The sequence below is a fragment of the Tasmannia lanceolata genome, unplaced genomic scaffold, assembly GCF_043159265.1.
Source record: "Tasmannia lanceolata isolate RefF3 unplaced genomic scaffold, GAP_Taslan_0.1 ptg000007l, whole genome shotgun sequence".
Classification (NCBI taxonomy): domain Eukaryota; kingdom Viridiplantae; phylum Streptophyta; class Magnoliopsida; order Canellales; family Winteraceae; genus Tasmannia; species Tasmannia lanceolata.
This window is the reverse complement of record NW_027518684.1, coordinates 14,181,112-14,245,327: the sequence shown is the minus strand read 5'-3', so window position 1 is coordinate 14,245,327 and position 64,216 is coordinate 14,181,112. Positions and strand designations below refer to the sequence as shown.

At 39.5% G+C, this 64,216-nt stretch overlaps 4 protein-coding genes and 2 pseudogenes across 16 annotated transcripts; all 6 read left to right on the top strand.

Moving 5' to 3' along the window:
• Window positions 1–819: 819 nt before the first annotated feature.
• On the top strand, window positions 820–4,257 carry LOC143881029 (putative disease resistance protein RGA3). 3 transcript variants are annotated; one of them, XM_077384021.1, is made up of 2 exons: window positions 820–3,559; window positions 3,679–4,257. In XM_077384021.1, exon 1 carries the CDS (start codon window positions 835–837, stop codon window positions 3,499–3,501), a length of 2,667 nt encoding a protein of 888 aa, XP_077240136.1. In that variant the 5' UTR covers window positions 820–834; the 3' UTR covers window positions 3,502–3,559; window positions 3,679–4,257. The 3 variants fall into 3 exon arrangements, with proteins under 3 accessions (XP_077240136.1, XP_077240134.1, XP_077240135.1); XM_077384019.1 differs by having other exon boundaries at window positions 820–3,992; window positions 4,077–4,257; XM_077384020.1 differs by having other exon boundaries at window positions 820–3,992; window positions 4,074–4,257.
• A 15,165-nt stretch (window positions 4,258–19,422) lies between these two features.
• Window positions 19,423–26,852, top strand: LOC143882017 (putative disease resistance protein RGA3 pseudogene; annotated as a pseudogene). 5 transcript variants are annotated; one of them, XR_013252072.1, is made up of 6 exons: window positions 19,423–22,744; window positions 22,866–22,991; window positions 23,117–23,171; window positions 23,250–23,462; window positions 26,071–26,228; window positions 26,321–26,852. The product of XR_013252072.1 is annotated as a putative disease resistance protein RGA3 pseudogene, transcript variant X4 (transcript). The 5 variants fall into 5 exon arrangements; XR_013252073.1 differs by having other exon boundaries at window positions 23,369–23,462; window positions 26,071–26,852; XR_013252071.1 differs by having other exon boundaries at window positions 23,297–23,462; window positions 26,071–26,852.
• LOC143880607 (uncharacterized) lies at window positions 26,332–26,802 on the top strand. The gene has a single exon (XM_077383594.1). It carries the CDS (start codon window positions 26,332–26,334, stop codon window positions 26,800–26,802), a length of 471 nt encoding a protein of 156 aa, XP_077239709.1.
• Window positions 26,853–32,437: 5,585 nt separating the features above from the next.
• On the top strand, window positions 32,438–43,800 carry LOC143882016 (Leucine-rich repeat protein kinase family protein). Of its 2 annotated transcripts, XM_077385393.1 has the most exons (4): window positions 32,438–33,878; window positions 39,681–40,307; window positions 40,476–41,342; window positions 42,843–43,800. In XM_077385393.1, exons 1-4 carry the CDS (start codon window positions 32,978–32,980, stop codon window positions 43,430–43,432), a joined length of 2,985 nt encoding a protein of 994 aa, XP_077241508.1. In that variant the 5' UTR covers window positions 32,438–32,977; the 3' UTR covers window positions 43,433–43,800. The 2 variants fall into 2 exon arrangements, with proteins under 2 accessions (XP_077241508.1, XP_077241507.1); XM_077385392.1 differs by having other exon boundaries at window positions 39,681–41,342.
• Window positions 43,801–47,964: 4,164 nt separating this feature from the next.
• Window positions 47,965–49,489, top strand: LOC143882020 (NDR1/HIN1-like protein 13 pseudogene; annotated as a pseudogene). 2 transcript variants are annotated; one of them, XR_013252074.1, is made up of 2 exons: window positions 47,965–48,032; window positions 48,494–49,489. The product of XR_013252074.1 is annotated as an NDR1/HIN1-like protein 13 pseudogene, transcript variant X1 (transcript). The 2 variants fall into 2 exon arrangements; XR_013252075.1 differs by having other exon boundaries at window positions 47,981–48,055.
• Window positions 49,490–56,730: 7,241 nt separating this feature from the next.
• Window positions 56,731–59,293, top strand: LOC143881028 (NDR1/HIN1-like protein 13). Of its 3 annotated transcripts, none has more exons than XM_077384017.1 (2): window positions 56,731–56,833; window positions 57,963–58,784. In XM_077384017.1, exon 2 carries the CDS (start codon window positions 57,979–57,981, stop codon window positions 58,717–58,719), a length of 741 nt encoding a protein of 246 aa, XP_077240132.1. In that variant the 5' UTR covers window positions 56,731–56,833; window positions 57,963–57,978; the 3' UTR covers window positions 58,720–58,784. The 3 variants fall into 3 exon arrangements, with proteins under 3 accessions (XP_077240132.1, XP_077240131.1, XP_077240133.1); XM_077384016.1 differs by having other exon boundaries at window positions 56,737–56,833; window positions 57,969–58,784; XM_077384018.1 differs by lacking the exon at window positions 56,731–56,833 and adding an exon at window positions 58,821–59,293 and having other exon boundaries at window positions 57,789–58,707.
• Window positions 59,294–64,216: the final 4,923 nt, after the last annotated feature.

The following is a 64,216-nucleotide window of genomic DNA, read 5'->3' as shown; positions in this document are numbered from 1 at the left end:
AAAAAGACACAAGTGAGGGTTTAAAAAATGAGTTCACATGCACAAAAATACAAAAGTGAGGGAACTTCGAGGCAAGTAACAGGTTGTAGTTTATATTTCCCGAATGGAGCCCCGTTTTTGAAGGGTCTCCTAATAGAAATTTAATTGGACTTGTAATATAAAACCTCTGTGATTGCGTCCATTCCAACCATAATGTTAGATAAATTAGTGAAGGCCACTAGGTTAAGGTTCTTGACTAGTTCTATCGAAGGGCCCACTAGTCCTTGGTCCACTTGGGACTGATCTAAATTGTAAATAGTCTAAGGGGAGCTTTGTTGCACTAATCTCAACCTGGCTGGAAAAGAAAGGTCCTTAGTTGGCTTCACCCAACAAAGAGTACCCAGCATAGAACACTGAACACCACCCTTTTCTACGCATTGCAAAAAACTCTGCTTAGCAACACAAGAAATGGGAGACTTTGGAAGGATGAAGGAAACAGTTTTATCCACTCTTATTCAGTCAGTCGTTGAGAACTTGATCTCCTCCATCTTGGATGAGTTCCGATCACTGAGTCATGTTCATAGTGAGCTTGAAAAGCTTAAGAGTACATTGACAACTATTCAAGACGTGCTCCAAGATGCGGAGGAAAAGCAAATCAAGTCTAATTCCGTTAGAAATTGGCTTTGGAAGCTCAAAGATGTTGCCTACGATGCTGATGATGTACTGGACGAGTTCACAACCGAAGCTCTACGAATGAAGGCGGAAGGCGGCAGTCATACTAGAAAGAGAAAGTGGTGGGAGATTCAGGTACCCTTTTCTTATCTTGGTTTAACCCCCGATTCATTTGAACAGAAAATGGGAAAAAAGTTAAAGGAGATTTGGGAAAGATTAGATGGGATTGCAAAGGAACGTTATGCCCTCCACCTCAGAGAGGGAGATGGAGAGAGGCGGCTTGAAATCAAAGAGAGACCACAGACAAGCTCTCTAATTGATGAATCACATGTTTTTGGTAGGGAGGATGATAAAAACAAGTTAACAGAATATCTGGTACCAAATGAATCTTCTGAAATGGGTGTCTCGGTCATTGCTATAGTTGGCATGGGAGGCCTTGGGAAGACAACCCTTGCTCAACTTGTCTATAATGATAAAAAGGTAGTGAATCATTTTGAACCCAAGATGTGGGTATGTGTTTCCCAAGATTTTGACGCTCTGAAACTAACAAAAGCGATTATTGAATCTGCAACTGGAAAACAACAAGACCTCTTAGACATGGATCCAATGCAATGCAAACTTGAAGAGGTGGTGGATGGTAAGAGATTTTTACTTGTACTAGACGATGTGTGGAGTGAGAAACGCAGTGATTGGGATCTCCTTAGCGTTCCATTTAGAAGTGGGGCTGGAGGAAGTAGAATCGTAGTAACTACACGGAGTGAAATAGCTGCAAGGAACATGGGTCCTACTTACATCCACCCTTTGGAGGGCTTACCCCATGATGATTGTTTATCTTTGTTCAAAGAAAGAGCATTTGTGGGTGGGGATTCAGATGCGCATCCAAAGTTACTTGAGATTGGTGCAGAAATTGTTAAGAAGTGTAAAGGATTGCCATTGGCAGCAAAGACACTTGGAGGCCTCCTATACGCTATTATAGATGAAAACGAATGGGATAATATCTTGAAAAACGAAACTTGGGATTTGCCTGAGGAAAAAAATGAGATTTTGCCAGCTCTAAGATTAAGTTATCATCACCTTCCTGCAAATTTGAAGCAATGCTTTGTTTACTGCTCGGTGTTCCCTAAAGATTACTTGTTTGACAAAGACAATTTGGTCCAATTATGGATGGCACAAGGATTCATTCAGCCTAGAGGATTGAAACGAGTAGAAGACGTGGGTAATGAGTATTTTGATATTTTGATGTGGAGGTCATTCTTTCAACGGTATCAGTCTACTGGGCAAAATAAGCACACAATGCATGACCTCATGCATGACCTAGCGATGTCCATCGCAGGTAATGAGTGTTTTCCAATTGGGGGAAATAATTCGAGGAAAATTTGTGAAAAAGTTCGCCATTCATCAGGTCAAATGCCGTATAATACAGTTTTCTCAGTTTTTCAGGGATGCGATAAATTTCAAACCTTACGCACATTTTTGTTTTTAGATAAACTTGCATTTAATACGAGAATTGAGCTGCCCGTTCGGGATGTGTTCCTAAATTTGAGATGCTTACGTGCGTTGGATTTGAGTGGTCTAGGAATAAAAGAGTTGCCAGATTCAATTTGTAATTTGAAACATCTACGGTACCTTGACCTCTCTGCTAATCCCATCACAAGCTTGCCCGAATCAACGTGTAGCCTTTACAACTTGCAGACGCTAAAACTTGGATGGTGCAGAGAGCTGCTTGAGCTTCCAAAAGATACGGGCAACCTAATTAACCTCCGGCATCTCGATCTTGAGTATACACGACGATTAGAATTTCTGCCACCTGGAATTGGGAAATTAACTTCTCTCCAAAACTTGTGCCGAGATTTTGTGTGGATCAGACAGATTGGAGAGCTAAAGGACATGATGAACCTCAGAGGAGAAATTCATATTTCATTCCTTGAGAGGGTGAGAAGCGGGGAGGAGGTCAAAGAGGCAAATATGAAGAATAAACCCTACGTTCACCAATTGACCTTCCATTGGTCAAGGTCAAGGTCAAGGTCATTTGGTGAAGGTGATGAAGAAGTAATGGAAGCCCTTGAACCGCATACAAACCTAAAAATTCTGGAAATAGGTGGCTACAGTGGTGTATGTTTCCCAAATTGGATTGGGAATCCACTGTTCTCGAATCTAACAAGAATTATCATCCAGGGTTGTGATGGATTGAAACGCCTACCGTCTCTTGGGCAGCTCCCCTCACTCAAACATCTCCGCATAGAAGAAGTGACTAAATTGACACATGTGGATCGTGAGTTTGTTGGGCATGGCAGGGTTAAGGGCTTTCCATCACTAGAGTTCCTCGAGTTTGTAGGATTATATTCATTGGAGAAATGGTGTGGAGTAGAGGAAGGCGAATTTCCCCGCCTCCGTGAACTTAAAATAAGTGAATGTTGGAACCTGAGGCAATTGCCCCATCTCCTACCTGCAGTGGTAGAGTTAAGCATTCGTGGTTCTGCAGAGTTGATAGCTCTTCCCAGGCTTCCATCTCTTAAAAAACTACAATTGGAGGATTGTCACGAGGATATGTTGATATCTTATGTGCCTTACCTCACTTCTCTATCCTCGTTAACGCTCGAAGGATTCCCAAATCTAACATCAATACCTGAGTTCCGGCAACCCCTGACCTCACTCCGGGTTTTGGCTATTCAATACTGTCCACAGATTACTTCCTTGCCGGATGATGGTCTGCCTGTCACACTCGAGTCTTTGAACATCAAAGGATGTAGCATGACGCTAGAGCAACGATGCAAAGAGGAAGTAGGTGAAGATTGGCCCAAGATCTCACACATCCCCAACATTGAGATCACGTATAGTCAACGGATTTGAACATCTTAATGTCCGTCGTGTTCTCAAACCAGACACGACGAGAGATATAAATGTCCAGGTGCGATCAAATGCCAGAGAGCTATTTCTCTTGCTTTGTTGTTTTAATGCTTTTCACTTTTTTTCTTAATAAATGACTCATATTTCTCCTTTATTTATTTCCATTGTTGCGTAGTTTAGATTCAAGAATAATTTGCCCAGCAAATGTTCGAGAAGAGATCGCGTGGTGTTGATTCTATGGGAGTATGTAGGATTTTACTTCTGTATGTAGCGTTCACCGCTCATCAAACGGCAAACCGTTGATATTTTTCTGTAACTGTTCTCCTTATTAGAGACATTGGTTTCCGTAGTGATTTTACTTATAGTTCTTTGATTCTCCATTATTTATATTGTGATATACTGTTATTTCTTGTAGTTGATAGGGTTTGCTAATTTGCAGGGTTTGGGTTTAAGTTTTTAGAAGAGACTAGCCATAGAATTGTTTCACCCTGCTGGTATGTGGTGTTGTTTTGTCTCTCTTTTTTTTTCGCTTGTTTTTTTTGTACATGTTGCAACTGATAATGTTTATTGATTAGCAGAGTTTGGGTGTGAGCTACTGGACGAAATTATGTTTATTGATTAGCAAAGTTTGGGTTTGAGCTATTGGAAGATTAGTAATTTCTGGAGGCTGGAAGTGTAAATCGTCAATTCTCTGCAGGGTACTGGATGTTTAGCAGTTCCTATGTGATTTGTATTTTTTGAACGAAACTTGGCTGCAAAACGTTTTGCAGGAACTTCCTGCATAACCCTGCATATTTCAATGTGATAGGGTTATGTAAGGAGGCATAACCCTGCATATTTCAATGTGATAGGGTTATGTAAGTTCCTGCAAAACTTATTGCAGGTATCTTCTTACTGGTTTCTGCCTGATGTCTAACTTGTGGTTTTGTTTATAGCCAAATTGATTTTTGGATTTCATTAAGATGCAATTTTTTATTTATTCTCTCACTATTATACCAATGTTAGGTACATGTTAGGTTTGTAACGAATATGTCAAAAGTCTATGGACTTGTCGAACGTGCTAGGCTAATCCCTTAAACCACCACTTTAGAATTGTAACATTCCACCAAGTTATGCAATAGTTGTCCCTGGTGGCTCACCATGTGACAGATTTTAATCTGATTTTTCCATATAACTGTTTTCATTGGTCCTCTCTAAATCTAGTTTTTCTAGGTGGCTCTTTTCATAGACGTCCCTTCCATCAGCAGCCCATTGCTCCAAGTAACCATTTTCACATGTAACTGTAGACATCTCATTTTGTTCTGCTTTAGTTGGCTATACATAGCTAGTTGTTACAACTAGGATGATAAGCGACGATGCACTTTTTTTGGTCAAAGAGCCTTGCTACCTTCCAGATTCGGACGATATGCGATAGAATACTAGCTTTGCAAAAGCCGAGATTTTCACGAAAGAACATCCCTTTGAACCACAAAGCACGGACAATGGAGGGAATGTTCTTCATATATACAAACAAAATTAATCAAGGTAACAATTGTAGCCACCATCCTCCATACAAATCACAATTCCAACAGAGGAAAACAAGGAGAGAAATCAAGGCTTGCATCAGGTGAATCAAGACACTTACTTAAGTTGTCATTGTTTGGCAGGGCACTAGAACTAGGAATGGATGATCCATTGTATGGTAGCTGTGTAGTTGCTAGAGAGGTCAAGTACCCTGCCAAGTAGGCGGTTGATTTGGCTTTGTCGGTGCAATTCTATTCGAAAGTTGATCGAACAGCCTCTTGACTTGTCTTGGGAAATTTTCACTAGAAGATTGAAATGGCTTAATTACCTTGGAAATTTGTAGGGCAACCATTTGAGACAACTCATGAGGATTCTCATCTAGGCCCTGTTCGTTTAAGACTATGACACCCGATTGTGAGTGCTTAACCAATTATTGGATTCAAAATTGTGTTTAAATTTGACTTAAATAATCAGTTTGGCACTCACAATCAGCTCTCATAAAGTCATAATCTTAAACGAACAGAGCCTATGTGTTGTCTGATAGTCGTGGTCATATCATGAATGTAATTAGGAGTATTTGAATCACGTCCCTGTAGAGAAGTGTCTCTGTTTTGGCAAGCGTGGTAAGTAGGGTTCTATTCTTCTTCTTGTTTTGTTTTGAAATAGAAAGTGGCAGGGGTGTGACACAAGGACTTCCAAGGAGGTCACCCATCCTAGTACTACTCTCGCCCAAGCACGCTTATCTTCAGTAGGGTTTTCTTCCAATAGGCTTTCTCTATGTCCTTGTTTCAATGTCTCTTGTATAATGACATTTAGGGAACCAAGGCAGTGTGTCCCTTTATACCCAAGAGAGAGATGAACATTTAGGCCATCATATAAAATTGAGCTTATAGGAAGAACCTTGTGGTTTGTAGAAAGTAAGAGGGAAGAGGCATTTGAAACCGGAAGAGGATCGAAATGAAGTAGTAGATTAAAAAATGATGCAATTGATTAAACCATTCAAGAATAAATAAATGATGCAATAGATTATGGTTTCATTCATTTCCATCCAGGAACCAAAGAGGTGAAATCCAAGTCCCATAGTTTCCAGTCACGAAATTAGTAACGAAAGCTAACCCAAATCTACAATTACAAAATAAATAAATAAACCAACTCTTTTCTTGCCTTGTCTTGAAGCCCTTGAGGGGAGGAGTTCCAATACCGCATAAGCTCCGAATGAAATCCTCAGCCTAGAAATGGAAGAAAAAAAGGAAGCAATGGATGTACGGGTAGGCAATGGATCCGGATTTAAGGGAATCCGGCCCGGATAAATCTTGCCGGATCCTCTGAGCAGCGGCAACGGAAGAATAAATAAAAATTACCCACTTCATTTTATACTTGCCTAATTAGCTGCTGGTCAATGTTCTTACGAATGCTGACCCTTACAAAACTACCAAGGGGTGCAACTCGGGTCGGGTCGATCCAACTAGTGTGCAACTCGGGTAGGGTTGGTCGGGTTGACCAGCCTCGACCGGAGGAACCCTTTTTCTCCAACCCGAGCCCGACCCAACTTGATTTCCCACCTGAGGAGGTACAACCCCAAAGAACCCATTTTTCCAACCCGAACCTAGACCTGGCAAGAATTGACCTGTGACCCGTTTCTAAGTTGACCGGTGGGTCAACCCGGCCCGTCAAAACTGGGCAGGTCCAAGTGGACCCGCAGGTGCATTTCTATACCTTTTCTTTGTAGTTTTTTCCGTAACCCGTCAAAACTGGGCAGGTCCAAGTGGACCCGCAGGTGCATTTCTATACCTTTTCTTTGTAGTTTTTTCCGTAATTGTCATATAAAAATACCCTTTTCAGTACGTTTTTCCATAATTTTTCTACTTTATAGCACTTTTTCCATAATTTTCCTCCAAAACTTTAGTATCTTATGATTATTATTACTGCTAGCTACCTTTTAAGAAATAGTATCTCCTTGCAGTTTTCATCATGTCTAATAAGACAAATTTCTCAACACATACAATTGCAAAGGATGGGCGAGAAGTAGCCTTTGGAGAAGGTGGCTAGCAAATACCTATAAAAACAAAAACAAAAACAAAAAACAGAAAATACAAAAATTTACTAAAAATCCGGGTGACCTGCGGGTCGACCCGGCCCGTACGGGCCGGGTGCGGGTCCAAGATTCGTGGCCCGGAAATTTTGACCCGGACCCGAACGGGTCGGGTCAAAACCCGCCCAGCCCACCCGTTTGCTAGGACTACCTAAACCGGACACGACCCGAGTTTTAAAGCTTACAAAAAACAAATTTCATAAAATGTGTGTGGGTTTCACTCGGGTCGGGTTGCTCAAACCCTTAACCCGAATCCAAACCCGACCCAGATACTCGGGTCGAAGATAGGCAACCCATCTAACCTGTTTTTATATTTATTTGTGAGCCCGGTCAATTCTCCAGTGCCCTCATCAGAAATTGGCCGGATTTTGGGTTGCCATTGGAAAATACCGGTCCAGTCACGGGCAAGGCAAAAGCGGGGCCTATTAAGGAGTGTAACAGCCCTTCCTTTTTTAGGGAAACGAAATATCCACCTCTTTTGATCACCAAGAACACCCCCTGTCAGTGTATCAATGACTAAAGAGGGGCGGTTGTACTTATGTCAAAAGAATTCAAAGCCCCTGATTGCCAGGGACACTGACATGGGGTGTTCCTGGTGATCAGAATGGACGGATATATCACTTCCCCTTTTTTATCACGAGTTTTTACATGTTGGTGTAGGTATTTTAAAAAATATAGTTGTGGCCGACATGATTCGTTGATCCAAACCGTTCATTTATTGGGCCCCGATTTAGATAGTGCCCCGAAAATTCTCTCTGATCCTAGCCCTTGGTTCTATATAAGTTTCTATATAATTTCGTTAAAAACTTATAGTTTTGAAATTTCAAATCTACAACAGGGGAGAATCTAAAAATTTTGAATCTTTAGATTGGGATTTAATGGTCAGGTCTAGATCAAATTTAATCTTATCTTAAGAGTTGAAGGCTTGAAATCTTGAAAGCTAATGAGAGTTTGCGATTTAGGTCTAGGTGAGAGAGCGTTTTAGAGGTTAAGATTAAGACCTAGATTGTGGAACAGATACGGGAGGTTGTGGCTGATTAGTAAGGTAGGCAATTTATCTTGCTGAAGCGCAAGTAAGTTTTCAAACCTATGACGGCGAGCTTAGATAACGCATGGTCTTCCGAAAGTTGAACAAGTTTTCGAAGTGCGTTCGATTGATTCAATATCGATGAACCTAGCTTATCACGACTAGATTGATGTGGCAGTAGAGAATTGTGTTAGATGCTGCTGTGAAGGCGTTACAGTCAATTGGCGAGGGTTTAAATATCCGGCGAATGTGGCTCCGCGGACTTTTTTAACTATTGAATAATATGGAGACTTGCTTTTATAGGACAACCTATTGTGGTGAGTTTAACTTGTCCGGCTAGTTGTGCAACAATGAAGAGGCTTCTTTTGGTCGTCTCTAAAGCAACATGCCCAATCCCAAAATTTTGTAACCTTACTCCTTTAAAGCCTTTTATATATGTTAAATGCTAGCTGCAATGTCTTTACAAAAAAATGGTTAAGGGAATCTTTGTAACTCTACCAATGTTAGGGTTTTCCATAAAATTAGGATGGAGCCTCTGGCTAGTTGGTTAAGCTTTGTTCTCCAGCGTTGAGGTCACATGTTCAATCAAGCTTAGCTATCACAAAAAAGAAAAAGAAAAAAGGATTTTGTGTGCTCATGAGCGTGTAAAAAGGGGCGAGAAATCAGAAAACGACGAACGGCCTCCTTTAAAATCTCGGATATCAATTGTTTTCTTGGATTTTAAGTAAGAAATCTAGGTTTCAGAAATCTCGAGATTTCTGAAACCTGAAAACACGGTACAATCTCCTACTCTCTCGCTCGATGAAAAGAGGGGCCATAAATCAGAAAACTACGGACGGTCTCCTTCTCTTGTCTCCCGTCCAAGATTTTGATGAAATCCAGGGTTTTAAAATCCTTGTATCCAAACAGAGACAAGGGTGACATAACAGCAGGCATGCGATGATTAACTAGGAGAGGTTTTAGTGGCATGACACCCACATGCCAAGCAAAACCCCTAAGTTGTCCCGGCTTTTCTACTATCAAATACGCCTAATCACGAAGGGGGTGAAATCGATTCATAGTTAGTTTACTGATTTATTTTGTATTTTGCAAATACGACTACTTTATTTTTGGGTGCTTAACCATCGCACCATGCTAAAATCAAGATGAGGAAATTGGTGAACGTTAAGGCTGCGTTCAGCAACCACTTGAAAAGTGGTAAATGTTCAGCAACCATTTGAAAAACTAGTTGCAGACCCGTGCGATGCACGGGGCGAGAAAAATAGTATAAAATAGTATACTTTAGTATTTAAAACTGTTTTTTCTCTTTTTGTAAAAAAAGACGTATTTGTAATGAGATGGAAATTGGAAATGCAGCTTGTGCCTGAAAATAGAAATAAAATGATGAAAAAGGATAAATAGTTCTTATAAGTTGGAACTAAAAAAATAAAAATGGAAATGGAAATGATAATTTGCACCTATCCTAGTTTTATAATAATCTCTCAGCATTAATAGTTTTATACACCCTTATGCTTATTCTCATACTCTAATTGCCAATGCGATTAAAAAAGAGAAGATTTCTTACTCAACAACCAACTAACAGCAAAAGATCCAACAATTAACAAAACTCTCAATCTTCTACATTTAAGGAAGGAGAAGCACAAAATTTAATTAAAAGCACAGCTTGAGTATCGATCAGGAGGTCGAACGTGAACCTGTCAATGTAAGAACTTCACCATATGCTGTCACTTTAGATATCTCGGCGCCGACCTCAATCTTAAGAAGAGTATCATTGACCTTCATGTCAAGTTTAGCAAGCCACGCACATTGCACACAGCTTCCACCCTATTTTTCAGCCCATAGTAATTTTCAATGGGAAGCTTCAACTGGCAATCAATGTTGGAAAGTAACTGGCAGTAAAAAATATTTGCATCTCATGGTAATTAGTCCATTCATCAAGAGGTCTTATCTAGTTTATATACAATTTATCAAAAATAGTTATTTGGTCATCGTAAATACAAACTATCTTGAGTGCTCTAGAGTAGTTAAAGATAACCATGCATTACCAATAATTATTGCAGCTTGTATGACCTAAATCAAAGCATCAGGTGGCCTTTTGTGTATGGCCTCCAACCCATCACATGCAATCCCAACAATCATCTTATCTCAATATCTATAAATCATAATCTTCACAGTTCCAGCAAAAGGCTTCTCGAGAATGATCCATCTGAAAACACGAAAAATTGGAAACATCATTTCACTATAAGAATGCGAATTGGAAAGAAAATAAACATAGGAGGGAAATCAAAATAAACAATTATTTTAAAAAAAAGAAGAAGAATAAGAGGAGATTTTAGAAATCAAATAACAGATTCACCTGTGATCCATCTGAAAATACAAAAAATGAAGTGATTTATTTAGCCCTTTTTCTTCCATGGCAATTCCATTATAGTCTTAAAAAAGTAGTCATAAATACACTATAGGTCTAATCACATGAGAAGTTACCAAGACTCCAACGCCTTTTTTTGTACTTTCCATTGAACCGTAAGAAAAGGAGGCGAATATATCACTTCCCTCCTAAATCTATAGTGAAGTGGGCCATGTTACTCTCATTGAAGCATTTCTAGAGGTTTATATAAGGTGCGAGGGTCAGGATCATCCTATTAGCAAGGCCTACTTTCGTTGGGGCCCAAAGAATGAATGGTTTAGATCCTCAAATAAAGTAGGCCCAATATTACAAAAAATACAATATATGATGCGTGGACCGTATTTTTTCTGGAGAGGAGAGAGAGACTTAAAAGGCCAAACTCATTGTCCAAATCCGCATGGAACTAGACTTAAAAGGCCACACAGCTTTGATATCCAAATATAGATGCGAGATTTAAGGAAAGAGTAAACGGGATAAACGGGTATAGATACTATAGAGAGAAAACGTATAGGTATTGGAATTAAAAGCATTTAATATATGGGATGGAGAATTTATAGCGTGCGAATTCATTACTTCCTAATTCGGTGGGATTTGGTGAGAATTTATAGCGTGAAAAATATAGTAAACTCTTAGGTAATATACCGGCTGGAGAGGGGCTGACACGTGGCACCACCACGGCTTAGAGGATTCCGCTTTACTTATATATATATATATAGTATATAGGATGGCTTTACCGAAGTTGGGTGTCCCATGTGATTGGAAAGGGGCGCATTTATCATTTCCCAATTAGTGAAGGTTACTTTTCAAACTTTTTAGAAGCCCGATGTGTCACTATTGAAGGTGCTCGTTTCTTTGTCCTTTCTCAGATGTGAAAACCCACCATTCCACCAAGTATTTACCTTTATTATGACTTTTTAAGATGGACTTCCTACTCAACAGACTCTGCTTTCATGTGTGATTGTATTATGTTTTCTCACAGGTTTTTTTTTTTTTTTTTTTTTTTTGATTGGTAAGATGGGGTTAGGCAGGACCCCAACCAGATATCATAAAAGGAAAAGAGTACAAAGATAGGGGGGCTCGAAGGCCACACCACAGGGAACAAACTCCCTTGGGATTACAGTTAAGCACCCATCAGCGTTGAAAAAAGTGGGCCTACAAAATAGGGGGCAATCCACAGCCTGGAAGGGACAAAAGAAAATGGACAATACCCAGATAACAAAATAAGAAATTGTACCCGAGTCGTCGTCGGAAGTGATTGCGACCAGATCTTGCGGCAAGCAGTGTAGGTGAATGTCTTCTCCTTACATCGATCTGTCATGATTTGATATGAAATCTGCACCTCTGTTGCTTCTCGCCATGAGTGGGCAAGAGAGAAGGCCGCAGGGATTTGCACACATTGAATTCGAAGAGAAAGGGGAGATTACAACCGAAGGTAGGATTTTCCAGAAAAATCCTCTGAGAGAATCACAGAAAGATCAGAAGGCATGAGGTTAAGAGGGATCGGGTTCCCTTTACATAAACAGTTGCTTTTTGAGAGGTAATCAGCAGCTCTGTTACCCTCTCTCCAAATATGAGAAATTTTCCAAGATTCCAATCGATTGAGAACGATGAGAAGGTTCTCTAATGCGGGAATTAGCTTCCAAGGACAAGGACATTCTTTTCTAATTATCTTCACTGCCAGGAGGGAATCAGATTCAATCCATAGATTTGGATTTGCGGCTTTGTCAAGCAAATGAACTCCTTGGATGATTGCTTCTAATTCAAGGTCTGAAATGGTTCCTCGATCGGCATCAATGGAAAACATAAATCGGGCATCGCCGCAGCTGCCTCTGAGAATGCCTCCGATGGAGGCGGAATCACTGGACAACGAGGCATCAGTATTAAGCTTGACTTCATTGGGCTGCGGGGGAGTCCAAACACAATATTTAAGCTCTGGGGCAAAACGAAAAAGGGAAAGGTTCCATATCCGGGCTATCCGGGCATTATCTTCATTATGATCATCATCCAGCTTCAGGAATATAGCTCGGTTCCGTGCAGCACAAATAATTCTGTTAAGAATAATTCTTTTATGGGTTTTTACCTGGTTGTGAAGCCTGCTATTTCGTTCGGACCAGATAAAGAAGATAGAAGCAGTGAAAAGGAGTCTTACGAGGATGCTCGACTGACCTTTGAGATTAAAATTTCGACGAATCCATAGCTCCTCCTCCGCCACTGAATTCTTCTGCTTTTTCCTATCTGAGATATTCTTGAGAATCGTCCTCCATATCCAAGCCGAGAAGGAACAGGAGAAGAAGAGATGGTTAACGCTCTCAGTCGCGCAGTTACAAAGGAGACAAGATTTATCAACCGAGGGACCAAGGAAATGGAGGTTATCTTTGGTGGAAAGATGGTTTTGAATGGCCAACCAAGCAGAGAAACTGAATTTTGGGATATGGCCCGGGAACCAAATGGAGGAAACCCAACAGGGGGGCGAATCTTTTGCTCTAACAGAATTCCAAACACTTTTAAACGAACAAATACCATCTAGTTGAGGTATCCAGATGGGATACGAAGGAGAAAAAGATGAAAAAAGCCCAGAATTTAATATTGGTTTCAACTCCTGGAAGAGAGGGAGCTCAAGTAATTCATCCCAACCTCCAGCTTGGATGGAGCCTCGAATAGAGGCAAGCGGGGGGATGAAGTTGGAAAAGGATCCGAGGGAGGATTGGGATTCAAGAGGGCCCTTGGGATGCCAAGGGTCCTTCCAAAACAGAAGAGAAGAATCCGGGCCAACGATGTAGCATATGTGTTTCTTCGCAACCTCTCTAGCCTTGAAAATGCTTCTAACGGCCCAAGAAGGATTGCTAGGCATAGGAGAGAACCAAAAACTTCTGTTCCGAAGATACTTACGGTGGAACCAGGTGACCCAAGGGCTTATCTGATCAGGTTTCGTAATCAAAATAAGCAGTTGGATTTAAATAAATAGTCCTCTTGCCTAAATGTGGTTCAATCTGATTCAGAAATTTCATAATACGTGTACTGTGGACATAAGACAATTTATTAATGCAAACGATACCAGCACAACCATATTTTGATATCTTCAGTAATGCATCTTGTCTTTTAGTATGTAAAAAGCTGTCAAAAGGATATTACAGTTCCCAAAAAGCTCTCACAAGCCACTTAAAAAAGAAAAGACAAGCTGGGCCCTTGCAATTATTAAAACATGGTTGAGAAGATATCATTTCCCTTTATAAAACTCAAAGTAATCGAGATAAGTCACTAAAAAATCTAGGGAAATTCATGAGCACAAAATATGATTTTCACAGTGATGAAAAACTCCACCGAGTATTTTGTTAAGCTCCAATTCAGACATAGTTTCAAAGTCCAATATGTATCAGATTTCTAAACCTTGAATTTACCAATGTTGCATACCCAATTTGTAGTGTAATCAGGTTCAGGACAGCGTGCATCAAGGCAAAATTTCATCCACCTAAATTTATTCCTTTTTCATTCATCAGGTTCTTTTTATAAATTGAACATTATACCATTTTTTCTTTAAATTAATGTTATAGGAAGTTAGAAAGAAGAGAATAAATCCAACTGAAATAGGTTGAAGAACACATTTAGAATTGTGATTGGATGTGTGGCCTTTGAAACATCATATTACATTTGTTAAAGTATAAAAGATTAAATAACACCATCTCCAACAGCTTAGGCCCTGTTCATTTCAGATTGTTGCAGCCGATTGTGGCCCCAAACTGATTGTTTAATTTGGAGTCCAATAATCAGTTTGGGGCCCACAATCTGCTGCAACAATTTGAAACGAATAGGGCCTTAAGCTTTTTGAGTAATTGGTTGTTTCGCATGGTATTAGTGCAAATTGTATAGGTTCAAAACTCATTGATATTAAAAATCCACATGTAAAAGTCAACCCAAAAAGAGGGGCCACATTGTGCCACTTGTAAGCCAACCCTAAAAAGAAAGCCCATGCATGAGGGTCAGTGTTAAAATTATAAAAGATTAAAAAATGCCATCTCCAACAGCTTAAGCTTTTGGAGTAATTAGTTGTTTCACATTGCTTCTTCCGCTTCTTGAAATTTATGAAGCTAAAATAGATAACAAAATGCATAGATACCCTTTGGCAAAAGAGGAGGCCACAATAATATAACATCTTGATGTTTACATCAATTTACACCGTCCGGCTTCTTTTGATCTTTTATTAAGGGCCACAATTCTAAGTCATATGACACTTTGAATATTGGAGTGCGAGCCTTGGCACAACTGTAAGGTTGCTCAATTGTGACCTGGTGGTCACGGGTACGAGTCACGGAAACAGCCTCTTTGCAAAACTGGGATAAGGCTGCGTTTAGGGGTGTAAATGGATATTTGATAATTCGATAACCGTCCGCATCCGAATTCGTTTAAAGCGAATATTATCCGAATCCGTTTGAAGCGGATATTATCCGAATCCGTTTATGAGATATCCGGCTCTTAGCAGATGTGAATTTGGTAAATGGTATATCCGATCCGTTTAACATCCAAATCCGAGAAGTACATCCATTTATTTATTATTAATAATATCATCAATATTTATTTTTAGTAATGGCACACTATCTTTTGCTTATAAAAGAAAAGTGAATTTTCCTTTTAGGAAAAAAAAAAACAAAAAGTGTTTTGGGTCGGAAATGAAGTAATCTCTCATTTTAAGGGCATTCTTGGAGTTTGGCATGGCTTCTTTATGAAGCAACAAATGTGAGATGTAGGATGAAAGAGACAAATGGATGATGGTGATTGAAAGAGGATGGCATAGCTTCTAGAGAATTCTAAAGCAAAAAGGCCATCTAGGTCATTGATGGTAAATGGACGGCTCATATCAATTTCCAACTTAGGGTTAATAAAAACCCAAAATACAATTAAAAAAGGGGACTTCTAAGGTTTGCAAGGAGAAGCAAGAGAGAGGAGAAAGGAAGACGCTGCGACACCATCTCCGACATTCCTTGGTGCACCCAACCCCCACCAAAATCCGCTGCCGCCGATCACCTCCATTACCGCCAGTCACCTCCATCTCTAACCCAATCTCCATCTCCATCCTCATTTCTCTTCGTCTTCCACCATCAGCACTCCCACTTCCCCTGTTCAAAATAACCCAAACTCATTCCATCATATACACACACACAAAAAAAGAAGAAAAAACCCAAAGACAACTACTAACACCATCTCTCTCTCTCTCTCTCTCTCTCTCTCTCTCTCTCTCTCTCTCTCTCTCTCTCTCTCTGTGTGTGTGTGTGTGTGTGTGTGTGCCTTTGTTTTAAAAGGAAGAAGAGGATCTCATACAATTTAGGGTTTGAGAGTTAATTTTGAGAAGAAAAGGTAGAGGTCTAGTTTTAGTGTTTGAAAAATTCATTCGAGGAGTAAGAAGGAGAAGAAAGATAAGTGTTGCAATAATATGTTCGAATTTACCAGATAAACGTATACGGATAATATCTGAAGTTGAGCAATATTGGCTGGAATCGAATTCGGTAATAGATATTAAATATCCGTCGAATCCAAATCCGAATTTGGATATAGCCATATCCGCTTCGAATTCGATCCGTTTACACCCCTAGCTGCGTTCATCTAGCCTTCCCCAGACCCCACAATGGTGAGAGCGTTGTGCACTGGGCCGACCTTTTTTTAATGACACTTCGAATATCACTTTATTTCAGTTTTGTTGTGCAAAAGGATGAGACCGTGTTTGAACAAAGGCCCTGGCATGCACTTCATGTTTTTGGTATTGTTTGACAAATAACTCAGAGGAGAAAAAACAATGTCAGTTGGGTGCGGTCTTGGTTTATCAGACTCAATCATGCATTTTGTTACTGATTCATTTGTGAGGTTAATGTTTCAGTTTGTGACTTAATAGGCTGAAAGCTTAAAGAAGAATTAATTGCATTTATGGAAATTTCTGCATTGACGGGGATGCGTTTTTGTATTTTCTGTTGACTGCTTACTCAATGCAAACATATATTGCTTTTTTCTATTGGCATGATGAATTCTGTATGGGAAATCTTCACATTGCAAATAGAGAACAGCAGCCTAAGTCATTGCAAATACAGAACAGGAGACAAAGTCTTTCCCTCCAAATTACTAACACAAAGTTCACAATTTCCTCCATAATGGAAGGGAAAGGATAAATGTTGTTGTATTAGTGATATAAAATCACTTAGGAATTTCTTCTTTAAGAAGGGGCATTCTTGGAATGTGTTAAAAAGTCTACTAAAGAGGGTTTTATCTTTAGTTGGGTGATTATTCTAAAGAAGTGGATTTGGGGTTTTCTCTACAAGAAAAGGGTTTTCTCTCTCCAAGGGTTTCTTCTTCTTCTTCACTTGCAAAGACTTTGATCCAAGGTTGTTGGGTTCTCTTATGGTGTTTTGGGGGTTGTTAAAACATTGTAAGAGGGAGTTAGTTGTTTGCTTGGGTTTCTAGAAGAGGGTGTTGGTGGGGTTTTCACCATTGTTGGAGAGGTAAGGGTTTCAACCCTTGTTTGTAATTTCTCGTCATTGACAGTGAACTTTACTTTGCCGGATTGCCCGTGGAGTAGGCCAAAGTGCCGAACCACGTAAATCTCTTGTGTCTTTTGCTCTCTTATTTTCTTCCTTTATTTCACTACACTCTTGATTTGTGCACATACTTGTTTGGGCTAATTCCGTGGGTTGCCGAAGGCTATTTGGTATTGTTTGGTTCGATAACCGGATTTCTAGCGGTTAGGGGTGCAAGTTTGGCCCTGTCAGCCCTGACCCGCCCTAAGCCCGAACAGGGTTAGGGCTGGATTTTCCAACCCTGAGGGCGGGTCAGGGTTCATTTTTTTAGACCCTGACTCAGGTCGGGTCGGGTTCTGGGTTAATGCCTCGGGTACCCTGACCCGACCCGACCCGACCCTAAGTTTTCTATTATAGAATTGAACCATCTGCGCATGTTTCTTTTGCTAATGTTTTCTATTATCTTGGATTGATGTTTCTTTAGATTATTATTATTAATTGTCTCTGTTGCCCGTCATGTTGTTGAATTCATATTGTCTTATTTTGTTCCCTTTCTCTGTTTATTGATCATTTTGTTCTATATGATAAGTGGTTGCTTTATTTTTGGCACTCTTAACTGGTATTTGCACTAGGGTCAATTAGGGCCGGCCTGGCCCAGTCCTGCCCAATTAGGGCCAATCAGGGCAGGCCAGGGCTAGCACTAAGCCCTGTAGGGCGGGTAATGGGTTGGGGTTTTTCGGCCCTGACTTAGGGTCAGGGTGGGTCAGGGCCGAGATAATGGGATTCAGGGTTGGGCTAGGGTTTTGAAAAACCCGACCCTGTTGCAGCCCTACTAGCGGTGGGATCTTGCCGCAACAAATGTTTTCTGTAACGAAAATATCTGTTTTAGATTCCTTTTAGAATTTGTTTCTCATAATTGTTAGGGCATATCTTGTTCACAAATAACTCATTCGGTTATTGAATAATTAGGTTTTTCAAGTGGGTATTCTGAGTTGGGGGGAGGATTAAGTCAATTTCAAATGCTGAATTAACATTTCTATGATTTCAGTATCAGAGAAGGAAAAAAATGGCATGGAATAAGTTAGGGAGCCTAGAAACAAGTCTTCTACATTGCCCTGAATCGGGTTGGTTTGTGAAGTTGAGAGGACTGTGATTTTATATAGAGATTGTTTTATGATTCAGTTGTTTGTGAAAGGTGTCAACCAAGACTTAGGCCCTGTTTATTGGACCCAAAAGTCCAAAAGTGATTATTGGATACAAAATTAATAAGGGTGATGATTTTTCAAACCCCCCAGGATTATGCGCCCCCTTTTAACATGATTTGACATAAAAAGCGTTAAAGTCTGCCCACAATTCACTTTAAAAGGGGGCGCAGAATCCTAGAGGGGGCGAAAAAAAATCTCCCAATTAATAAATGCAATTTTAGGACAAATAATCAGTTTTGGACTTAAAAGTCATTTCTCAAAATCCAAAACAAGCAGTGCCTTTATAATCTAGGGTTTTGTTAACGAGTGGCCCAAGGTGCTTTGGAAAAGAAATTTTACACTTCTTTTTTGATGGAAAATCCAAAAAACATTTGTAGAAGTCTCAAACAACTTGGAAAATGATTGCAAAATTCCTTTTCCAAAGCACCCAGCACTAGTTAATAAAACCCTATAATCTATACCATTTATCATTTCTGTCTAAAAACTCTGGAATTGCACCCAAGACCTCAATACTCTACATTTGGTCTTAGATCGGCAGGATGGAAAATAGGCCGATTGGCCACTTGAGATAAAAACCATTATTAAAAGAACGGTACGAGGAGCAAAAGCAAAAGCACTTTGATGGAGGTGAGGAGCTAAAGCAGAGAAATAAAAAGGGAAATGTTATCAGCACTACTTTATTTTGACGAGGGCACTCCTCATTTTATTAAAAGAACGGTACGGCCAGTACCATAGGATGATCCAAACCGTCCATTAGATAGGCCACAGTACCATAGGATGATCCAAACCGTCCATTAGATAGGCCACAGCCTAAATAGGTTGTGCCCAAAAATCATTTATATAGGTAGATCCTAACCCTCCGATCTGAATGTTAGAGGTTTGATCCCAACTCTGTGTAGATCAGAGGGTTAAGATTAACCTATGGAAATAATTTTAGGGCACAACCTATTTAGGCTGTGACCCATTTAATGGACGGTTTGGATCAACTTATGGTGCGGGGGCATACCGTACTTTTAATAAAGTGAGGAGTGCCCTCGTCATGTGGGTGGAGTTTTCAATCAATTCAAAAGCAATCTGTCTCATAAGTATTCCACTTCCTCCCATCAAAAACAGTATTCCAAGCCAGTGACAGCTAAAACCCTTGGTTCCAAGTGGGTGGGACCCAATCCCCTGAGCTTTGATGCCTTTCTTTTCGTAATGGCTGGAAAAGACTTCACTTACCAAAGAGTAAAGACCTCATACTGTCATACCCATTTTCCACCCATTGTGAAAATCTCTGAGTTGCAAGAGAAGAGATGGCTGAAACAGTTCTATCCACTCTTCTTGAGTCAGTCGTTGGGAACCTGACCTCCTCCCTCTGGAATGAGTTCCGATCACTGAGTGGTGTTGATAGTGAGCTTGAAAAGCTCAAGAGTACGTTGACAACTATTCAAGACGTGCTCCATGATGCTGAGGAAAAGCAAATCAAGTCTAATTCTGTCAGAAATTGGCTTCGGAAGCTCAAAGATGTTGCCTACGATGCTGATGATGTACTCGACGAGTTCACCACCGAAGCTCTACGAATGAGTGTGGAAGGCAACAGTCATAATAGAAAGAGAAAGTGGTTCGTACCCAAGTTTCCCTTTTCTTATCTTGGTTTAACCCCAAGTTTATTTGAAGTAAACATGTCAAAGAAGTTAAAGGAGATTTGGGAAAGATTAGATGAGATTGCAAAAGAACGTCATGCCCTCCACCTCAGAAAGGAAGATGGAGGGAGGCGGCTTGAAATCAAAGAGAGACCACAGACAAGCTCTCTAATTGATGAATCACATGTTTTTGGTAGGGAGGATGATAAAAACAAGTTAATAGAATATCTGGTACCAAATGAATCTTCTGAAATGGGTGTCTCAGTCATTGCTATAGTTGGCATGGGAGGCCTTGGGAAGACAACCCTTGCTCAACTTGTCTATAATGATAAAAAGGTAGTGAATCATTTTGAACCCAAGATGTGGGTATGTGTTTCCCAAGATTTTGACGCTCTGAAACTAACAAAAGCGATTATTGAATCTGCAACTGGAAAACAACAAGACCTGTTAGACATGGATCCAATGCAACGCAAACTTGAAGAGGTGGTGGATGGTAAGAGATTTTTACTTGTACTAGACGATGTGTGGAGTGAGAAACGCAGTGATTGGGATCTCCTTAGCGTTCCATTTAGAAGTGGGGCTGGAGGAAGTAGAATCGTAGTAACTACACGGAGTGAAATAGCTGCAAGGAACATGGGTCCTACTTACATCCACCCTTTGGAGGGCTTACCCCATGATGCTTGTTTATCTTTGTTCAAAGAAAGAGCATTTGTGGGTGGGGATTCATATGCGCATCCAAAGTTACTTGAGATTGGTGCAGAAATTGTTAAGAAGTGTAAAGGATTGCCATTGGCAGCAAAGACACTTGGAGGCCTCCTATTCGCTATTATAGATGAAAACGAATGGGATAATATCTTGAAAAGCGAAATTTGGGATTTGCCTGAGGAAAAAAATGAGATTTTGCCAGCTCTAAGATTAAGTTATCATCACCTTCCTGCAAATTTGAAGGAATGCTTTGTTTACTGCTCGGTGTTCCCTAAAGATTACTTGTTTGACAAGGACAAGTTGGTCCAATTATGGATGGCACAAGGATTCATTCAGCCTAGAGGATTGAAACGAGTAGAAGACGTGGGTAATGAGTATTTTGATATTTTGATGTGGAGGTCGTTCTTTCAACTCTATCAGTCTACTGGTCAAAATAAGCACACAATGCATGACCTCATGCATGACCTAGCGATGTCCATTGCAGGTAATGAGTGTTTTCTATTTGAGGAAAATAATTCGAGGCAAATTTGTGAAAAAGTTCGCCATTCATCCGTTATATGTCCATCTCCAACAGTTCTCTCACTTTTCAAGGGATGCAATAAATTTAAAACCTTACGCACATTATTGTTTTTATCTGCATATGATAGGAGAATTAAGCAACCCCTTCCGGATGTGATCTTCAATTTGAGATGCTTACGCGTGTTGGATTTGAGTGGAAAAGGAATACCAGTGTTGCCACGTTCAATTGGTAATTTGAAACATCTACGGTACCTTGACCTCTCTCGTAATCACATCACAAGCTTGCCCGAATCAACATGTAGCCTATACAACTTGCAGACGCTAAAACTTAGATACTGCGGAAAGATGGTTGAGCTTCCAAAAGATACGGGCAACCTAATTAACCTCCGGCATCTCGATCTTATGAATACACATCAATTAAAATTCCTGCCACCTGGAATTGGGAAATTAACTTCTCTCCAAAAATTGTGCGGAGTTTTTGTGTGGAACAGACAGATTGGAGTGCTAAAGGACATGATGAACCTCAGAGGAGAACTTCATATTTCAAACCTTGAGAAGGTGAGAAGTGGGTGGGAGGCCAAATGGGCAAATCTGAAGAATAAACCCTACCTTCACGAAATGACCTTCACATGGTCAAGGTCAAGGTCATTTGGTGAAGGTGATGAAGAAGTAATGGAAGCCCTTGAACCGCATACAAACCTCAAAATTCTGGAAATAGTTGGCTACAGTGGTGTATGTTTCCCAAATTGGATTGGGAATCCACTGTTCTCGAATCTAACAAGAATTATCATCGAGGGTTGTCATGGATTGAAACGCCTACCGTCTCTTGGGCAGCTCCCCTCACTCAAAGATCTCCGCATAGGAGACGTGAATGAATTGACACATGTGGATCATGAGTTTGTTGGGCATGGCGGGGTTAAGGGCTTTCCATCACTAGAGTTTCTCGACTTTGGTCAATTAGATTCATTGGAGGAATGGTGTGGAGTAGAGGAAGGCGAATTTCCCCGCCTCCGTGAACTTAAAATAGGGCAATGTTTGAAGCTGGGGCAATTGCCCCCTCTCCTACCTGCAGTGGTAGAGTTAACCATTCATGATTCTCCAGAGTTGATAGCTCTTCCAAGGCTCCCATCTCTTAAAAAACTAAGATTGTCGTATTGTCACGAGGATATATTTATATCTTATGTGCCTTACCTCACTTCTCTATCCTCGTTAACGCTCGAAGGATTCCCAAATCTAACATCAATACCTGAGTTCCCGCAACCCCTTGTCAAACTTGAAGAGTTGACTATTTTCTTTTGTTCTAATTTGAAGGATGTGGGGTTGCAACACTTTCCCTCTCTCCAATTTCTGGATATAACAAATTGTGATAATCTGAAGTCCCTATCCAAGGGGATGCAAAACCTGACCTCCCTCCGGATTTTGGCTATTACACACTGTCCACAAATTACTTCCTTGCCGGATGATGGTCTGCCTGTCACACTCGAGTCTTTGAACATCATAGGATGTAGCAGGACGCTAGAGCAACGATGCCAAAAGGAAGTAGGCGAAGATTGGCCCAAGATCTCACACATCCCCAACATTGAGATCAAGGATAGTTGACGGACTTGAACATCTTAATGTCCGTCGTGTTCTCAAACCAGACACTAGGAGAGATATAAATGTCCAGGTGCGATCAAATGCCAGAGAACTATTTCTCTTGCTTTGTTGTTTTAATGCTTCTTTCACTTTTTTTCTTAATAAATTACTCATATTTCTCCTTTATTTATTTCCATTGTTGTGTAGTTTAGATTGAAGAATAATTTGCCCAGCAAATGTTCGAGAAGAGATCTGGTGGTGGTGATTCTACAAGAGTATGTGGGATGGACAAAGTAGCGTTCACCGCTCATCAAAGGGCAAAGCGTTCATATTTTTCTGTAACTGTTCTCCTTATTAGAGACATTGGTTTCCGTAGTGATTTTACTTATAGTTCTTTTATTCTCCATTATTTATATTGTGATGCTGTTATTTTTTGTGGTTGATAGGGTTTACTAATTTGCAGGGTTCGGGTTTAAGTTTTTAGAAGAGACTAGCTATAGAATTGTTTCACCCTGCTGGTATGTGGTCTTGCTTTGTCTCTTTTTTTTCGCTTTTTTTTTTACATGTTGCAATTGATAATGTTTATTGATTAGCAGAGTTTGGGTGTGACCTATTGGAAGAAATTATGTTTATTGATTAGCAGAGTTTGGGTTTGAGCTATTGGAAGATTAGTAATTTCTGGAGGCTGGAAGTGTAAATCGTCAATTCTCTGCAGGGTACTGGATGTTTTGCAGTTCCAATGTGATTTGTATTTTTTGAACAAAACTTGGTAGAGTTCACTGCTCATCAAAAGGCAGAGCGTATTGCAGGTATCTTCTTACTGGTTTGTACCTGATGTCTAACTTGTGGTTTTGTTTATAGCCAAATTGATTTTTGGATTTCATTAAGATGCTATTTTTTAATTTATTCTCTCACAATTATACCAATGTTAGGTACATGTTAGGTTTGTAACGAAAATGTCAAAAGTCTATGGACTTGTCGAATGTGCTAGGCTAATCCCTTAAACCACCACTTCAGAATTGTAACATTCCACCAAGCTATGCAATAGGCTTCCCTGGTGGCTCACTATGTGACAGATTTTAATCTAGTTTTTCCTTATAACTGTTTTCATTAGTCGTCCCTAAAGCTAGTTTTTCTAGGTGGTTCTTTTCATAGGACGTCCCTTCCATCAGCAGCCCATTGCTCCAAGTAACCATTTTCACATGTAACTGTAGACATCTCATTTTGTTCTGCTTTAGTTGGCTATACATAGCTAGTTGCTACAACTAGGATGATGAGCGACGATGCACTTTTTTTGGTCAAAGAGCCTTGCTACCTTCCAGATTCGGACGATATGCGATAGAATACTAGCTTTGCAAAAGCCGAGATTTTCACGAAAGAACATCCCTTTGAGCCACAAAGCACGGACAATGGAGGGAATGTTCTTCATATATACAAACAAAATTAATCAAGGTAACGATTGTAGCCACCATCCTCCATACAAATCACAATTCCAACAGAGGAAAACAAGGAGAGAAATCAAGGCTTGCATCAGGTGAATCAAGACACTTACTTAAGTTGTCATTGTTTGGCAGGGCACTAGAACTAGGAATGGATGATCCAATGTATGGTATCTGAGTAGTTGCTAGAGAGGTCTAGTACCCTGCCAAGCGTGGTAATGGTAGGGTTTTCTTCTTCTTCTTATTCTTCTTCTTCTTCTTCTTCTTCTTTTTTCTGAAATGGAAAGTGGTGCAACACGAGGAATTCCCAGGAGGTTACCTATCCTATACTACTCTCGTCCAAGCACGCTTAACTTCAGTAGGGTTTTCTTCTAATGGGCTTTCTCGATGTCCTTGTATCATGGTATTTCCAAGAATGGTAGTCACCAGAGTTTCCAGGAATGCCATCATTGGTATTTTATTTTTGAGCACTGCTAGCAAAACTGGATCTTGTTTTGCGGGAAAAAATGGGCAATGATCATTGAAGCCACATCCACAAAAGGACAAAAGAAGGGAGCTCACATCCCCATACAGCAATAAATGAGTCTTTGAAAAGGTCAAATCAACAGTCTTATCACTCCCAATTTTATTTTCAACACGGGATCCCGTTTTCAAAGTGTTTTCCTTTATTTTTGGTATCAGGAGTCATTTGGCGGCGCATCATATTTGGGTCCCACTAGGAATGCCAAAAAAATGTGGCCAGTTCGGATTGTGATGCGGTCAGTGTAGAGTGAGTAGTGGGTGATTTGTGTTAAATGCACGGGCGTGCCAATGAGTGAATGTCTACAATTTAATTCTAAGGGTAATCAATTTCCATCCCATGGGCTCGGATTTCAAGTGATTGAGAAGGATAGGGTAATGTCACTTCTTCCTTGGGCTCTATTGCCTTTTTAGACAAAAAGACTTTTAAAGGACGTGTAGATGCATGCAGAATACAAATGACTCGATAGAGATCGACAAGAATCCAATTAAATTCTTAATAAAAGAACACAAACAGATGTCAGTGCGACAGGTAGATAATTAAAAGAGAAATACTTACCAGACATGAATTCATTTCGTTGTCTTCAATTCTCGTAATGAACTAACTAATGGAAAGTAGAAGACAGTGGCGAAATGTAAAATAATATAAAGACAAATTATGACAGATTTGATGTTGGTTCTGAGATCCCTTCCTTGGAATCATCTCCTCATATAGACTTCAATTATAATCGCTTACAAGTGCTCCATATCTTTGGGAAGAAACCTGTAATAAGTGTCAACTTCTATTTCAAATTGTAAATTTTAATCTGTTGAGAACAACTGTTGTTGTTATCTGTCGGGGAAAATGACTCTTGGTAAATAACCGTCTTGATTCTAATGGATGAATATCAAACCAATGATCCAGTCCCACGCTACCGATCATAAATTTAAAAATGGGTGTAAAGAGCTTTTCATTCATTAGGCAACTTTCATGACTTCTAACAATGCATGGCAATGAACAAATTTTTGGTTAGTCAGGTATTAATAGTATTGTGTTCGGCAATAGTTCTCTGCTGGCTTTTCTGCTTTTTTGGGTTATCGACAATGAAGTAAAAAAACGAAACAAATCACAAAAAATGGCATTTGTCATACTTGACCCGCAACCCTGTTTCTCTAGATCTCGTGGTGGCAAAAAATGTAGATTCTTCAAAGTGATGCAGAGTCACTTTCTTATGTGAGGGAGAATTAAAATCTTTGCCCATGAAAATCAACCGCTTCCTTGTTTCTCCTTTTCGTCTATGGACTGGTAGCCTTGCTGGTTACATTCCCCACCTCTTTCCTCACTCTTTTCTTGTATTTTCCTGCTCCTTTTCCCCTTGCAGGCCTTCTTGATGTCTTTGGGGTTGTATCACTGTTTATCTCTCAATTCAGCATCACTTTTACTAGCTTCTCTACATCATATTAGTAATCTTTTTTGCAGGGGTTACACACGTGCATATTTCCACCATCTTTCCCATCAATTTCTCAATCTATTGGTGATTGTTGCTGCTCCCTTGGACTGAACATCTTCCCGGCTTCTCCACTACTCATCTTGGACCTCTTATGTGCGAGATTTGAGGCCGGCGTGTTTACCACCAGGTGAGATATTACCAGTTGGATATCTGCAAACTTGGGCTACAAATTTATCAGTTCAAATGTTGAGCCAAAGGCCTGCACTTGGATAAAACCAGAATATAGGGAGATGAAGCTGAACACTGATGCCTCACTGGATCAAAATGGAGGCAGTCTAGGAGGTATCCTTAGCGACAATGACGGGATGGCAATCGCCATCTTCTCGGAATTGGTAGACATGGATGAGATATATGCTCGTAAGCTTCAAGCTATTAGCAAAGGCATAGAGCTGGTTCTGAAGATGGGTTACTACAATATGTGGTACGAAACAGATTCAAAGTTTGCTGCAGACATCATCAATGGCACCTCAAAAATTCCTTGGAAACTTCATTCGTTGGTCTCCTATATCTTGGTTAATCTGGCAAAGCTCCAATCTTGGAGGCTAACTCATACTTGGAGAGAAGCCAGCATGGTGGGTGACTATCTGTCTAAAAGAGATTGTATTGTTAAAGGCTTTCCTTTTGCTCTTCCCCTTGCCCCTCCTAAGCTCCTTGATCTGATTAATCTAGATCGTGAGGGGCACGTCTACTTTCGATTGTAATTCACTCTTATGTATTTCCCTTTCTTTTTTAATATATCTGCTCAGGATCCTGCCTAACCCCTGCTTACCAATCAAAAAAAAAAGTGAGATATTACCGATTGTTGTTTCTAGCCATATTAGACCTGATAATGGTCACCGACACCCCTTGGCCAGCCACCTTTCACTGAATCTGTATTTGTCATCGGAAATACAATTAACTAAGCACACCCAGTACGTTGAATCAATCACCCATGTCCAAAGTTGGTTCCTTTCCAAATCTCCATAGCCATTTCCCTCGCAAGGCTTTTTGGACACTTCTCAATCTATGGATTCCCACAACCCCTGCTTTGATGGGTTTGCAAACCTCCTCCCATCTAACTAAGTGCATCTTCTTGTCATCCGCACCAACCGACATGAATTTTTTTTACCGTTCAATTTCGTTAACAACATTGATTGGGCATCCGAAGAGGGATAGCTGGTAAATGGGGATGTTAGCTTAAACTGCATTAGTTAAGGTGATTCCCCCCCACCCTAGAAACACAAGGCTTGTTCTTGTAATCATAGAAGTTTCATTGACATCAACACTAGACGAAAGCGTTGCTCTTTCCTGCAATATTAAATGAATAATTGATATGATTAAATTTTCCTGTGGAAAGAACTTGTACCAGCCCATCTTTCCAAAGTGAATGCTCAAGTAAATGGAAAAATCATCAAAATGCCAAGAAAACATATTGTATAACTACAGAGAATATGCTCCATAATATTTATAACATATAAAGTGCTGCTTTCACACTGCAATTCAGAAGGAGAAAGCAAAAATGTCCTATCAGCAAAGTAGAACTTACAAAACCAGTACGATTAACAGACACCATGAAAAACTGAAGAATGTTGCCTTCCCAAGATTAGCAACACAGAATTATAGAATAGTTCAGAAGAAGGCAAAAGTTTATTTGACCATAATCTTTAAAGTTAATAAGACCATTTATGAAGATCTAAACCTGGAATATATGGAGGTTAGGGAAGCACTCTAGCCGATCCTGAAGAAGTTCAACATGGTCCAACAGATTTTCTAATAGGTCATCTGGAAATCCAGCCTGCAATAATTACCCCATAAACAAAAGAGATATGTGAATGTGTCGACTTCTCAGAGTGAAGCTTTAAAGTATGTCAATTGGCAGTAAATTGAAAGAAAGTAATGGCCATGGTATTGTTTTCACGTTGGTTAGATAAAAAATGATTTCTGTAGTCTTCTTTCTCTGCTTCCTTGGCTTTAAAATATCATGGGTAATAACTTAGCACTTGGATTTGTACAGAAAATTTCACGCTCGATTAAAAAAATGAAAAGCGAACTTGATTTGGTTTGGAGAGAGTAGTACATCAGCACTTCTTTCTCAGCTGGGCTTAATTGTAAGAATCCGAGTAGACAGAGAGCCCAAACACCAAAAAGGACTCTTCAAAAATTGTCTCTAATATCGGAGTATCCGAGTAGAGCTTAATTGTCTCGAGGCCATGCTTCTTCATGTGAACAAGGATATGGTTTGAATCCAACCGCCTCAACCGTAGAACAAAAAGGTTGCAACTGGGATTATAGATGCCATGTATCCAAGATCAATCATAACATTTATACAGGCTCATTAATTGGAAATATGGGACACACAAGATACTTCAGGTTTGAAAGTTGCTTGTATCAGTATATTCTATCTAAATTCAAGTAAAACCAAGTAATAAGATACTTAGATTAATTGTAATTTAATACAAAAATCAATATAATTTGTTCATTTGATCTGGTTAATGTCCCTGTATGGTTAATTTCACAAGAAGTCAGGAAGCTACGATATGAACATGATACAGTTAATTCCTTACACTTTGATGTGTGCATTGGAATTAGTACAATTCTCGCATTTCCTGATCAATGTCAGACATGTCACTGACAACAATTCGTGCAATCTAAGAACAATCTTCAATCTCTTAAAAATGGGTCATCAGCTTATCAAGTCTGAGATCTCTTGTCATATCTTCTAGATGCATTTGTGCTGTAATTACAGGTTATTTCCATCTCTTTTGGGTATTTGAATTAAAAGGGTCAAAACAAATAACATTTTTTCATGTGGGAGAAGAAACCCTCTGCAAAATTGTGGCTCCAAAGGTTGCTTCCAGTGTCACTGCTTTATGAAAATCAGACAGTAGAGCGTAAATATCCTTGTATCTCCGTCTCGATTCACCCGGGAGGAAGAAGAAACAGACGAGTATCGTTGTTTTAATTTTCTTCCCTGTTTTCATAAAGAAAATTAGATCCTCTGTTTGAATAATCGGAAAATGTCAGGTTTAGGGAAGTGATATTTACGTCCCTTTTGATCATCAGGGACACCCAGCGCCAGTGGATCAATGACAAAAAGGGGGCTAATGAAATTTCGGAATTTCAAGAATTTCAGCCGAAATTTCTAGAAAATATATATATAAAGAGGAAAGTGTCTGTGAGCCAAACTTATGGTGAGCTTAAGCGCCCCAATCACATGGGTCCCACATTTTCTGTGGTGATCCAAACCATTCATTTGCAAGGCCTTATTATAGATAGGGTGTGTACCAAAAATCAGCTCCATAGGATCATCCTAACCCCTCCATTTGTGGAGGACAAAAATGGGCTGATTTGTGGACAAATATTGTCTATCCATTTTGACCTCCACAAATGGATGGGATAAGATGATCCTATGGAGCTGATTTTTGGTACACACCTCATCTATGTATGGGTCTTTCAAATGAATGCTTTGGATCATCCTAACAAAGTAGGCCCCAATGTGATTGGGCGCTTAAGCTCACCAACACTTTCCTCATATATAAAAAGAAATATTCCTAAATTTTGGAATTTCTATCCGAAATTTCAAAATAAATTAAATAATATTTTTAATTATTACCGAATTTCGGCCCGGACCGAAATTGGGTCCGAAACCGAAATTTAAAACCTTGCTTATGAGAGGACAGCTTTTTAAATGATAAAATGATAAAGGGCAATGGCTACTTATATTGGTAGGGCAGGAGTACAGGACCATGTTTTATTAATCGCACAACTCTCCCTGTCGATTACTATGATACTATCTAACTAAATGTTCCCCATGGAGTAATGCTAGAGAGACCGATAATAGGACCCAAAAGGGACAAGACAAATTAATGACGCGACATCATCACGAGTCACATGGCATTTTGTCATTACAGGTCCCCTGCTAGGTGGTACTCGCGGTCTCCGTATCATTTTCCTTCCCCAAAAAGGCTCTCAGCTGCTAATTAAAAAGGAAAAGACAAGGTGAGTTTGTGGAATTTAAAAATATGGTAGTGCTAAAATTAGTACCCAAGACAAAATGAGTTAGTGCAATTATTAAAACAGGGTAGTGCCAATATCCTTAGCCTTGTTCTATGTTGTTAAAGATTGGTGGTAAAAATAAGCTACAAAAAGGAAGAGTTCATACGAAGAACGCCTTATTCAACGTTACATGATCAGCGTCAATTTTTTGTTTTTGAAAGTGCATCAATATCCAGTACCAAACCCTATAAAATTATGAGTAAAGGGTTCCTGCACTTGGGGTGCAGATAGCTTATATGCGCTCGAGTGTAGAAAATAAGGGTGGGCCATATTTTGGGAATGATCCAGAGCATTCATTTGAAAGGCCCCATCATGGATGGTGTATACCAAAAATCAACTCCATTAGATCATCTTAGGGTGTCCATTTGTGAAGGAAAAAATTGACAAATATTGTTTGTCCACAAATCTGCCCATTTTTTTCCTCTACAAATGGAAGAGTTAGGATAATCCACCAAGACGGGGGACCGTAGCGATTTTTGGTATCTGTCTATTTTTTCCTCCACAAAAGGACACCCAAATATGATCTAATGGAGCTGATTTTTGGTACACACCTCATCCATGATGAGCCTCCCAAATGAATGCTTAGGATCACTCTCAAAATGTGGCCCCACCCTATTTTCTACATTCCAGCGCCCTCGAGTGTACGAACCCTTTCCTCTAGAATGAATGGAAAATATTTCTAAAATGTTTGGAAAGGAAAATATTTATAAAATTTCCTACTTTTTTTAAACATTTGAAAAGAGATCAGTTGAACCAGCCCTCTTCAATTATGACTTCGAGAGACCTCCAATTTATGATAATATCCCTCTAAATTAACCATTAGGAAAATAATTTCTCTCTAAATCGTGCAAAGAAAAATTTCTCATTCCATTTAGAAATTTTGTTCTTGCAATCCGAACAGTGAATACATCGTCATTTTAAAAGGCTACTGCTATCCGACTGTGCTGTTTTACACTGTTTAATTGGTTGCCCAGGGCTTTTCAGTGTGGTCCTTTACCTTTGTCGCAAATTTTGAAAGGGCCATGATAAATTCGCACCCCTTTAAAGGAGGGTATGCAGAAGACTTTAACGTTTTTCTAACGTCAAATCACATTAAAGTGGCGCGAATTATCCTACAGGGGGTGCGAATTTATCATTGGCCTTTTGAAATCAGCGGAGAAATGACTTTCCCAAAAAGTGTAGTGCGTGCTTTCCAGAAAGCTCTCATACAAAAGTCAGCAGCTAAATCAATTAAATTAATAAGACAAAATCTATTAAAAAGAAACCCTCTGGCTTCTATAACCTGCAAAAGTGAGCTGAGAAATGACTTTTAGAGAAATCGCCTAGCAAATCCCATTTTTCCGATTTTCCAATCTGCTAGAGGATTATGACCGGACACCGTCTGCAACCGGTTCGAGGGGCGACCCCAGTAAATTCATTTTAAACAAAGGGGAGTGAAAATATCATTTCTCGTTATGAAAGACACAAATATCCGGGCAAAGTTAATGGGACTGGGGCCCATCTTTGATAGGACACTGTCCATGAATCTAAAGACCAAATAAACCCTAGCAGTTGGATGAAAGAGAACCGATGGATCATTCCGATTAAGGGTTGTCAGTTTATTGAAAGTGAGTGGGCCCCAGTAACTATTTCATTTCTGAGATTGTCACATGAAAAATGAAGACCTGGAGACTACTAAATTTGGTAGTCTGAAGACCACTATACTATTTATCTAAAGACGTTGACATTTTCTCCACAGAATTACTTAAAAGCCAACCGTACTTCCCTCTGCACAGATGTGTAGAGAGAGAGAGAGAGAGAGAGAGAGAGCATTTTTCATAGGATCTCTGTAAGTGTTCTTTCATTTAAGTCTCTGCAATTTATCTGCATTCTCAGCCCTAATTTTAGTATCTCTCTTTAATTCTCTTTCATCATTACATTCCTTAGATTCATCTGAGTTGTCCTTACCTCTGAAGGATTTTTTTTTCCTCTAAAGGAATTTTTTTTTTTTGGGCATCCAGTAATACATTTGTATTGAGTCAATTTCCCATTTGACATGCATTCATGTGTTTGATGTTTTGATTTTGTTATCTTGGTTTTTGATTTTCTGGGAATTTGGTTGTGGTTAGCTCTTCTAATCTTGTTCTTGTCCTTGATTCCATTCTCTTTGTTTTCTTCTTGTTCTTGATAAGGATTAGGGTTTCATTGCTTCCAAGTTTATTCTAATTTAGTTGAAATCCTGCTTTTTGTTTTTGAAAATTAGACTGTTAGCTTTTTTGGCTGTTCTGTTTTTTTTTTTTTTTTTTTTCTGGTTTTTATTTAGGTTTATGGATGTAGGGTTTTCCCATTTTTAATTAAATTCGCCTTCCCCATTGTGAATTTTCTGAGAATTTCATTGTATTTTAGTTTTCTGCTTTTTCTGTTTTGTTTTCTTTCTTCTTCTTCTTTTTCTTTTTTACTTTCCTTATTTTCTTGTTTTCAATTGGGTTTGGCGATTGATTGCATCTGGTTTTGTTTTAAATGTAGGCGAATTCATCATTTTTACGTCCATGGTTTCATATTTTTCTGTTTTTTAAGCTTTCTTCGAATTGGTTTTAGTAAAGCTTTTTCTGCTATTTCTTGTTTTTCGTTGTTTTACTTGTTTTTTTAGCAGGGCTAGGGTTTAATTGCATTTGGGATTTTTCCAGCTGTGGACTTCTTCTTGCATCTGGGTTTGTCCCAGTTTCAGATACTTCATGCTGTTTCATTTCTCGTTCGAGCCATCAGAATTCATAGATTTTTTGTAAATTAGGTTTAGTTAGCATCCCTTCTCTGCTTGTTTTTTTTCCCTTTTTCATTCTATTCTTTTAGGTTTTCGAGGGAATGCAGTTCTCTTGTTTGGTGCTTATTTTGTGGGTAGAATTTGTCATAGGACAAACTGATTTAGATGCTCTACTGGAGTTCAAGAAAGGAATTGAGAAAGATGCTTCGGGACAGGTTTTTGGTTCCTGGAATGGCACTTCATTGAATTCTGATCAGTGTCCATACAACTGGTATGGGATTGAGTGTAGCGGTGATCATGTGACGTCAATCACATTGCAAGATTTGGGTTTGGAAGGAAGTGTCAACTTCTCTGCTCTTAGTGAGCTGAAAATGCTGCGCAATTTATCAGTCTCAAACAATCGTTTAACAGGAATTCTTTCGCCAGATGTAGGCTCAATTGGATCTCTTGAAATCTTGGATGTTTCGTGCAACTCCTTTCATGGATCAATACCTGTTGAGTTGACGAATTTGACGAATTTAGTTCATCTGAACCTGTCTTTGAATAATTTCAGTGGGCCGGTTCCGCCTGATTTGGCCAAGCTTCAACAGTTGAAGTATTTTGATTTGCGATCTAATGGTTTTTCTGGTGATATTGGGGGTATTCTTTTGCAATTGCAAATTCTGGTCTATGTAGATATCAGCTGTAACGGGTTTTCTGAATCACTTGATTTGGGCTTTAACAATTCTACCTTTGTTCCCTCTGTTCAATATTTAAATATCAGCCACAATGTGTTGGTTGGAGAGCTCTTTGCTAGCAGTATGCCTTTATTTGACAATTTGGTGGTGTTTGATGCCAGTAATAACCAGCTTACAGGCCAGATCCCTTCCTTTAATTTTATAGTTTCTCTTGAGATACTGCGGCTTGGTAGTAATCAGTTCTCAGGGTCTCTACCTGTAGCTCTCTTACAAGAAAGTTCAATGGTCTTGAGTGAACTTGATCTTAGTTGCAACCAGCTTGAAGGTAACTGATTTGACCGTTTTATTTTCTGTAATATATGTATTTATTGGGAATTTTGATTGCTGTTTCCTCTTTGTTATACATCCTATACGAATTCATTAAGAGGAAGAATAAAACTGGAATGCATTTGTCCTTGCCTCCTATATAAGAAAAATTAAATTGTATCACAGTGATATCTAGATACACATCTTCATCACTGAAACACTGACCACCAGCCCATGCCTAGCCAGTCCATGGAAAAACATTGAGACCTTCTGGAAGTTGTGGAATCTCATCAGGTTTGACTGCATTAACTGATGACTCTAGTAGGGCCTCCTTTGATCCATAAAGGCGGATGAAGTCCAAGCTGGCAATGAATCACGAGTCATGTCTCTGCCATTGTTGCGTTGAAAAAAAACAATTGGTATCTAATCTATATACTGGTAAATGATTGTGGAACTGTGACATCTAACATTAGAAGTTAGCTCTGTCTACTCTTGGCTGTCCAGGATTATGCTTCATCTTTGTTAAACATAATTTTGGACTACTGACCTATCATCCGAGCTAAAAAATTTCAACTATGGCTCCATATGAAGGCCATCAGAAACCTTGATGACATTTGTGTCACATAAATTATTTCAAAGTGATAGTAATTATGTTTCTAATGAGGACTTCCATTAAATGGCTTACTTGTCATAAAATTTGTATCAGTACAATATATGTTGTAGTTGGGTTGATCATGTATTTCAATTAAAAGGTGCCTTTTGTCACAACTAAATAGTCACGATTTCAATCAACCTATGAAGAATACACATTTTTTGTTGTTCGATGAACTCCTGTCTGGAAGCTTCTATAGTATGTACCCTATAAAGATTAAAACTGTGCAACAGATTTTAACTATTTGAGTCATAGGTGCATTATTAGCATATCAGTGTAATATCTTGGTTTAGATTTGTCATTGCTGCCATAATAGTAAAAATAGAAATGATATTGAAATCGAGTTGGGAACCGAATATGGAAGCAAAACTAGCACATGGACAATTATCTGGCTATATTTTAGCTTCTTTTTCTGCATTTTCACAAAATGGCAAAACCACCTCGTATTCTTCTGGAATTACACCTACCTCCTTTGTCCTTAGCGTGTGAGAGATCTTCTCTCCAACTTGGGTTTTCATGTAGGGGATACATGACTAGAGCAAACTTGAAAGGCATGAAGCGAAAGATGGAAAGTGGCTGGCCGTAGTAGCATGTGATTGTGGGACGTGAGAGAGTGCTCTTGTTTCATTCTGCTCACGCAAAACTCAAATCATAGATCAAAGCCCAGATCTCTACTGATATCTAAAAATTAAATCACATATTAGAATTCATGCTTGTGCAGACCCATATTTTAGAAATCTCTTTTTTAGAGATCAAAACCTTTGTTTTCGTGAAGCTGCTGCATGAAAATCAGGAGGGAGAAAAAAATTCTCTCCCTTTCTAATCCTAATTCATCCATTCTGTAGCTAAAACCCCATAGTTCAGAGGATCACTAAACTCAAAACTGCAAACAAAATATACCGTTTTAATGTAAGGAATAACGGATGGAAAGAATAAAAATCACTTTGTTTCCCTTTCTCCCATATCCAGAGCTCAAACCCCATCCTTTCTAAGTTTGTTTACCCAGAATCTCCTGTATAAAATTTTAGATGTACTTTGAATCGAAGATGAAAGAGGGAAAGTGTTCCTCTCGTCAAAACTCTATTAATAATCAGTTAAAACTCTATTAATAATCAGACTCCAAAATATGTTAACCCAGAATCTCCCATATCCTTCTCTGTAATTCTCTTTTTATGTGCTTAGTTTCTGTGCCAGATTCCTCTCTAATACCATCATCCCTGAGTTAAAAAACAAATCGATATTCTGAAGATAATGGTGACCTACTGTGATAATTGTTCCTACAACCTTCAAATGTCTTAGCTCTACAAAGAAAACTCCTAGGAAGCCTCTGTTAAGAGTTGGGAGATCTCTTACTCTTCGTCTTCTTCCTAATCCAAGTTAATTAAAGGTGTCAGATGTTATAAGCTAGTACCTAATATTGGGAAACAAATGAGGTGATCATCGGTGATGATGGAGGCGAGCGGTGGTGGTGACAAGGTGGTACACAATGCTGGAGAATGGCTATAACAGGAGATGGTGGTGGTGGCGGCGGCGAGGAGACTGAACAGGGACGATGGTGTTCGGTGAGCATAGTGATCGACACCACCAAGGTAAGGGGGAATGTGCGGACCAGCCCGATTGGAAGAAAATGGTTGAAGCCATTGTCGGTCACTCTATATCACATGGCGAGTGGGGATTCTTGATGCAAGAAAAGTTTGTGAAGAAGCTTAAAATTAAAGAAGATGGTTCGAGAGAAGAAGATGGTTGCTTGAGATCCAAAAGCAGGCTAGAGGGAAATAGACACATCACCGCTAATGCCAACAATGGGCACTATAGGGCTCTATTTGCCAAAAATTGGAAAGATCACTCATTGTGATTCATGGAGATATTTAATTGTTTTTTTTAAACTTTTATGTAAAGTTTCAGTAGGTATTGGTCGGCTCTATGTGTCATCTTATCCAGAAAGAGTCTAATTTTATAAGTTCTATAGTTTTGAGTTTATTTTTTGGGTTTTTTTCAACACGCAACACAGTTTCTATTTTATTTTAGGATGTTCTAAAATAGAAATTTGGCTTTGATCTAAGGTCTGAAATTGATTGTGTACCAATGGTTATTAAACTAAGGCTTTAAGGTATTTTGGGCATACACGCACATGTGCACTCTATCTCCAACTTGGTTGTGAAGATCCATTCGCTGTTTGTGTGATTGTCAAATTCTCTAGCAAGTTTTCTACTTTTGGTAGATTTGTAGGAAATTTCTCGCATCAAATTAGTGTCAGAGCAATTTTGATTCAAAATTGTTTGATGATTTGTGAGAGGTAGGGATAATCAAATTCCATGATAAATTGTTTGTAGAAGTTCCTCTAAACGAGAATCGTAGATGAGATGATTCTCTTACCAAATATCAAAGTGGATGAGTATGTGTTGATTCAAAAGACATCATCATCACCTCCAAAGATCATCAATTAAGAGGCATGGCAACAATCTAACAAGTTATAACTTGGAGGAAAATTATGTAACCTCATTATCGATAGAGGATCTAATGACAACATCACTCAAGAGAGATGTTAGACAAAGTACAATTTAAAGAAGAAAAGCATCATCAGCTGTACTGGATAGAATGATTCGTGGAGGGAGGCAAGTAGTTGATGCTACTCGTTGCTTAGTTTCGTTTTCTATTAGACTCAAGTATAAAGAGGAAGTGTGGTATGATATGGTTCTGCTGGATGCACATCAAATAATGCCCGGGAGATCATCTTTATATAATATGGATGTGGCTTATAGGGAAACAAGAAATACATATTATCTATGATGGAGATAATTAAGCTTTTGCCAATGAAGGAAGATTTATTTTTATTATTTTTTTCATTTGAATATTCCAATGAAGGAAGATTTTAGACTTTACTCTTTATAAGGAGGAGAGTTCTAGTCTTCATAATTTGCAAACCATAGTGAAAGAAAGTAAAGAATCGAGAATTGAACGTATATTTGATAATAATGATGATATTCAATCCATGTCGATTGACAAGCTTACAGTGTCCTTTCTCAAAAACATGAAGAATTGCTCTTAGAGAACAATGGAGAACATGAAGATCAGCTCTGAGAAATCAAAGGTGGTTGCATGCATGATAGTGATGAACAAGAAAATGTGGGAGTAATGAATGAGAATGGGAAAATGAATCTAAACGAAGTTTCAAGTGCTACCTTTGAAAATAGTTCTCTTGAAATGTAAATTGTTCCAAATCGAGTATGATTTTTGAAGAAATGGGATTCAAGAAAGGAAATTACATGTCTTTCATGAATTTTGATTTTTCACGATTAGAGGAGTTTGATGCAATCTCAAAACTATTCTTTGGTAAATCAAACTGAAACAATTGCAGCCATTTTTCTAGAATAATAGGAGATATCTCCTATATTTGGAAAGCAAGGAGGAGAATTGAATTTTTACAATTGAGTGACAGAGTAAAGCTTGAAGGAAAATTCAACATTGTTAGCTTCCTATTTATGCATGGTTGATGCAACCTTGAGTGATTAGCAACATTGTTACTTAAACTTTTCGAAGATTGGTTGATTATCATGAAACATGGAGGAAGTATGCAATCAAGGTCCATAGTTTTCGAAAAACTTGCCAGAGTTTGACCGACATAAGATGTTGATACTTGAAGTTGCAAATTTGAGGGCAAGTTTTCTCCAATATAGGGGAAACTTGTGTAAGCTAAGTTCATGAATAAATCCATAATTTAGAAAAGATGGTTCAAGAAAAGGAGGGTTGATCGAGATCTAAAAGCAGGCTGAAGAGGAATGAAAGCATCATGCCAATGTCAATAATGGGTTTGGCAAGCTTGGTCATTATGATTATGCAGAATTATTTTTGAATGGTATATGATTTGCAGATTATTTGTGATTTTTATTTAATATTTATGTAAAATTTCAGTAGGTTTTGGTAGGCTCTGTGATAAAAATGTGAATAGTGTTTATCTAGTAGCCAGTTTAAGTTTAGAAGTTCAACAGCTTTAGAAGTAATTTTTTTTTTGGTTTATGTGGCAGAAATATTTAGCATGTTTTCTATTTTGATTTTAGGATCGTCTAAAATTACCATTTAAAAAAAATAAAGGATCGTCTAAAAGTGATCTTATACCAATGATTAGGATTAAACTAGGTTTTATGGTGTTTTGGACATGTGTGTGTGTGTGTGAAGTTTTGTTGTACTTTTCAAGTTAATGAATAGTGATGAGTTTTTGTTTTTATAGTTTTCCTTAATTTGTTCTTGTGTTAATGAAATCTATTGCCGTTTTATCCCTCTCTAGCTTGTTTGTGAATATTTATTGGTTGTTTGTGTATTTGTTTTGTTCTCTAGAAAGTTTTCTAATTTTAGTGGATTTCCAGTGCTTGCATCAATTCTGTAGAAGGCATATTTCTCCATAATTTATGTATTTCCCTAGGATTATTTTTATCCATTCTGTTTTCACACCAAAAAACTATGTATCAAGGAAAGACTTCACATCAAACTTAGACAGTAGGGTAATTGAATATATAAATGATTGTGGTTAAGTTGCTGATAGAAATATATCCATGTGTAACATAACCTAGGCGGAATATGGAAATTGTGCTACCTTTATGATCAGATCAATTGGCTGATCTTGTTGGGGGAGATTCCCTCTGTGTTATTTGGTGATTGAGGGTTGCCAAACTGTCCCATGACTTGTGAGCTCTTTGAAGAAAAAAAAAGCTACCCATGAAGGATAACAGGTATATTAGATGGGATTGTGGACTTACATTGATACATTGCACATGAGAGTTTGATGCCCCAATGGTGTTTACAATGGGGTTTTAAATCTCTCTAGATACTCTAAAGCATGTTGGCTTTTCTTCTCATAGAGGTCACTTTAAGCACTTTCATTTGTGCTCTCTCTTGGAGGACTAAATGTTTTACGTATGTAGCTTTCCTATTTATGGATTATATTATCATTACTTTGTGCATGTGCATCACAACCTTCTCGCATAGTTCCTTCAGAATCTGGAAGTACTTAAGGCCATGCTTTATTACTTTTCTGTACTATTTTCAAATGGGTATTTTCCCAATACATTTTTTTTGAAGTAGTCGAAATTGTGTTAGAAAAAAGGGGCGAGCCCCAAAACTGGCGAGGTATTTTCCCAATACATTTTTTATCATTTGTTCTCCTTAATGCAGGTCCTATTGGAAGCATCACCTCTATGACTCTGCAAACACTGAATCTTTCCTCGAATAAACTGTCAGGTTCCTTGCCTGCAAAGGTAGGGCACTGCGCCTTCGTGGATTTGAGTAATAATATGCTTTCAGGGAACTTGTCCGTGCTTCAGAGTTGGGGAAATTATGTGGAAGCTATTCATCTAAGTTCAAACTCATTGACAGGAACTTTGCCAAATGAAACTTCTCAGTTCTTAAGGTTGACCTCTCTCGAAATATCGAACAACTCTTTACAGGGCGTTCTCCCACTTGTAATCGGGACATACCCAGAACTAAGTTCTATTGACCTTAGCCTCAACCAGCTAAATGGATTTCTCCCTCCAAGCTTGTTTACATCATTAAGATTGACCGAATTAAATCTTTCAGGCAACAGTTTTACTGGGCCCATCCCACTTCTGAACTCTCAGACAGCAATCTCGGCGTCTTCAGAAGTTCCTTTGCCTTCTCCCCAAAATATGAGCCTGGTATCTCTTGATCTTTCAAATAATTTATTAAGTGGTTCCTTGCCCGCAGAAATTGGTACCATGGATCAACTAAAGTTGCTCAACATTGAAAACAATAATATTTCAGGACAAATACCAAAAGAAATTGGTAAGCTCTACAATTTGGTATATCTTGACCTATCTAAAAACCATTTAGAAGGTATCATCCCTGATAACCTGCCAGCTGTTCTTAAAGATTTCAATGTCTCCTATAATGACCTCTCTGGCATTGTGCCTGAAAATCTTAGGAGGTTCCCTGATTCTTCATTTCATCCAGGAAATTCCTTGCTGATTTTCCCATCTGGTTCCCCCAAAAATGGTCCCTACATTATGTCGAGAAGGAAACAGGGTATGAAACCCGCAATCAGAGCTGCACTAATTGCAGGTTTTGTTGGTGGCGCTGTTCTGGTAACTCTCTTCTTCGTACTGATTTATTACAGGACACACACCCAAGAACATAGAAGAAGACAAAGTTCTACCAGAAATGTTAGAGGGAAAGATACCAATCAGGGGCCGCCACCTCTCCCTCATCATTTTGGACTTCAAAAAAGCGTAGACCCTTCTCCTTCTTTTAGCTTTTCTCAAGATTACTTACTCTCATCAGGAGTTAGGTCTGTGCCTGAGCACGGAGACATTTCATTGGTGGAATCGACGACCAAAAGTGGGACATCTGTAAAATCCCCCGCTAGTGGCAGTTCCATGCCCATGAATATAATAAAGTCTTCTCCGGTATCTCTCTTCTCTTCTTCACCCCTTTCTAGCGGTCCTCATTTGTCCGAGCACTCTGATGCACTCACGGTCTGTTCTCCAGATAGATTAGCCGGGGATCTCCATTTCTTTGACAGTTCATTTGTATTCACTGCCGAGGAACTTTCTCGTGCCCCTGCGGAAGTTCTTGGTCGAAGTTGTCACGGGACCTCCTATAAAGCTACACTTGACAGTGGACGTGTATTAACTGTGAAGTGGCTGAGGGAAGGCATTGTGAAAGGTAAGAAGGAATTTGCTAGGGAAGCAAAAAAGCTTGGGAATATCAGGCATCCAAACATAGTTTCTTTGAGGGGCTATTATTGGGGCCCAAAGGAACATGAGAAGCTGATCATATCTGATTATATCAACGCGGAATGTTTAGCACTCCATCTTTATGGTAAGATTTGCACCTGCTTTGTACTCTATTCATTTCAGGTTTTTTTTTATCATAGAATTTAGTTAGGATATTGGCTGTCTTTGTCCATTTAGTTTATATTACTCTTTTGATTGACATTTTATTTCCGATATAGTTCAAGTGATCCAAATGCTTTTCTTGTTCTGGTTGGAAATCTTATGCTCTCGTGATACCCATTATGCTCTGTAGAATATTTCCAACACTCACATGACGATGTTCCTGTAAGCTGATGCTCGGCAATGAAGAAATCATGGAAACGCACATTATGTAGCTTTATGATAAGGCAATTCATTTACCAAGATAGAGTGGTTTTCAGCCAGTGGCAATCTATAAGTGCATGTAGACTAATACCGCTGTAAAAATATATTGCAGTCACAACATATCCTAATTCCTAAGCAGTGACCATATCATCATAGAAATCAATTTCCACCTTAATTGGCTCTTCCTTTTTCTTCCTTGGTCAGCTAGAACTTTATTCTGGTCTGAAATTTGTCTTGATGAGTTTATAGAAAAAATGTGGACACTATCCAAAAATGAATATTTGACTGAATAAAAATAAAGTTCTTTCCAAAACCAGGGTTCGATAAACTCGAAACTTGTCTTGGACTCGATGAGTGCCCTGAGTCTGAATTTACTTGAAACGATTGTGTGGTTCGAGTACTTAATAATGGTTTTCATCAACTTCTTAAGTTTTATGAGTATCGAGTTGATTTTCTTGAGTAGTCGATCGGGTTATTTAGGGTTCTAAAATAACAAATTACCCTTTTATCTGAATGGGAGACTGAAAACGGCATTTTTATTTATTGTCTTTTCTTTTTTTAAATGGTTATTTATTTATTTATTATATTTTCTTTGAGAAAATCAAGTTAGAACACTCTTTCTTTTTTTAATGGAATATGGAATTATGGTTGATCTCACAGACTGCTGAAGAGTGTTCTCACAGACTACAGATTTTCAGATTTTCTTCGATACGAGACTGAAGAAAATCTGTAAATCTTGCATTCTTCTCGAAAAAGTTGCATATCGAACTGAGTTGATGAAGAGTGGCATACACAAACATCTCACAACCTAGGAAATCCAAGATAAATAACAGAAAAATACAAAACTACTCTCCAGAATCCTCTAACCCCTTATACACTTCAGCAAGCATGACGTAGGCTAACGTGCAAATATTTTTCTATAAATGTAATTATTAGACAGAAAACCACCTTTCTATAATGTAACACCATACAGATTTTCAATATAGTTGGTTTTAACTATCTTTATTTTTTCCCTTCTATTTTTTTTTTTTTAAGATTCTGAATTCATTCTAAATCTTATGTGATGAATCCAAGTCGATGCTAATCCACTGTAGCATTAACTTGTGCCAAAAAACAATATCGAAATAATGACATCATCTGTTTCTCTCAGTGCTTTGTGACTGAAGTTTCATGAGGAGACATCAGCATTTGATGCAATTGAACTTTCTATATTTCTCTGCAGATACCGAGCCAAGGAAATTCCCACCCTTATCTCCAAATCAACGGCTTAAAGTTGCAATAGATGTTGCTCGGTCTCTAAGATTCCTTCATACCGAAAGAGCTATTCCTCATGGCAACCTAAAATCAACAAACATTCTGTTAGAAGCCTCTGATCTGAATGCATTCCTAACTGATTACAGTCTTCACCGGATAATGAATCCTGCCGGCACAGCAGAACAGGTTCTCAATGCGGGGGCTCTAGGTTACCGACCCCCAGAATTTACAAGCACAAGTAAACCATGCCCGTCATTAAAGAGCGACATATATGCATTTGGTGTGATTTTGCTGGAACTCTTGACAGGAAAGAGTGCAGGTGAGATAGTCTCCGGGAACACTGGTGTGGTTGATCTCACAGACTGGGTGAGGTTACTGGCAAGTGAGAATCGTTCCATTGAGTGCTTTGACAGGTTGATTCCCGGAGTTGACAGTGTCGAAGGACCTCCTAAAGGACTGCAAGACATGCTACACGTGTCTCTAAGATGCATTCTTCCCGCATCCGAGAGACCCGATATCAGAACGATTTTTGAGGATCTCTCATCCATAGTATTATGACCGACCTCCGGCTCTGTACATCACCTGCTGACTATTCAAGAATTCTTTGAAGGTGGGTTGCAATTACTAACTATCTCTGAGACTAACATCATTTGTCTCTTCTTTATGTTCCTTTTATCTTGACCAGATTGAACTTCTCTTCGTCAACAAACTCTGTGGAAGCATTCAGGAATTAGTCTTGTCAATTGTAAGTATTTGAAAAGCAGAAATCCTGGATGAGTTCATCTGATTTTGTTTTGTTTTTTCTCTCTTTAGCTGGTTATTGGGTTTTTCTTGAGTTGGTCTAACCTTTTATAACTGATTCTTGATAATGATGTTTAGGAAATTTCTTGTAATAATCAAGAGAAGAAATAAATTTTCTTGATGGATTTGTTGTTTAGTTTCTCCCTTAAGTGGGTCTAGCATTTTATTTTCAAATCTCTCGACGGTGAAGAACGTTTGGAGTGAATGCAGCTGGTTTTAAAATGCAAGGGAACAAGTTTAAAAGTCATCCTTTATGGGTTCTCTTTCTGTATTTTTCTTGAACATATCTAAGCTTTATTTCCATTGGAGGCATTGCGTTATTGATAGAATAAATAGACAAAACTTTAAATACTGTTGAAGAACTAGAAAAGATATGTGAAAACCTTTAGAAATTCCCAGAAGCAATTCAGAGCTTTCAAATATGTTATTTTAAAGCGTTACCCAAAATCCTAGTCTTTTAATTGAAGCCCAAAGTTTTAAAAAAACCTAGGGTTTTGATTTGGGAAGATCATACTAGTTAGGTGACTACTAACTAGTATAAGTTGGCTTGCTTTCCCAAAATCTAATCTCTTCAAAAATAGTTTAGAGATCTTTAAAAGTTATCACTCAAGTTTTTATTTTCATTAATTATGCATGAATACTATAGCATAACATGGTGAAATTCCTCTATTACTTTCTACTCACACACAAAAGTACAAAACCTCTCCCATTTTAAAATTTGGATGAATCTAACGTCTGACTATGTTTGGAGCCGCTTTGTGGGCCAGCTTATGGATCGAAAAATTGACCTATCAATCAATAATTTGACACTTCGATCAACAGGAATGGGCATTGGTCGATTCTATGCTTGCACCGTATTTTAAGGGAAATGATATCAGCACACCAACTTTTTGTATCCGGCGCGCTCTAACTTTTTTTTTTCTTTTTTAATTGGCTTGTAAGTAAGGGTGTCAATTTTGGCTTGGGCTCGGAAGCTCGCTCGAGCTCGGCTCGAACCTTAACGAGCCGAGCCGAGCCTACTTAACGAGCCGAGCCCTATTTAGGCTCGGCTCGTTAAGGCTCGTTAAGAATTTAATATATTTAAATATATATATTATATATTAATATATATTATATATTAATATATACATTAAAAGGGTTGTCCAGGGAGTGAAAGGGAGCGGGGGGCAAAATATGTCACTTCATTTTTGGAACCCCATTTGTTACTAGGACCACCCCCCATAGTGTAAAAAAAGTAGTCAAATTACACTAGTAGGGCTGTCCAGGGAAGATGAGGGGTGCGAACTTAATATAACCCGAGCTCGGTAAGGCAGGCTCGCCGCTAGCGGGGCCGAGCCTGACCGAGCCGAGCCGAGCCGGCTCGTTTACACCCCTACTTGTAAGAGTTTTTTTTAAAACCGTAGTGACCTTTTGACAGCTTTTTAAATAATAGATGACAAGATAGGTGAGTGCATATATCAAAACATAGTTGTGTTGATATCATTTCCCTATTTTAATCTTCATTTTCATGTTTCTTTGATTGTTTTCTACATTTTAACCCATTCTCGTGTTAGATTAGCCCATATTTTTATGTCATCGATATTATTTTCCGTTCATCTTTTAAAGGTGTGTTTTCTTTCTCTCTCTTCCCTCTCTATATTGGTAATCCCCGTGCTCTTTAAGTCTATGCCGCGCAATCAAACACTAACACTACTTACCGGTATTCTCCGGCAAATCCAATGCTTGTTTCCTCCCTCTTGACTACTTATTCCAGTGTGTTTTCAGAATCTATGCCACACTTCCAAACAGAGTTGACCACCACAACGGATTCTACCAAAGAGATAGAAAAGTACTTTTTATTTAATTTACTAACTCGCACAGAGTGTTTTTTCTCTGATCACTCCTTAGTCCCAACAGTGGCGGAGCCAGGATTTATTTATAAGGGGGGCAGGCTTATACATTAGTGGGCAGGCTTCAAATTTTAAAGGGCGCTGGGCCCAATTGAATTGGGACTATTTAAGGATTTTGGCCCAACTCTACAGGGGCCCTTATGCTACATTAGGGCCGGCAATTTCACCCTGAAAAGCGGCCCCGCTTGGGGAGGGGATTCCCCGATTTGAGTGGGGAAGGGGAAGGATATTTAAAAAATTCCCCAGTGCGGGGAAGGGGATGGAGTTGGCTCCGCCCCGCCCCACTTGGGAGGGGATTCCCCGATTTGAGTGGAGAAGGGGAAGGGGAAGGGGATTTAAAAAATTCCCCGGCGCGGGGAAGGGGATGGAGTTGGCTCCGCCCCACCCCGCCCCGTCCCACATTAATGCCATTTTTTTCTTGTATTTTTTTAAGTGTATTTTTTTTTTTGGGAAAACTACTAGAAACCCCTTGGATCAAAACATATCTACAAGATTCCCCCAAAATTTTCATAATTTCCATTAGTACAGCTTTGCCCCTAAAATAGCTTTTTATGTTTTCTTTTACCCATAATCCATTGGGCATTGTCCCTCATTATATTAGTATATTACCCTTAGAATTCCCTAAAATCTCTCCATCGAACCATCACTCTAAGGCAACATTAAATTCTTTGAAAATCTCCCTCCCCCAAATAAAGGTAACATCTCTCTGATGAGTGATGAGATTTTATATGGTGTACACTCGTAAATTCCATTATTTTTCAAAAAGTAGTGTATGGGCTACACCATAGGATGATCCAAACCGTCCATTTGATAGGCTACAATTTAAAAGTACTTTACATGCCACACCATAGATCATCCAAACCGTCCATTTGATGGGCCACAACGTAAATAGATTGCGGCCCAAAAATCATTTCCATAGGATGATTGCAACCCTCCGATCTATAGAAGGTACCATAATATGCAATTCCTCTATAGATCAGAAGGTTGGGATTATCCTATGGAAATGATTTTTGGGCCACAACCTATTTACGTTGTGGCCCATCAAATGGACAGTTTGGATTATCCTACAATGTGCCCATCAAGTGGAAGGTTTGGATCATCCTTTGCCTATGGTAGTATGGTGTGCCCATCAAATGGACGGTTTGGATCTTCCTATGGTGTGGCACGTACAGTACTTTTTGGCAAGTGGGATTGGGATTTAGGGATCTGCTAGGGACTATTGATCAATTAAATGAATCTGAGAGCAACCACATTTGTCCCCATGTTAATAAAATGAATAAGACAAAAACTTAGCCTATGTGGGTTGTGTGGCTACTCTCACATGCAACAGCCAAGCCGCAACATGCCTGAAGTGATTGTCCTTAGCAAATCTTTAGTTTTAAACCTAACATTTAACAAAGTAAAGTGAGAAAGTAAAGTGATTGTCCCCGAAGGATGCGGGGCGGGGAAGGGGAGGGGATGGGGATGGGGATTAGATATTCCCCGTGGGGAGGGGAAGGGGAGGGGGGAAATTCCCCGCAGAGGGGAAGGAGTAGGGGACCCCAACATCCGGCCCCGACCCGCCCCGTTGCCAGCCCTATGCTACATGTACCTCTGCCGAGTCCTAAGTCCTAAATCATGCCCGATGAGCCTAACCAGGAAAAAATAATAATAATAAAAAATAAAAATCATGCCGTGTGAAGCCTCTCCTTCTCTTAACCTTCATATGTCTCGCTCACCTTCCCAAATTAAGTTTCTGTCCTTTTTTTTGTTAAGAATTTCAAAGAAAAAGACCACGCGGCAATAACAAGCTGTCGAAATCCTTCTATTAAATTAACAGCAAAAACATAAGGAAATGATACATTCCTCCCCTTTTCTTCACCGGGCCACTCGCTTGTAGTGTAAAAAGGAGTCGTCATAAACACACTGAACCGGGGTGGCCCGGGGAAGAAAATGGGTCGAGTATATCTCTTCCCGAAACAAAGGGAGATGATAAATTCGCACCCCATGTAAGATTATTCGCACCACATTAGTGTGCATTGACGTCAAAAAGCCTCAAAAAGGGTGGATAACGTCACTAACGTGAACAGAGTCTTAACGTTTTTTTGACGTCAAGGGGTGCGAATTGATCATCACCCGAAACAAAATGGCATGACGTGGAAATAACAGGTGAGAGCGAAATGAGTAAGAAACGCGGTCCCGTATTTGTTTCGCTTGCCTCCACCAGCTGGGGACCGCGTGGGTCCCACCTTATTTGACAGTCCGCGTGGGTCCCACCAAAATATTAGACGAGTAAAAATCTCTAGTATTTAACTTCTCCCACGACCGTTCCAACCCCAAAAGTGAGAGAAGTAGGCAGCCACTTACTCCTCTGCAATAAACCAAAGGCCAAACTAGAGAGAGAGAGAGAGAGAGAGAGGGAGATTCCTTCAATTCCAGCAGTTTGATTGAGAAGAGAAGAATTTAATTGCAGTCTTTTGTCTTTGAAGGTTTGTGATTTCTTCTTATTGATGTGAGTAGAATCGAGTTTTCATGATCGGATTTTTTTATTTTCTTGTGTTTTATTTTTCCTTATGTTTGGTTGCACCGGGGGTATAAAATCTCAGTTCTTCCATTGGATTTCAGCAACTAGAGTTTAAACATGCAAGTCTCCAATTTTCTTATGGATAATATTAATTGGCACCACTTTAGGATAATTCACACCCCTGTAAAGGAGGATATGTGGCAGACTTTAACGTTTTTTTGACGTTAAAGGGGAGCGAATTATCCTACAGGGGGTGTGAATTTATCATCACCCATTTCTTATTCATTCATGCAAGTCCTCGCGCGGGTCTTATGCAAACACTTTTTTTTTTTTTTTTTACCTTTTCTTTTCTCAATTGGATTTTGTAAATTAGCGGAGGAAAACATTTTCCATATTCTAACATAAACATATCTACATATTTTACAGGCTTTGCGGCGAGAAAAAAGAAAAAAAATCAACACACATTAATTTTCGGCAATGGCAGAAAGAATCCATCCAACCACCACCTCCCCCTTCTCCGCCACCGGAACCAGCCGGAATCCACCACAAAAGTTCATCCCTACGCCGGGAAATTACGTCATCCAAATCCCCAAAGACCAGATCTACCGTCTCCCCCCGCCGGAAAACCGCCACCGTCACAAATCCAGCCACCGGAAATCCCGCTGCTGTTGTTGTCTCTCATGGATCTGTTGCCTCCTCTTCCTAATCCTCCTCCTAATCGCCATTGCCGCCGCCGCCTTCTACCTCGTTGTCAGGCCAAAAATCCCCAATTACTCCGTCGAAACCCTCTCCGTCAAAGGCTTCAATCTCACCTCAACCGATCTGACACTCTCTCCGGAATTTGACGTCACCGTTAAGGCCAATAACCCTAACAAAAACATCGGCATTTACTACGTGGATGGAAGTTCCGTTACCGTTTCTTATTCTAACGTGGTTTTGTGTAACGGCGTTTTGCCGACGTTCTATCAGGGAACTAAGAATGTGACGGTTTTTAAGGCGGTGTTAACGGGATCGGGAATCCGTTTGTCTAGTGTCGTTCGCTCGACGTTGGTGGGGGAACAGAGGAGAGGGAGGATTCCGTTGGATTTGGATCTGGATGTTCCTGTTAGAATTAAGGTCGGTGCCGTTAAGACTTGGACGGTTACCGTTAAGGTTCGCTGTGATCTTACCGTGGATAAGCTAACGGCGAATTCTAAGATTGTTTCGAAGGTCTGTAAAGTTAAGGTAAATCTTTGACTGGGTTTTGTTATGCTTTGTTATACTCAATTTAATGATATATACGGAGAAAGAATGTGAGTCAAACCCATTATTAAAACATGGTCGTGCGGATATAAGTAGTATTTATTTATTTGATGTTTCATTAGAAAAGAATGAAAATATACATGTAAGGAGATGTTTGAATCAATTGTGTGGTTAATTGCAGATGTATGGGTTGAGTAGACGTTGGTAAAAAATAATGTGCATGCAATGGCACCCTAACAATCTTCCTTGTGGTAACAAAAATGGTTGAAAACAAAAAAATACTCTCATCTCTGGGTTAAATTTTGAAACAAATGAGACCAACATTGCTGCTACAAGTATCACAATCTCTCACTTTTGCAAACTACATAAACCCTAGCCTCTGTGGAGGAAACCCTAGATCGAGAGAGGGAGCACCCCGAAGAGGAGGAGGAGCGAGAAAGGGAGTGATCCGAGGAAGAATCATTGCCAAAAGGAACTTAGATTGAGGAATGGCATTGATCTGGTCTTAGAGTATATGTTTTTCCATAAAAACTGAAAGAATACTGGATTCGTGTGGAGGAAGCGAAGGTTCTCCTTTTTGTTCCATTCTTCGCCAGGTTCCTGGCGATCTTGTTTGCCTCATCAGAATCGTCTCCTTGTAAGCTTTCCAACGGGAGCAACCACGCTCGATTCCAAACTAAATGGCATGTGCGCAATGCTTCAAGCTTATCTCTCACCGACTATCTTTCTCTCCACACAGTTCTCACAATTACTCTGTATTGATCAGCACATTGTCATTTTATCAAAATGTGACAATAAAATCAATTTTTTTTTAAAATGTCAATGATATTTGTGACATAGGCTGTTATGATGGACCTTTAGTGATTTTAATCCTTAAAAAGAAACTTAGCATCTTATTGGGAGTCTTTCAAAGCTTATGATTGTGATCTTGATGGATTAGAGTATCCCTGTATTTACAAAACAAGTCTGGCATACCATGTTCCTCTGTGTTTTCGTATTTTTTAAAAACAAAGTATAATTCCCAGTATTTGTGGGTTTAGATTTGATATTTAGACTGTTGAGTCACGTTGTTTCGTAATTGAATTGTTCAAAGTAGGGCTGCAACAGGGTCGGGTTTTTCAAAACCCTAGCCCAACCCTAGATCCCATTATCTCGGCCCTGACCCTCAGTCAGGGCCAAAAAACCTCAACCCATTGCCCGCCCTACAGGGCTCAGTGCAGCCCTGGGCCGCCCTGATTGGGCAGGGCCGGCCCTGATTGACCCTAGTGCAAATACCTGTTAAGAGTGCCAAAAATAAAGCAACCACATGTCATATAGAACAAAATGATCAATAAACAGAGAAAGGGAACAAAATAAGACAATGTGAATTCATCAACATGAAGAGTAAACAGAGACAATTAATAATAATAATCTAAAGAAACATCAATCCAAGATAATAGAAAACATTAGCAAAAGAAACATGCACAGATGGTTCAACTCTATAATAGAAATCTTAGGGTCGGGCCGGGTCTCGGTGACCCGAGGCATTAACCCAGAACCCGACCCGAGTCAGGGTCTAAAAAATTAACTCTGACCCGCCCTCGGGGTTGGAAAATCCAGCCCTGACCTTGTTCGGGGTCAGGGCTGACAGGGCCAAACTTGCACCCCTAGTTCAAAGCATGAACGGAATGGATTTAGGTTGTCTGTGAGATATTATGCTCTTTGCATGTGAAATCCCAACAGTTGTGTACGGAACTTGCGAAACTTTTTTACGGCAAGCATGGATTTTATGTTACAACAAAAAAGGAAAGATGTTACGAATTTTTTGAACGATATTGCAGTATTCCCGATTACTAGGTAAGCAGTTGAAAGATATGAATTGCTTGATACTTCAATATCCCCAACCACTGGGTAAATGGTTGAAAGATAGGAAATGTTTTATACTTTGGTATCCCCAACCATTGGGCAATGGTTGAAAGATAGGAAGTAACTGATACTATGGTATCCCCAATCACCGGGCAAGTGGTTGAAAGATAGGAAAGGTAGGAATAACGCCCCGCCAAAGAGGGCACTTGACTGCCGATCGAGGTGGTGTTCACATGACTCATGGTTCGGGCCATGAGTTGGTCTTGCATGTATGTATTGCATAGTTAATGATCAGATATGTTGCTATTGCTTATTTTAGTAGCCTTGGTACAGAAGGATTATCATATGTTGCAGATATGCTCTATTCATATATCCTGTTTTATATTCATGCATCACTGCTTATTATTTAGGGAAAAGTGATTGTGAGCGGCCCCTCATATAAGCTTATATGAGGTGACCGCTAAAAACATGGTGGGCCCACATTTTTGGGGTGATCCGAACCGGTCATTTGATAGGCCCTGACGTAGATAAGGGGTGCCCAAAAATTTAGCTCCATAGGATCATCCCAACCCTTCGTACTGTGGAGGTGAAAGAGAGGAAAATGGACGGGTAAGTGGGCAAATTTATACCCGCCCATTTCCCCCTCTTTCACCTCCACAGTACGAAGGGTTGGGATGATCTTATGGAGCTGATTTTTTGGGCACCCCGTATCTATGTCAGGGCCTATCAAATGACCGGTTCGGATCACCCCAAAAATGTGGGCCCACCATGTTTTTAGCGGTCACCTCATATAAGCTTATATGAGAGGCCGCTCACAATCACTTTCTCCTATTATTTATTGTTATATGTTTTGGCCTAGTATGCGCAGACTCGCTAAGAGTTTCCATACCGCGCCACTTAGTGTTCAGCTCACTCCATTTTAATAAAATTTTTAAGTGCCAATGGAGTGATTCGTGTAGGACTTAGAGGATATCCGGTGACAAACAGGATCACGTTCTCGTAGACGTTCCCCTTGTTTTCTTTTTGAATTCAGTAAGGGCCCGTTTGGATGCCGAGAAGATTTTGATTTGGATTTCTCACATTTGCAGTCCTTTTTGCATTGTAATTTGGATCGGATCAAATTCTTGGATTTCTAATTCAGCATCTGACAGTGAAAAAAATCAGATTTCTAAGTTTTTTGTGGAAATAAGAAATTGGAAATTCACAGATCTGGGAGTTTCCTTCACCCTCTTTGCTCCTCGATAGGGTTGCAATTTGGGTCGGCTTTTACCCGGCCCGCATCAACCCGACCCAAAAAACCCATGGGTCGGGTTTAAAAACGGTGGGTCTTGGGTAGGACCGGGTTTGGGATTTAAAAGCCCGAGGTATTCTCGGGTAGGGTCGGGTTTAAAGGCAAAAAAAACCCGACCCGAATTCCTGACCCGACTTTCTTTCCATTTTTCATTGTTTTTTAACCAAATGAGATAAGCTTGATAAGTTAGGAAAGTAGAAACTTCCTGCCAATGCGTGGACTCTCTCTCTCTCTCTCTCTCCAAGGTGGGGGTCTTTTCACGATCTTCAAAAGTCGTAGTCTCATGAGGAAGTTGAAAGCGTTTAATCAGTAATCACCCCGTCCTTTCCCTGCGTTAAAATCTCATAGCCATTTTATGTAGATAAGGTTGATTTGTTGATGAAACCCTAATTGGGATTGGATTCATGAGTAGCTTTTGAGTCAGATTTATTCATGGATATTAGATATGGGAGTTGGGTTTTTGAGATCTCTTGGAAACTATGTTATTTGGGTGATTGGATGGAGCATGAGCAGGTAGATCGATGGAATCCTATTTAATTTCTCTATTGGGTTTTGGAACCTTCAAAGTTTTTCATGGAAAGATGGGTATTTTAAATAGCTAGAATGCATCTTTCATATGCCTTGAAGTTCAAATGATTTGCATGCAACTTTATTTTTCTGTTTATGCCATAGCATGAATGGAAATATGTTCTGGCAGGTGTTACACTGAGATTTCAAAAAAAAAAAAAAGGATCTTCAAAATTAGATTTAAGACCTGGACTGAGAATATGAACGCAATCACATTTTTGTTCATCTGTTTTCTTTTCCTCTCCTCTCATTACATAATACATATAATGATATTTAGAGATAGAAATTCTATTGACCTAAAAAGAAGGCATATATTTTACCGGCTTGCAATGTGGGATATTCACATCAAGGGAAAAAAATCTCAGTATTGTATGATCATATGTATTGTACTCTGCATTTTAAACTTAACGAATTTTATCGACAATGTTGAAAAACCCGGCCCGGCCCGATTCGACCCGACCCTCAACCTCTCCCCTCCACTAGGAAGTACCCCCTTCCCTCTCTGCCTTCCTCTACATGACCTGCCAGGTCTATTCAATTTGTATTCAAAACTCCGTCAAGGTAGAGAGGGATGGGGTCCCCATCAAGTTCGCTAATGACGATAGCAATTTGGAAGGAGGCGACTAGTCGCTTCTGGCGAAGCAGCGAGTTGATGAGCAAAAGCCTGTAATTGAACGAGACGACTCCCTTCCCCGCAACCCCTGGGCGATGTGGAGAAAGATGACGACTTACTAATAGGATCGGAAGAACCGGAAGACTGACTGGTTGGCTCACATAAGACCAGTACCAAGGGGCGAAAGCCCGATCCAGCAATATCGCGTGAGTGAAGAAGGGCAATGCCGCTTGTAAAGCTCTTTCGTCGAGTGCGCGATCATGACAGGACTCGAGTCTGATGTCTTTGCTGAGCCTACAAGACTACCACCCGAGAGGTCCCATGACCACCGCATACCTTTGCTTCCCTTAGCTTCGTTCCGCGCTCCAAATCCAAATACAAAATGGGAGGTATCCAAACGGGCCCTAAGTGTTTGGAGATGAGAAATTGAACTATGTAATAATTTTTATTTATTTTTAAATGCTATGTAATAACTTTAACTTTAACTTTAACTTCTTGGATCTATGGGTTGGGTTGAAATGTTGGAGAATTTAACTTTTCTTTACTATGGTAGATGAGACCTGGTTGACTATATTGATTGAATGGAAATGATTAGAATTGCTCAGTAGGTTATCCTTGCCTGCATGTAGATTTTATTTGCAGGTATGCGGCACTGCTTCAGTTGGAGCGTGACAATTGAAGTATTAAATGAGGACCGTTGTTCAAAATTTTTTTTCAAACCCTTACTTTGATGGCCATTTCCTAGAGAGCTATGTCAACTGATTTAAGCATCTAATAATTAATTTAGTCCAATTCTGCATTTATTATAAGGTATTAGAGAGTATTAATTATCAAGTAGGTATTGTCAACTTTCGCCACTTACCTTTAGTCACGTGGTACTATATTTTTTGTGCACTACATTTTATGCTTGTCTGGCTGGCAAGAAAAAAACTCGACGACCTTCTATTGTCACTGTCAGACAGAAATATTCCTCACTATTCCTCACTGCATCTGTCATTTGTGCCGGTGACATTCCATACTAGAGTCCAAAGATACTGTGAACATTACAACGATTTCTACTAAAGTGACGGAGAAGTTTTTTTTTTTTAATTTACTTGCATACTCTATGCTCGAATAGAGCATATCATCTGACCCTTTTCTAACTCATTGATTTAATGGACAATTCCTTCCTTACTGATATACCCGGCAAAAAGTGACCCAAACCCGCAGGTCCACTCAGCTCACCCGTAATTTACGGGTTTGGGTCACTAAATTAGTGACATGTTGAAATTTGACCTAGCCCGGCCCTGCCCTTCAAAACTGGGCATGGCTAGGCACCTGTAAAAACCCAAATGATCGAGACTTTATATGGTGTAAGCCCTTATAATCCCGTATTTTTTAAAAAGTATTGTACGGACCACATCATAGGATGATCTAAACCCGTCCATGTGATGGAACACAACATAAGTAGGTTGTGCCCCAAAAACCATTTCCGTAGGATGATCCTAGCCCTCCGATCTATAGAGGTTTCCATAAATAATAATATGCAATTCCTCTATAGGTCAGAGGGCTAGGATCATCCAATGGAAATGATTTTTTGGGCACAATCTATTTACGCTATGGTCCATCACATGGACGGTTTGATCATCCTATAGCGTGGGAATATAAAGAAAGAAAGAAAAAAGTGGGCGACCCGCAGGTCCACCCGGCCAATATGGGTGGGGTCTGGGTTCACAAAATAGTGACCCATAAGACTCCGGATCGTTTGTGACCCAGCCCGTACCACCTGGACCCGTACGGGTTGGCTGAAACCCGGTCCTGCCCACCCGTTTAGCAAGTCTACTTACTCGTGACTTTATTGGATAATTTACGAAGAGCCTTAATGTGTATTTATATAAAACACCATAGAAATAAATATAGAAAGGGATCATGATAATAAGGTAAAGCGATAAACCTAATGTGATATAGTTACCTAATCAAATCAGATTGGCTAAACTAGGCTTAACCCGTCTATTGATCTTGTGAAATCTAATTTTATCCTCGCCCATCCTATGCCTCTGTCACTTTGCCAAATTAAGTTTCTTTCGTTTTGCTTAGTTAAAGTTTCCAATTTAGAATTTCAAAGAAAAAACCACGGGGCAAGAACAAGCTGTCGAAATTAGGGGTGCAAGTTCAACTCGGGTAGGGATGGATAGGGTTGAGGCTAACCCTAGCTAGCGCAACCCGAGTTAGCATTCCCTAAATCCTCCGAGCTTTGGGTCAAGGATGGTCAACCCTACCCTAACCCACCTCAAATCTCTAAATCCTAACCCAACCCATCTAACCTGTTTTTCCCAAATTGGGTCGGTCTGGGTTCGTGTTCACCTAGGGCCAAATAGAAAAATACAAGGTAAAAGCATAACCCAAAGAAAATTAGGATAAAACTAGATGACATTGGTCGGGTTCAACTCGGGTTGGGTTGCCAAGGTCTCAACCCTAGCCTAACCCAAAATTAAATCAGGTTGGCTTTGTTTTTCCCAAGCCTAACCCAAGCCAACATGAGCGAAAATCGGGTTGAACCCGTCGGTTCGGGTTGAGCCCGACCCAAGTTGCATTGCACCCTTAGTCAAAATCCAGCTATATATTAACAGGAAAAACAAAGGCAAATGATACAGTTCGCACCTTCTTCTTCCCCGGTCAGCTCGCTTGTGGTGTAAAAGGAGCATGCATAAATACACTAAAGCAGGGTGGCCCAGAGAAGAAAATGGGGCGAGTATTTCACTTCCCTAAAAAAATTGGATGACGTGGAAAAATCTGGTGAGGGCGAAACTATTAAGAAACGAGGAGCAAAGTGGTAATCACATGGGCCCCACCGCTAAAACTGCGGTCACTCCTTAATTGATAGGGTAATGATATATTCGCTCCCTTTTTTTTTTTACTTGGGACAGCCATTTCTAGTGTAAAAGATTAATCGTAAATACACTAGAAGAGGCTGTCCCCAGTAAAAAATGGGTCAAATATAGCACTTCCTTATTTGAGAGAAAACAGAAAAGTAAAAAAGCGTTTTGGAATCTTTCTTACACCGTTTCGCCTCGTAATCACTTTTCGTGCCATTAATCGTTCTTCTGTAAAACATTCCCCCCGGTAGATTATAAGTACACAGACACTGAAACTTTTGCTTCTAAACAAACCAAAGTGCCAAACTAGAAAAAGAGAGAAGAAAACAGGGAAAATCGATTCCTTCTTTCAGGTTCGTGATTTATTCCTTCTGCTATCCTATTCCTTCATATCTTTAGCCATTTTCTGGATTTCTAGTGGGGATTGGTTTGATTATAGAAACTAGGTTTTCAAGTTTCTTGTCTACTTATTTCATCATTTTCTATGCCATTCTTGTTATTTCGAATTTTTTAGCTTATGAAGAGGAGGTTTGGATTTCAGGAACTATGGTTTAAACTTGCATGCCTGTAATTTTTATCTTCATAAATGCAGTTCTTCTTGCTTCTTGTCAAAGAGATTCAATATGGTGTGAGCCTGTACATTTCAGTATTTTTCAAAAAGTACTGTACAGGACACCATTGGATGATCCATCCCAAAAATCATTTCCATAGGATGATCCCAATCCTTCCATCTATAGGGTTTTCATTACATGCAGTATCATCCAATGGAAATGATTTTTTGGCATAGCCTATTTACGTTGTGACCCATCAAATGAACGGTTTGGATCATCCATGTGTGTGCCTTATAGTACTTTTTGAAAAGTACTGGACTGACTATACAGGCATACACCATATAACATCTCTGCAATGGACGGTTTGGATCATCCTATGGTGTAAGCTCGTAAAATGAGAAGATTTTATGTGTTGTAAGCCGGTAGAGAACTTATATGATACCCGACCGTGAGATTACAAAGAGTAGAGAGAGAAAACCATCCCGGTCCATTATTTTTCATAAAGTATTGTAAGACACATATAAATAGGTTGTGCCCAAAAAATCATTTCCATAGGGTGATACTGCATGTTATGAAAACACTATAGATCGAAGGATTGGGATCATCCAAAATGATTTTTGGGACACTCTGGCAGTCTGGCCATCAAATGAATGGTTTGAATCAACCTAAGTTAGTCCATATGAGGTGCGATTAAGTATTTTTCAAAAAGTACTGGCCCACTATAGGATGATCCAAACCGTCCATTTAATAGCCCTTGTGTCCCAAAAAAATCATTTTCATAGTACATAAAACATTTCCTTTCTCAATTAAAAATCTGAAGCTAGGATGCTATTTGTGCCAAATAGTTGGTGGCATTATTGTTCATATATCTGATACATGAGTAATGGTCACCTCTTCAAAATCCACATTAACACCAACTCTTGCCACAAAGTGTCAGATTTCAGGCGATGGCAGACAGAATCCACCCTGCCCGTGCCGGAAACAGCAGTCATCAACCGAAAAAATCCAACCTGGCGCCGGGAACTTACGTCATTCAAATCCCCAAAGATCAGATCTACCGTATCCCCCTGCCGGAAAACGATCACCGTCACAAAACCGGCGGCCGTAATTCCTGCTGCTGCTTCTGCCTCTCATGGATCTGTTGCCTCTTCTTCCTAATCCTCCTCCTAATCGCCCTCGCCTCTACCTTTTTCTACGTCATTTTCCGCCCAAAACTCCCCAATTACTCCATCAACACACTCTCCGTCAAACCCTTCAACCTCACCTCCACCGATCCAACACTCTCGCCGGAATTCCACGTGGCAGTTAGGGCAGACAACCCTAACAAAAATATCGGCATTTTCTACGTGGATGGAAGTTCCGTCACCGTCTCTTATTCTAACGTGGTTCTGTGTAACGGCGTTTTGCCGGCGTTCTATCAGGGAACTAACAACGTGACGGTTTTTAAGACGGTGTTAACGGGATCGGGAATCCGTTTGTCTAGTGTGGTTCGCTCGACGTTGGTGGGGGAACAGAAGATAGGGAGGATTCCATTGGATTTGGATTTGGATTTTCTCGTTAGAATGAAGGTTGGTGCCGTTAAGACTTGGACGGTTACCGTTAAGGTTAGCTGTGATCTTACCGTGGATAAGCTAACGGTGAATTCGAAGATTGTTTCGAAGGTCTGTAAAGTTAAGGTAAATCTCTGACTGGGTTTTGTTATGCTTTGTTATACTCAATTTAATGATATATACAGAGGATGATGTTTTGATAATGAGACGAACTCACCTTGTTTTACATTTTTAACCAGCTCTAAAAGGCTATTTAGGATTTCCCAAAAAGCTCTCAGCAGCTAATCATAGAAGTCTAAAACAAAGTGATGTAGTCCAGGATCTTGCCCAAGATTTTGCAGATATGTACTACCAAAATCTTGAGGATGGGAAACCTGCAAGATTACAAGTTGGTGTTGCTAAGTTTGGGCCAAGTTTTTGGAAATAGTAATCAAAGTGGGTAAATGCTATTCACGGCATGCATTTCACATTGCATGAGGTGGCTGTTTTGTATCAACGTTGCTATGGAAACCACAAAGAATTCGAATATGGCTTTTAAATATCATAGGGTAGTTTCTGTATTATGTGTCTTCTTTCTCATTGAGAGAGATTCTTGCCTTTATTTCATCTTGGCTATCATATAGGTTTCTTTTATTTTGGTTATTTTTGTAGGGAGTGTAAGAAGAAAGATTTGGAAAGATACTTTTGTGCAGTGGTTGAATAAAATGTTAGCCTCACGGTTTGGAAGGGAGGAGAGATGAGATTTTTGTGTTAGAAGTTCTTGTCCCATTATCAAATTATGATCGTTTGGATATCAGCTGCGTTTAATTTTTTAATGTGAATGGATATGTCCAGAGATGTTTGGGTCCATAGTGTGGTTAAATGCAGATGAGTAGGAATGGGTATATTAGGTGGGGCTAGACATCTTTACCCAAAAAATCCGTTCAGGGTGGGGCTAGAAAGAGAGTGGGGCTCTGGAGTGAGAGATGGTTAGGTGTTCTCTCTGTCTTAAGTGTATCCCAATCTCTTTAGGATAGCTAGGAAAAAAAAACTGCCAAAGTCCATTATTAATTGTTACCATACTTTAAATATAGTGTGGCATGTGATGTAGAGTTTTATAGGAGCACTAGTATTTCATCCCATGCTATTTGTAAATTGGTGGGCCCCACCCCATAATAAATGTAAAACACTGGCCCCATCCCATCAAAAGGGGTAAAATGTTGGGCCCCACCCTATGCATGGGTTTGGGTGGACATGTGGGTTCACCACATCAAATCATGAGGCGTAAAATAGTGGGCCAATTCTACCATAGAATGAAGTGAAAATAGTGGGACCCACAATATGCATGGGGGTTTGGGTTGAGGTGGTGGGCCCACCAGATTAAGGGTAAAACTGTGGCCCCCATCCATGTTATTATGCTTGAGAATAAAATGTTGGATCCTACCCTATCAAAACAAAAACATAATGTCTAAATAAAAGGTTTTCCAACAAAAAATTTCTTGGAAAAAAGCGAATGACAATGGGAAACAAACTGCTTAGTATATATTATAGATAGATAGATTAATGACATGTTTTGTAAGCAGGATTATTTTTTTTTTTTTTTTGCAAGAAATATTAGGTTATCAAGTGGTGACAGAGGCTTAGGCAGCGTCGGGGATGAAGAGATATCGCATGAATGGAGAGCGTAAGGGGTCAAAAACAAGTGGAAAATATATTGTATTTTATTTGGAATTTTTCTTTTCCTTGTTTTTCAGCCTTTTCTCACCCTCTCCTCTGTTCTCTTTATTCTTTCTTTCTCACACCCTCCCTAGCCGTTTCTCACCACTAAATAAATTAAAATCCCATTGAAAAAAATTTCATGGCAGCCAAACATGACCTAAAGATCATGAATTGTCCGTTTTACTAACCTTCTATGTTGCTTGGAGGATGTATTGCTCCATTTCTCTAGATAGGCTTGGTCTATTTAGGTTTTTGGAGCATCCATCCATAATCTATTTTCCTTGGCAGTATTCGATCCTCGCCCGATGGGAATCAAGATACATTTATATGCAAATTTGATTTCTGTTCGTCGACTTTATCCAAGACAATGACGCTTTTACCCAAGACAATGAGGGGTTCTTACTAATGAGGAAGAGAGATAGATAGAGAAAAAGGTTCCAGGATTCGAACCTTTTGAGGTCTAGCTAGTAGAATCAACAGTGAATAAGATATTGGATAATTCCAAATCTAGTGGTTCTTATGGGTTTCGATATCTCTTGAGTCTTCTAACAGCCCAAAAAACACATACATGTACATTGAGATGTGGAGCAACGTAGAGTAGTGAAGTTTTGATAATGCTAGATGTAGAAATATTTGGGTTAGATGATGAAAAAGATGGGTGTGGTTCTAGTTAAGCAAACTTACAAGGATAAGGTGACCCATGTATGATCCTTTTTTTTTTTTGGGTATCCCCACCCTTAGGAAAACATTTAAACTGAGAAAGATGCTGCTTAAAATGGAATGAAGATCGAAAAGAGTATGAACCCATGTTAAGGCCCTGTTCATTTGAGCTCATGACAACCGATGGTGAGCCCCCAAACCAATTATTGGACTCAATCGGTTGTCAAAATCTCATACTAACAGGGCCGAAGTTTTGATATTATTAGGCACTCCCTAATAATAATAATAATAATAAGGATTTGTTATGGACCATCGGAGAAGGCATTTCACGGGCCGGCTGTTGCATGAGGGAGCAGCCACGTAGGCTCACTTTTCAACAGATTTCGTCTTATCCATGAGGTGGCTGATATCTCATGCAACAGCCGGCCTGCGAAATGCCTTCTGCGATGGTCCCTAGCAAATCCCTAATAATAATATGGGTATTGCTAGGGTCCATCGCAAAAGGCATTTCGCGGCTGCGAGCTTTGTCACATGTCAGACCAGCCACCACATGAATGAAGACATTTTCCTAGCAAATCCCTAATAATAATAATACTATTTATTTGTAAATAATGGTCATATTAGTTTTACAAATGATATAGTTAATGGCTTCAAAGAGGTCATCATATGACATTTACAGAAGATCAAATTCAAATAAACTTTGGCTACTGATATCTGCACGACCATGTTTAATTTGATAACAGGGCAAACTCACTTTGTTTTACACTTCAGATTGGCTGCTAGCTGAGAGCTTTTGGGGAATTGTAATAGCCTTCCACGGCTGCTCCACTGTCAAAACATGGGTTGTGTGGATATCAGTCCCGTAATCTTATCTGCTTAATTACATAAATTGACTAGTCGGAAGAACTTTTGCAATGATGGGAATAGTTAGTGTTTGGCTTTGTTTTTTGAAAGGGAAAGGAAAGGACATTGACAAACTGTTTACGTTGACAGATCATGTCTCCACGCCAACTTGCCTTTTCTCATGGATACTTTTTTGGTAGCTATGCTATAGTCAAGGACATTGAACGCTTCATTATCATGATGAGGAATTGAAGATATGTTCAGTCGATCTCTATCTACGAACCCACATTAGTGTTAACCATAACCCATTCGTTTCTTTGTGGGTAAACCTCATTTAAAGTAAGGCCTAAGAAAAGGCATGTGGTCCTTTCAATAGCTATCAATGATGAAGTGTCAAAACACATCGTGGCCGTTTGTGTCTAGGGAAAAATGTTTTCAGGAAAAAAAGGTACTCATAGCTATCTATGAAAAATGAGTTAGCCAAACGCTTGGAAACCTTTTATTTTCAATTTTTTCCTTGCATCGAAAAAACCCACATCTTGTCTCCAATTAGTTTGATGAGCAGTGATTATGAGCCAATTGTTGAGACGTTGGAATTAGGGTTAACACGCTACTTATATGATATATGGTCACTTAGCTTTAAAGTAAATGTGTCTCAAATTTTTAAATATCATTTGTGTTCGTCTGTTGGGTACTACTTTGGGAAAACACTCTTGATTTCCTTCTAAATGCATGTTGTTTTCGTAGGGTTCTATAGGAGAGAGAGAGAGAGAGTCTTTACCACATCAGTACCACATCAGCCGAGCCACGTTGTTGCGTGGTGTGGCATGTGATTAATGAAAAATTATGGTGCGTGGTGTATGCGCCCCTTTTCATTACTTGGGACACCCAGCTACACAGTGTATCTATGACTGCAAAGGGACTGATGTACTTAACATTTGAAGGAGTGAATGCACCTGATTGCCATGCACAAGATTGCAGCTGGATGTCCCATGTGATGAAAAGGGGCGCATTTATCATTTCCCAAAATTATTTTATACTTCGACTCCGATAATCAGATTGCCACTCACAATCGGTTGTCATAATCTTAAATGAAGAGGGCCTTTCCGACTTGAAAATTGAGTCTGTCTTTTAGATTGACACTTTAACATGCAATTATTGGGTCCGATAGGGGTACATGTATTATGTATATAAAATCAAGACCATTGATGTCGTAGAACACCATAAGGTCGCCTGCATAATCGGGGTCCCATTCGAAACAAACATCTCGTGTAAGATACCAGACTACGGAAATCAACGGTCTACCCGTGAAATTAACCCACCTATGATCATCTGATAAAGGTTTTCTCAGCAGTATTGTGGCATACTTATGGTTGCCATTTGAATCAACGGATCTAATCACATCAATTCAGTCAGAAGTGGGACACAATGAGTGTCTTTTAGCAAGATCATAAAAGTGACTTTCTTTTTAGTTTTTCTTTGAGAACATTAATAGCATATTTGCAACACCTTACTAGAAAAAAAATATAAATGAAAAAGGTATAACCATTAATAAAACAAGGGAGTGCGTATATCATTTTGCATTAATATACAGTAAAACTACTATTCCGGGCCCATGCTAAATATGCATGGGTTTAAAATGGTGGGACACACCCTAATGCATAGGTTTGAGGTAGAGGTGGTGGGCCCCACCCATCAATAACATCAGGGGTAAGAGAGGGGTCCCACCTTATGCATGGGTTTGGTGGAGATAGTGGGCCCGTTCCATCAAAACTTGAGGGGCAAATTGGTAGGACACCCCATAAGGGGCATAAAGCGGTGGCCCCATCTCATAATAACAGTAGGTGAAATGCTGGGCCTGGGCCTCAATGCACGGGTTTGGGTGGCTCATCACATCAAAAGATGAAGCGTTGAGTGATGGCCGCAATCAATGCTGGCCATGAACATAAATTGTTGCCCCCCCACGAATCATACCATCAGGTGTTAAATAGTGGGCCCCACCAAAGTACTGAGATAAGAAATTAGGAATAAGAGTGACAAAACCCAAAACAGTGAGAGATTACCGAATTTCTAGAAGAAATATTTTTGGGATTTGCTAGCAGCCATCGCAAAAGGCATTTCACATCCATATGTTGCATGTCAGAGCAGCCACCTCACGAATGAAGACAAAATCTGCTGAAAAGTGAGCCTAGCTGCAATAACATGCAACAGGAAATAAAATTGGTTAGTATATATTATAGATAGATAGATAAAGAGGTAAAATGAGGGGGGGACATGTTGCACGCCTGCATAAGATAATTGAATGAAAGGTAACATCAAAGTGGACCGGCCATACTTTGTTTTGAACGGGCGAAGAGTTAGTCGAAGGAGCTCAAAACATCATGCACGCTAATTTTCTTTATGTCTATCTTCCTTCATGCTTCCTTTCTTTCGG

Bases quoted from the DNA above. Each gene is read 5' to 3' on its own strand.
- LOC143881029 (XM_077384021.1), top strand. From the start codon at position 835: ATGGGAAAAAAGTTAAAGGAGATTTGGGAAAGATTAGATGGGATTGCA.
- LOC143880607 (XM_077383594.1), top strand. From the start codon at position 26,332: ATGAAGCTGAACACTGATGCCTCACTGGATCAAAATGGAGGCAGTCTA.
- LOC143882016 (XM_077385392.1), top strand. From the start codon at position 32,978: ATGCAGTTCTCTTGTTTGGTGCTTATTTTGTGGGTAGAATTTGTCATA. The intron at 33,879-39,680 runs GTAACTGATTTG...TCCTTAATGCAG, and splicing joins TAGTTGCAACCAGCTTGAAG to GTCCTATTGGAAGCATCACC. The intron at 41,343-42,842 runs GTAAGATTTGCA...ATTTCTCTGCAG, and splicing joins TTTAGCACTCCATCTTTATG to ATACCGAGCCAAGGAAATTC.
- LOC143881028 (XM_077384017.1), top strand. From the start codon at position 57,979: ATGGCAGACAGAATCCACCCTGCCCGTGCCGGAAACAGCAGTCATCAA.